Source organism: Rutidosis leptorrhynchoides, chromosome 5, assembly GCF_046630445.1.
Source record: "Rutidosis leptorrhynchoides isolate AG116_Rl617_1_P2 chromosome 5, CSIRO_AGI_Rlap_v1, whole genome shotgun sequence".
Lineage (NCBI taxonomy): Eukaryota > Viridiplantae > Streptophyta > Magnoliopsida > Asterales > Asteraceae > Rutidosis > Rutidosis leptorrhynchoides.
In genome coordinates, this window is record NC_092337.1 from 303,124,327 (window position 1) to 303,196,415 (window position 72,089).

The window sequence follows — 72,089 nt, forward strand, 5'->3', positions numbered from 1 at the left end:
AGAAGAGAGTTCCACAATCGCATCGATATTCACGCGTGCCACACGTTTTCGAGTGAGCTTTCCAATCGGATTGAACGGCATATTTCTTGGAGCACTTTTCGCACTTATATTTCTTTTCGCCATGTTTTCTTGAAAAGTGTTTCTTGATACCGGTTAGGTCTCCTAGTGCACGAGAAGGGTCATGGTGGACACACGAAGGCTCGGGACATAAATACACCTTTCGTTTAACTTCTTTGTTGCTTTTTTGCTTAAGTTTCCAAGGGAGATTGTGTCCTCTTCTATGGAGTTGCAAGTTTTGTTCTCTTTGAAACCCTTTGTTGCATACTTCGCATATGAATCGGTTTGTGGCCATTAAGGTCTTTGGTGACAACGCTATCACCTCCGCGTCTGGATCTGTTTAATTGTTTGTTTTCGATACGAACAAATTAATAAGGAGAAATACAAAAGAGAATTGAAGAACAAGTTATATAAAGCCAATATATATACAGAACAAATCAAGAGATTAACAAACATGCTAGTCGTCATACATGGACAAAAAAACCAAAATCATTTGTTTGCCTTCAAAAATTACACCTTATAGGGTTGGTTATCTTACTATATAAAGACTTGGTAAGATTGAATTTAAAAATAGAATGATTGAATTTAAAAATAGAATATTTTAAAAATTAGGGTTTTCCTTAGATTTTTTGTGAATGAAAAAACAATAAAAAAACAGTGAATTATTTTCTGTTTACAAATTCAATGCTTTCATAGATTCAAAGATAATTAGTCACTCTTAATACATCTCTTTAACTCCCAAAATAAAGTATATATATACTTAATTTCTTGCTGCAAGTTTAATGAGTTTAAATAACAAGTAACATATATAACAATATATTATATATAATAATCATATGGAAATTGTTAGGGTACTTGCTTGGAGTTCCTGGAAGGTTTCTCTTCTTCTTTTGTTGAGATGCTGCTGTTTGAATAGTTGAAGAAGAAGTAGGTATTGAAGAAACATTCTGTTCTTCTTCCGATCTTGCTACGAAAAACGTCGTTGATGAAGAAGCTGCGGCCATCTTTTAAACACACAAAAATTAACAAAACCACCTTTCTTCTTTCAAAATATCTTTAATCACAAACTTTCATCAATAGCTGAAAAAAGCCGAAAAAACAACATGAATAATATCCAAGGGAGCTAAATTCCAATAACGATTCAAGAAAAAAGAAAAAGGATTGAATAAATTCGAAGACTTTTATAATAAGACTATACCATTTTGGCTGCTTTTCATTTCATATACTAAAAAATTAACTTTGTTTGGAAGCCTTCTTGGTTGTTCTTGAATATATTTTGTTGCTATGTTTTATATACACATATACGAACATAACTATAGGAACATATAGTACTAAACCTATCTCTCTCTCTCTCTCTCTCTGAAAGGAATTCCTGTTTTTCCTCACTAATAATCAGAATAAAATAATATAATTATAATAATAGAAAAAGAATTGAAATTGTTATTTTAAGAGGTGGTGGGGGAGAGGGAGTTGCTGTCCATGCAGCTAGCTTACAGGCGGGGCTGAGAAGTGGGGTATAATCAAACATCCATCTTATTATCATTTTCATTTGCAAATTGCAATCAGTTTATATATCTTCTTTTTTTCCCTCAATAATTATATAAAATATACTAATAAATAATTTATCTGAAGAATTAAATAAATTAAAATAAATTAAATCGTATCTTTTCTACATTTCATCAAGACAACACACTCTTCCGTCATTCTGCTTTTCAATTCTCATCCCTACCTTTTACTTCATTCCTTCAAAATACTAAATGATGACATAAAAAAGCTTGATAATATTTTAGTTCTTTTATATCCGGTTAATGTATATTATACTCGTAAATTTAAGTATCCCAAGAACTCAGAGGTGTTTCTGTATCACGTGTTATAAAAATGTGTATGGCTGAGAATAAAATCACTAGATTTTTCCTTGAATCGTGTGAACACTCTTCTAATCAAGTATTTCGACCCAATTACTTAAGCGTTACATGAAATCTCGATTGGGATAAGACAATGAATGGTGTATCGTCTTGGCTAAAAATAATAAACCAACACTATTGTGGATTGTATAATCTGGATATTGAGAGAGAGTGTAAATAATTGTCGAAAGTGTCTAACCCATTTTCAGAAATTCAGTTTTCTATAATGGACGAAAAGGTGAAACCGAATAGTTGCAACATTTGAAAATGGTCATTTTGGAATGACACACCACATGGGAATCAACACCCTTGAGATAGTGTTAAAATACGCTAGAAAACATGTACAAACCGTGCTCAAACTTCCAAGAATAACCGTACAACCTTTGGTGAACCGATGCCACTTTTGGGTTAAAATTCGCACATGTTTCTGCAGATAGTACAACTATGCGGCGCCCCAACTTGTTGCGTGGCGTGCAACAGCATTGTTGCCTAATATTTCCTATACACGCTTTATGGCGCGACATGCTAGCATTTGGCGCGGCCCGCCATTGTGCTTCAAGTATTAGCAGTACGTTTAGAACACTTACATCATATTCCAAATTGAACAAGTTCCTTTCCAACTTTCACAATTTACCTAACTCTTTACGAACATGTACTTTACATTTCACCAAATTCGTTTTAGAGTATCAATGGATTGTTAACACTTTCTACGCTGTAAATCCAATTTCACTAAAAGATTCGTTGGATCACACTAAATCACCAACAAATCTCCCTCATTTTAGTGTAATTCATGATTTACTAAAATTTGAACAAACAGTCAAACCAATGCATAAATGGAAATATTTCAGAAAATAAATTTTCATCTTAGTATATTAAACATTTCAATAATTCAAAAATTAGGGTGCTGTAACGTTTGAACAATCCATATGAATACGAGAAGATAATATACACATCAGTTTCGTACAATCTACAATATAAACTTGATACTTTAACAAGCCATTTGTCCCAATCCATTCATAAACATATCGAAAACTAAGTCCCAAGCTTTCTTAAAGCGGCAAAACTTCATGTGCATATAGGTAGTTTTTTTCAATCTTGCTCCTACAATGCAATTTTTCAAGAAAACTATTAAAAAGCTATATTTCAACCTCACTTTATCTTGCAGATCCGAACACATACCTTGGGATCATGTAGTACTCGTGTTCCAATCTTAAAATTAGAGTTTTCACATTGAATTCAGCTCCCAGCGTTGTACTAGATAGAAATTGGGTATCTCACTTTGAATGATCTAGATGGACTTCAATTTTACACCAATAGCCGACTTGTGCACTAAGTCCATGGCTAGTCCTTTGGGTAAGTGATATACCAGATTTTGTTGTGACCTAACAAAATCAACAGAAATCACTACATTCGTATCAACATAACCATACTATTTCTAACACCTAAGTGTCTAGACTTTCCGTTATACATTTGACTATATGCTGACTATATGCTTTAGCCAAAGTAGAAGCACTATCACAATGAATAAATATTGGAGAGATATGTAATAACCCGACAAAATCGTCATTGACGGCATCGTTAACTTAGGTCCCGTTGCGTGGTCATAGTCCCTAAATGAGACGCGTTTGACCAAAATTATGTCGCATTCATTTGAAACGTGTAAGATTTACAAAGTTTAGTTTACCCAACGGTTCGACAACAAGTTTAAGTTTACAAAAGTTATAAAGTATAAATGAAATAACTTGCGACATAATTAGTTTAAAATCACGGTTGCTATAAATAGCGTAACTATGTATGCTTTAAGTTTGAATCCAAAGGTGCTATCACTAGCGTATGCATGTATGCTTGACCCCAAGCAAGTAATCAAAGTGTGCGGAAGCATGTATCAAGTAGCCAAGTATGAACCTGAGAAACATATAGAAAACTACCAACGAAAAACGTTGGTGAAATCATAGGTGTATTTGTAAACGTTGTTTTGAACCACAAGATTTAGTATTTCCATAAAGTTGATTATCCAAATCATTTACATTCCAAAAGTTGTTATTCGCGAGCACCTAATTATCAAGGCTTAACGTTTCTTTTACCCCATACACATAGTATTAGAACCTACACTGTTTCTCAAAAATATATTTCATCCGCATAACGGTAGCGAACCGTCCGAATGAGGGTTTGTCAAACCCGTATGGCCACACAACATAAGTTCTCGCTTACACCCGGCAAGTGTAACTAATGATAATCGAATTGAGGATTTCTGTTCTAACTCGCACGTGGAATGTTTGTTTTCGTACTTGTGTTCAAAGCATAGAAGTATGATAGTATATGTTTCTCATCCCATAGTTTAAAGAGTAAAAGTTGTTGAAAAGGTGGGACTATGATCTAACCTTGAGTGCACGAGTATAAAGGTACTTCACAAAGTAAACGTGTGCATGAAAGTTGTTTAGTCTTGACCTAAACAAATAAGTTGTATCAATTACCGGGTAAAACACAAGGTCGGTCGAAATGTGTTCGATTAGTCCTATGGCTCGTTACGACTCGATTAAATAGCATGTGAGTCACGTTGTCAAGTTTCATGCAAGAATCAAGTACAAAAGAATATTAGAATGATTGCATAAGTATTTGGTTAATTTGAATAAAAGTCAACTTTGGTCAAAGTCAACGAAAAAGTCAACGTGTTCGGGTCGGGTCTCGGACAATTTTTCTGAGCTAATTAATCATATATAAGCATGTTAGAACAAGTTACACGTTAATCGGAGTTGCGGTTAAACGGGAAAGAATTTGTGAAAACAAAACACGAGTATGTTTGGCCTGGGGAAATGCGCGTGCGCTCAGGACTGCGCTGCGCGCATTAAAGCGTGGAACCAGGTCAGGTATAGTCTCAGGAGTTATGTATTTGCACCTTCACAATTGCGCGGCGCGAGCAAGAATGCGTGGTTCGCATTACTACATAAAAGATGTTGTTTGCTGAATTTTTGTTAAGTCTCGAACCAAAAATCACCAACTCACAAATAACGAACCGCAAACACTCAAAACACGTATCTTATATCGTTGGAAAGGTAGTTTGACAAAGAATACAATTAAGAACATATCACCAACCAAAACTATCTGTAACAACCCAAACCAACCCGCGATTAAACCGTGTAAAATCACAAACAAAAAAAAAATAATTTTGCTGAACTGCCACCTGGCGCGGCGCGCCATATAGGCCGCGCGGCGCGCCAAACCTGACTGTCCGGAAAGTCTTTAAATGCGAAAATGTTTGACTAGTTCCCGACATATTTAGGCGTAACGCTTTTAACCCCATGTTCCATATATAAAAACTAGCACGTTCTATTAATAAAATTATGTTTACGAAGCGGGGCCCACATCGACCCAAATTACCCTTTAAGTATCAAAATACAATTTTCGACCATAAGACTTTTAATACAAAACAAAGCCGAGCATGGCGATTGGGGATACGCTACCCAATCCTAATAAATCCAAAGCAAGCCTTCTACGCAAACTATGCAAGTCCTCTAATCCTCGCGCTCACCCGAGCCACCATCCGCATGCAATCTATAAAAAGAGTCAACAACGAGAGGGTAAGCTAACGCTTAGTGAATGATAATATACTACATACATATATATGTATAAAATGGACACGCCACAAAATAACAAATACCGCATACCGAAGCATCCATATATAAGGCACTACACTAAGCATACCGTACGATCTCTAAGCAATGAGCTAAAGATACAACAACAATATAAGTTCACCAACGACGATGTGAACAACGCCAAATAGCTACACCCGGAGGGTTAGCTACAACACAACAATACATTAATATATAACAATATAAACGAACAAGGTTAACACCTTAACCCAATACCGAGAACCAAATACCACAATGAAGATTGGCCGAACTACACGAGCCTTAGTAATCCGAAACCACACGAGATTACTATCTTCACAACATCGAGGTTGGCCGAACTACACGAGCCTTAGTAATCCGAAACCACACGAGATTACTACCTCAATAAGATGACCGAACTACACGAGTCACCATGAATCCGAACTACACGAGATTCATTTCCACAATACAATAAGATGACCGAAACCACACGCGTCATCGTGAATCCGAATACACACGCGATTCACTTCTCAATATTATACCCTTCGCCATTGGGGTTATATCAACCACATCACAACCACGTGTGATAATGTACACGCGAACGCGTACTTCGCCAAAGATGGTCAACCAAAACGCACAACCGTGCCAATTGGACTCATACAAAAGTCCATCAAATCCATCTATATGTGAAGTGAGCTCTATAGCCGAGAATCACTTCACCCGACCCGCACCCATCCTACACATACATATGCACATAGGATATTATCACTCACCTTGAAGTCTTGAAGAAAGCTTCCAAGTAAACCGCAACTCGCCAATGGAAAATACCTAATCCATTATCACAATTACAACATTACACTTAGAGTGGATTCACAATTCAACCCAATTCAACCATTAGTGCAATTTCGACCCAAATGCACTTCCAAGCACAAACCGTGCCCAAACTAACCCATAATCACTGACACAAGTGAGAATGGTCCCAATATGTCAATTAAACTCGAACTCAAGTGTTAAACACGTGTCATACCCATTTTGACACTTAAACCCTAATTTTGACCCATAAAGGTCAAAATCTCATCCTTTACAAGTTTTGACACCTAAACACATTTAACTCGGTTCTATACTTCAACTTAATCCATTTTAAGTTTATAAACATCATTAAATCGCCAATTGGGTCATAATTACCACCGAACCCTAATTTGACCCAAAGTCACAATTAGTCAACCATAATACCCTAAATGGGTTCCAATACTTCAATAATCACTATACCTAGTGATTAAACTCCAAACCAAAGCCTAATCAAGGCCAAATCGTCATCCAACCCAAAACCCGCCAAGTGACAAGAATAACTAGTCACCATAAATCCATTTCATCACCTAAAAGGGTTACACAACAATTTAATTCAAAACCCTAACTTGAATATCAAATCAAATAAATGAAATTCGGAGTTTGAGCTTACCAATACCACCACAACGTAGCTAGGAACGAAAGGAACGACTTTAAAACCCGAGACTTTGAACGATTCGAGCTTCTTCTTCACCAAAACCTCAAATCTCTCTCTAGACCTCTCTCTCTCTCTCTAAGAATGGATGAAGATGATGAATGGATGTGAAATGATCCAAAGTTAGATCTAAACCAACTGATATGGCTCACAAATCCGGCCCCAAGTGAATTTACCAAATTACCCTTCATTTAAAATAATTAAAAACAAAGGATTCTGTCAGCGCGATTCGGCGCGGCGCGCACCAGACCCGCGCGGCGCGCTAGTAGTCAGTTTCAGGTTCTTTTGCTTTTTAACTAAATATAAATATTAAACGAAGCCCGTTCTCGTATGTCTTTTATAAACAAGTATACAAAATAAATATTCGGGTCTTACAACTCTCCCCCACTTAAACTCGATCACGTCCTCGTGATCCTCGTCACTTAACCAAACGGACCCCACTTACGGTCCTAGACATAAGTTCCAACCCGACTTTCCTAGGAAACTATTCTCATTGAAGCACCTTTAACACTAAAATCGTCATCCGCGATTTTCTCAATCCACAATCCGAGCACTAAAACCATGCTCCTTCCCTAACATCCGGAAAACTCAACCAATCTCGTACCGAGATATAAATCCCTTAGCGTACTATTACCGAGTACAACGCTAAAAGCACCCAAGTCCCAACCTAAGGTCAACAACCCGAACCGATGAAGACCGATCCAAATGAATCCTTACGGATAACACCACTCAATAGACATCCCTTGTAGTGCGCAATACGACCAATACGCAACTACCGTAACATCATAATCCAACGGTTAAAAACCGATAGCGCCCAAACGACTATGGAAACGCAAATCCCAAGGTGTACGAAATCAACCATCGTCACACCCGTAACAAACATGTGAGCGAAACACGGCTATCGCCTCACTAATCCCACAACATGGTCCTCACAACCCCACCATCGACGTATAAAATGACCGATAGTTCCCGCAACATGGTCCTTACGACCCTACCATTGGTGTATCAAACAACCAATAGATCACACGACACGAAGGCTGGCCGAAAACACACGCGCCCTAGTGAATCCGAACTACACGCGACTCACTACCTTCACCACAACAAAAATCGGGAATGGCCGAACTACACGCGCCATAGTGAATCCGAACTACACGAGAGTCACTATCCCGGAGGAATGACCGAACTACACGAGTCAATTGTGAATCCGAACTACACGAGACTCACTCCTCAATACAATGACCGAAACCACACGAGTCATTTGTGAATCCGAACTACACGAGATTCACTTCCACAACATCGAGGTTGGCCGAACTACATGAGCCTTAGTAATCCGAAACCACACGAGATTACTACCTCAATAAGATGACCGAACTACACGAGTCACCATGAATCCGAACTACACGAGATTCATTCCAATAAGATGACCGAACTACACGCGTCATCGTGAATCCGAAAACACACGCGATCCACAATCTCAACACAGGAATGGTACTCGCATTTCCCACCGGTACTCGCATTTCCCGATAGTGTTACACCATACCGACATAACACTACTCCCTTGATGAAGTCAGCGGACCCCGAAGGTCATGCTCCACCAATCACAACACCGGATGAAGTCAGCGGACCCGAAGATCATGCTTCACCGATATAACACCACGCTCATGATGAAGTCAGCGGACCCCGAAAGTCATGCTCCACCAATCACGTATTCCCACGATGAAGTCAGCGGACCCTAAAGATCATGCTTCATCAAACAACCATACCATAATCGAGCAAGAACCACCTATACCAAACATAGGTACCAAACAATAATTCTCCACAAGAGAACCCGACACACACCTCCCTTAACCGGAGGATTTCACCTTGCTCGCCAAACACGTCCATTATCCCTCAACGAGATTTACCACATTACCACCTTGGTGATAATTCAAATCCAAAATCATAAGTACAATTTATCCGAAATTGTACTCTACCACAAATCGACCCAACCAGGTCTCGACAACATTTTCCGGATCTACCAATAGCATCATCCGAAATCTCACACTAAAACTTCCTCGTGCGGGAGTGTAACTCCCCCACTTAGAACCACGTTCCATATCCACAACTCGTACAACCGCACAATGCTACCACAGGTATACTTTACCAACAATTGGGCTCACACGACCCATTACCACATCTTGCTCCAACCTTGAGCACACGAAGGATTTTAACCAACCCTTAAACACTTTGTACGAAAAGTGTACCGCAACACAATCGGAGTCGAACACCACGCTAGTAGGTATAAAAGAGGCACCTAATGTCGCGTCATAAAGACTCCATTACCAACACACATCGAGATTTAAAACACTTGATCTCAAGGGTTCCCACCAACCGACGAACCTCATGATTCGTCACTTCAACATAAAAGCGAACACGCGCTTAACAACCAAACACCAAAACCATTTTCGTGGCTTGGTAGAAACGTTTCCCAAATACTAAGGAATGCTTGGTTGCACCAAGTCTTACGCCCTTCGTCGGTCAATCAAACATCAACATAGGGTACTTCCATTAGGAACGTCACCCATAGCATAACATGCACAACAAAGGCACGCAACTCAAACTCAAACGGCATTTAATAAATAATCAAAAGACATATTTATCAAAATTAAACGTACCTTAACGTCTCCTGGCCGCACCCGTCCCCGCTAACTTGGGACATTCCGACTTACGATGTCCTTCTTTTTGGCAATTGAAGCACACCATACCATTACCCTTTGGTACCGAACATTCCCAAGACTTGTGACCCCTCACGCCACAATTGTAACATCTAGCCGCACTAGAATCCGATATACTCGTTCGCGTACCACCCGTGCTCACACTCGGACCCTTAGCCCTCTTACTCAGAGCACCATAAGAAACGAACCTTCGCTCACTTGAAGGTTCACCCTTTTTAGATCGTGAATACGACTCGAAACCTCTAGCCAAGTCGAATAATTCCGAAAACGATTTCGCTTGACCCCGGCTAATTTTACTTTTCAAGTCATCATTCAAGGTCCGATAGAAATCTCCCATCAACAAACGATCATTCCCCAAATACTCCGGACAAAAACGAGCCTTCGCCATAAAGGTCGTCTTGAGAGTACTCAAATCCATAGATCCTTGTCGCAAATTTCGCAACTCATTACGCAATTCCCACAAATCGGCCGAAGTCCGGAACTCCTCGAAGAATTCCTCCTTAAAGTCGTCCCACGATAAAGCCATAAACGTCTCGCCACCGACAAGATCAATCTTACCATCCAACCAATCCCTTGCCCTACCCCGCAACAAACTCGTAGCGAGTCTCGTCTTTCTCTCGGGAGGGTAATCAATAGTACGGAAACACCCTTCGACGTCCGAAATCCAAGTTGTGCTTACCAAAGGATCCGGCTTTCCGTCATACATCGGGGGTTTAGTCCTCATGAAGCTCTTAAGATAACGCTCCATTTCACCACTACTTTGAAGTTCGGAATACCTCCTTTCCATTCTTTCTTCTAACGCACCCATTTGCTCCGCAACGGCGGCCGCAACCCTAGTGTTAAACTCCGCGTCATTGGCCTCGGTCTCGTTTCGCGTCGTCATTCTAAAGAATGCAAAACGATTAGTCCACGAACGTGTAAAACCGTACGCACGACACAACCCCATCTTGCTAAACACTCATTGTACATCACTTGTTAGACACGATTTGCACCCGTAATAAGGTTTGCAAGTTCTTATTACGCACACATGCCGCATCGACTCGTTAGTACAACGACCGTCTCGCTCGATGATATACACAAACACAACCAAAATTCTACGCGGTACAAACACACGCGAGAATTATTATCACAACACAACAACATATTAATTATATCCGCATTACTAATATAAACGTTAGTCAACCTATAGCCAAGGCACTAACCAAACCCATTCCGACCCGTAATCCTACAAGTCCCGCAACAATTTAAGCACACACAAGTCTAAGTCTAGGCACCTATCTCAAGTCACCTAAATCCCTTAGACCATGCTCTGATACCACTTGTAACAACCCAAACCAACCCGCGATTAAACCGTGTAAAATCACAAACAAAAAAAAAAAAAAATTTGCTGAACTGCCACCTGGCGCGGCGCGCCATATAGGCCGCGCGGCGCGCCAAACCTGACTGTTCGGAAAGTCTTTAAATGCGAAAATGTTTGACTAGTTCCCGACATATTTAGGCGTAACGCTTTTAACCCCATGTTCCATATATAAAAACTAGCACGTTCTATTAATAAAATTATGTTTACGAAGCGGGGCCCACATCGACCCAAATTACCCTTTAAGTATCAAAATACAATTTTCGACCATAAGACTTTTAATACAAAACAAAGCCGAGCATGGCGATTGCGGATACGCTACCCAATCCTAATAAATCCAAAGCAAGCCTTCTACGCAAACTATGCAAGTCCTCTAATCCTCGCGCTCACCCGAGCCACCATCTTCATGCAATCTATAAAAAGAGTCAACAACAAGAGGGTAAGCTAATGCTTAGTGAATGATAATATACTACATACATATATATGTATAAAATGGACACGCCACAAAATAACAAATACCGCATACCGAGGCATCCATATATAAGGCACTACACTAAGCATACCGTACGATCTCTAAGCAATGAGCTAAAGATACAACAACAATATAAGTTCACCAACGACGATGTGAACAACGCCAAATAGCTACACCCGGAGGGTTAGCTACAACACAACAATACATTAATATATAACAATATAAACGAACAAGGTTAACACCTTAACCCAATACCGAGAACCAAATACCACAATGAAGATTGGCCTAACTACACGAGCCTTAGTAATCCGAAACCACACGAGATTACTATCTTCACAACATCGAGGTTGGCCGAACTACACGAGCCTTAGTAATCCGAAACCACACGAGATTACTACCTCAATAAGATGACCGAACTACACGAGTCACCATGAATCCGAACTACACGAGATTCATTTCCACAATACAATAAGATGACCGAAACCACACGCGTCATCGTGAATCCGAATACACACGCGATTCACTTCTCAATATTATACCCTTCGCCATTGGGGTTATATCAACCACATCACAACCACGTGTGATAATGTACACGCGAACGCGTACTTCGCCAAAGATGGTCAACCAAAACGCACAACCGTGCCAATTGGACTCATACAAAAGTCCATCAAATCCATCTATATGTGAAGTGAGCTCTATAGCCGAGAATCACTTCACCCGACCCGCACCTATCCTACACATACATATGCACATAGGATATTATCACTCACCTTGAAGTCTTGAAGAAAGCTTCCAAGTAAACCGCAACTCGCCAATGGAAAATACCTAATCCATTATCACAATTACAACATTACACTTAGAGTGGATTCACAATTCAACCCAATTCAACCATTAGTGCAATTTCGACCCAAATGCACTTCCAAGCACAAACCGTGCCCAAACTAACCCATAATCACTGACACAAGTGAGAATGGTCCCAATATGTCAATTAAACTCGAACTCAAGTGTTAAACACGTGTCATACCCATTTTGACACTTAAACCCTAATTTTGACCCATAAAGGTCAAAATCTCATCCTTTACAAGTTTTGACACCTAAACACATTTAACTCGGTTCTATACTTTAACTTAATCCATTTTAAGTTTATAAACATCATTAAATCGCCAATTGGGTCATAATTACCACCGAACCCTAATTTGACCCAAAGTCACAATTAGTCAACCATAATACCCTAAATGGGTTCCAATACTTCAATAATCACTATACCTAGTGATTAAACTGCAAACCAAAGCCTAATCAAGGCCAAATCGTCATCCAACCCAAAACCCGCCAAGTGACAAGAATAACTAGTCACCATAAATCCATTTCATCACCTAAAAGGGTTACACAACAATTTAACTCAAAACCCTAACTTGAATATCAAATCAAATAAATGAAATTCGGAGTTTGAGCTTACCAATACCACCACAACGTAGCTAGGAACGAAAGGAACAACTTTAAAACCCGAGACTTTGAACGATTCGAGCTTCTTCTTCACCAAAACCTCAAATCTCTCTCTAGACCTCTCTCTCTCTCTCTCTCTAAGAATGGATGAAGATGATGAATGGATGTGAAATGATCCAAAGTTAGATCTAAACCAACTGATATGGCTCACAAATCCGGCCCCAAGTGAATTTACCAAATTACCCTTCATTTAAAATAATTAAAAACAAAGGATTCTGTCAGCGCGATTCGGCGCGGCGCGCACCAGACCCGCGCGGCGCGCAAGTAGTCAGTTTCAGGTTCTTTTGCTTTTTAACTAAATATAAATATTAAACGAAGCCCGTTCTCGTATGTCTTTTATAAACAAGTATACAAAATAAATATTCGGGTCTTACACTATCATTTATAGCAATTAAATCCGCATCGAAAGGTCATTGAATGTTCATTATCAAAAGTTCAAAGTTCATAAACGCATACGATGATTCAGGAATCCAATTTAAACATACGATACGCCATTTCGAAGGTAATTAAACATACAATATAACTAAACACTTAACAATAACGTCTCATAGTATTCAAAGCATCAAAAGTTCATTTTAAAGTTCATCAAACCCTAACCAAGAATCGCGAATTCATCAATTGTGTTTATGAAGTTTTTCTAAATCAACCTACATACCAAAACGAAGCTATTGATGCTAGTAACACATTTAATACATGAACTTTAACATTTAATCAACATTTAATCAACCAAAATCAAGGATTAAACAAACTCATTTTCAAGTTCATGCTAGTTACTCAAAACATCAAGAACAAGCAAACAAATCACATATTCATGTTATAAACGAGCCATAGACACTAACTAACGCTATTTCAAGTCTATAAAACGAATTTGAGAAATCTAGAGTTTTTAGAAACTTTAACCCCAAGTAGTGATATTGGTACCAAAACGTAGAGGATGAAGAGAGGATTCCAAAAGTACGATTCATTTTGTTGTAAGCTTCCTTGAAATGATTTAGATGATGATTTAATGTTGAAGATGAAAAGGATGATAGTTTGAAAGTAAGAAAATGAGAGAAAATGGAAAAGAAAAAGAAATAAAATGAGTGGTGGGGAGGGAGGTGGTGACTAGTTCAACTAGTTGCCACTTTGGCCAAATGGCAAATTTAGTCCCTCGAGTTTAAAAGCGGGGCGCGTGAATTAACTGAACGAATTATTTTAAAAACGCAAATTAATGAGAGATGTTATAATCGAACAACGGAAATATTGAAAACGCTAATTAACAGATGATACAAATTTAGATAATGAAAGATATTATCTATAAAAAAAAGACGGCGTTAAAATGAATTAACGGAAAAATGCGGGATGTTACATCACCTACACCTTAAAAGAAATTTTGTCCCGAAATTTAGTTGGAAGTAGTAGTCGTTGTTTCTTCCTCGAGATCTTGCGTTGCCAAAACTATGAATGAGTGAAGGTACTTCTTTGAGCATTCCAATGAACTTTGACGGTCGGGATTTTACGTTGTTTTAAAGTTTGGTTTCACGATCCATAATTTCGACCGGTTTTCCTATGAAGTGGAGTTTGTTATCGATAGTAAGTTCATCAAAAGAAATAACAAGTTCTTGATCAGCAAGACGCGTCTTTAAGTTTGATACATGGAATGTAGGATGAACGGGATTTCGATTGAGTTGGGAGTTCAAAACGGTAAGCAACGGGTCCAATACGCTCCAAGATTTCAAAAGGATTAAAATATCGCGGATTTAGCATTCTATGTTTTCCGAAACGAACTACACCCTTCTAAGGTGCGACTTTTAACGTTACGCGGTTACCCACTTGGAATTCGAAAGGTTTTACGTCTAACATCGGCATAGCTATTTTGGCGACTACGGGTCATCTTGAGCCTTTCTTGGATTTGAACGATCTTAATGGTTATTTCGTGAATGAGTTCGGGTCCGGTGGTTTGCTTGTCACCTACTTCGGTCCAACGAATAGGAGAACGACATTGGCCATATAAAGTTTCGAAAGGTGTGGCATTAAGACTGGAATGATAGCTATCGTTGTAAGAGGAATCAATTTAAAGGCAAACATACAAGTTCGTGATATGTTTTTTCAAGGTTTGAATCGTACGTTTACTTGGTCCGTCGATTTGTGGATGATACGCGGTACTCATGTATAAACGTGTTCCCAAGGCTTCTTGTAAATCTAGAAGTGAAACGAGCAGCCCAATTCAAGATAATTGACGATGGCACACCGTTTGGAATAGAATTCCTTCAATGAATAGTTGTGCAAGTTTTTCCCATCTTGCCGATTTCTGAAAAAAGTTTGTTAGAGCAAGTTTCTTATCTGTTTTTGAAAACGTTCGTTAGGACTATTCACCCTCGTGGCTAATACTAGTATAACGTGAAGAGTCTCTCTCTCCATTGAGAATTTAGATAAAGGTTTTCCTTACACGGAAGTACGAGTGTAATGCGAGAGAAGTTTCCGCCTCGATGTGAGCATATCAAGTGTTTCGTAGTTCGTCGATAAAAGTGTGCGAAGACGAGGTAGTATACACGTGTAACATATGTTTTGAAGTTAAAAGAATTGGTCATTCATTCAAAAGCATAAATAGGATTTGGTAATATCAAGATGTGTCCCTGATATGGTTGTTATCAATATTCTCGAATTTTTCGGATGGCAACAAGGAAAAATAAAGTCATGTACATGGCACATGATGGTGATTAGGTTGATCGAGTCGAATCACCATCACGAGTCATTAGAACTTTGGTATGACTTACCATAATATAACTACGTTGATCGAGTGTCGTTATATTATGTTAACTCATACCTCCATTCCCACATCACTCCATAGAAACAAGTTCGTGTAATCGTGAAGATTTAAAATGAACAAAGTGTAACGGCATCTCTAACGTGACTCGTATTAAATCGAAAGAATTAGTGCAACTCTGAAGATGCGTTTCCCGAGGGAAGTGTATAACTGGTTGTTCATGTCAATGTGGTTCAAATTTAACAATAATGTCTTCGGGTACGACAAGAGTAACGAATTATGATAACGAGTAGTATGCAACCCTAGTGATAAGTAGTGACGACGATACTCACCTAGAGTAGTGGTGGTAGTAACAAAAAGTGGTAGATAGTGAAGAACACCGGTGTAACATCGGTAGTGGTTAGTGATTGCCATAGTGGTGGAAACTTTACAGCACTTGTGGATAGTAAGATGGGACGGTGGTGAATAACAAACTGGGAGACAGAGTTCCCGAACTAGTATAACTAATGAAGTCGTCATCATGTTTACGTGTATGAATCTTAAGTTTACGTGTGTTACCCTATAGTGGCAGAGTACGAGTTCATATGATGGAAATTTGGTACCACTAAGAAGTTCACCTAAGAAAGATTCTAGTATAATGCACAAGTAGTCAAGTAAGTGCTATCTATAGCAAATGCAAGATAGAATGCAATGGTTAACTACCCGGTTATAGTCTAGATTCACTAATGCGTCCTAACGACTCTGTCAGACACACTAATGCATATCCTAGTTCCCTACAACCAACACTCTGATACCATCTGTAACGACCCGACAAAATCATCATTGACGGCGTCGTTAACTTAGGTCCTGTTGCATGGTCATAGTCCCTAAATGAGACGCGTTTGACCAAAATTATGTCGCATTCATTTGAAACGTGCAAGACTTACAAAGTTTAGTTTACCCAACGGTTCGACAACAAGTTTAAGTTTACAAAAGTTATAAAGTATAAATGAAATAACTTACGACATAATTAGTTTAAAATCACGGTTGCTATAAATAGCGTAAGTATGTATGCTTTAAGTTTGAATCCAAAGGTGCTATCACTAGTGTATACAAGTATGCTTTAAGTCTCGAATCAAAAATCACCAACTCACAAATAACGAACCGCAAACACTTAAAACACGTATCTTATATTGTTGGAAATGTATTTTGACAAAGAATACAACTAAGAACATATCACCAACCAAAACTAGCATTTATAGCAATTAAATCCGCATTGAAAGGTCATTGAATGTTCATTATCAAAAGTTCTAAGTTCATAAACGCATAAGATGATTCAGGAATCCAATTTAAACATACGAAACTCCGTTTCGAAGGTAATTAAACATAAAATACAACTAAACACTTAATAATAATGTCTCATAGTATTCAAAGCATCAAAAGTTCATTTTAAAGTTCATCAAACCCTAACCAAGAATCGCGAATTCATCAATTATGTTTATGAAGTTTTTCTAAATCAACCTACATACCAAAACGAAGCTATTGATGCTAGTAACACATTTAATACATGAACTTTAACATTTAATCAACATTTAATCAACCAAAATCAAGGATTAAACAAACTCATTTTCAAGTTCATGCTAGTTACTCAAAACATCAAGAACAAGCAAACAAATCACATATTCATGTTATAAACGAGTCATAGACACTAACTAACACTATTTCAAGTGTATAAAACGAATTAGAGAAATCTAGAGTTTTTAGAAACTTTACCCCAAGTAGTGAAATTGGTACCAAAACGTAGAGTATGAAGAGAGGATTCCAAAAGTATGATTCGTTTTGTTGTAAGCTTCCTTGAAATGATTTAGATGATGATTTAATGTTGAAGATGAAAAGGATGATAGTTTGGAAGTAAGAAAATGAGAGAAAATGGAAAAGAAAAAGAAATAAAATGAGTGGTGGGGAGGGAGGTGGTGACTAGTTCAACTAGTTGCCATTTTGGCCAAATGGCGAATTTAGTCCCTCGAGTTTAAAAGCGGGTGCGTGAATTAACCGAACGAATTATTTTAAAAACGCAAATTAACGAGAGATGTTATAATCGAACAATGGAAATATTGAAAACGCTAATTAACGGATGATACGAATTTAGATAATGAAAGATATTATCTATAAAAAAAAGACGGCGTTAAAATGAATTAACGGAAAAATGCGGCATGTTACAAGATATGCTTCGGCCACAAAGGAATCTCATAGATCAAGTTCCTTAACCATTCATAATGATGCACATACATGCACATATCAATTGCACGAGGTTAGCACGTGATGATGACGACATCACTAACTTAAATAATGTGACCAGATTTCATATGCAAAAGAAGTCAACTAACCCTTGGGAGGCGTTATGGAAAAGTAGCAGGAAGAATGCATGAGCAAAGAAAGGGCTAGCTGGTCCATGTTCTAACTTATAAAATACACTACAACAGGTTGGCACGATTTTGACAATGTAAAATGACCAGATAGTGGTAGTAGGCCGGTTGGGAGACAACACTAAGATAATGGCAGTACCTTGTTGCAGCTTTATGGAATAAAAGGACAAGAATGATACCTCGTGACATCGACACCCCTTTTTGCCCCCTTACGTGGCACTAAAGTACAAAATCCTTCGCGTATATATAGGACATAAAACTAAAATCAATTTGGGGCATCAGAATCATCTTAAGAAAACCTCTCTCAAACACATAACCCGATATTCATCACGCTCGTTCCAGATTAATAGTTATAATTACATCTTATCAGTCATTTAGAGGTCTGTTAACACCACTCTCTCTTACCCGCACAACCGGTATACACATTGCACGTAATCCACGATTTCAGGTAATGTTCTTGGACCATAAACTCTAATGCTGTACCAGAGCCATCGATTCTGGATAACCCGAATGGTGGTGGGTCGACGTTTAACCATCCCTGTCGAGATCTGCATCTCGCAAGGGTTTATTCACGGTAGACCAGAGAGTTAAACTTGAAAGACCCTTAAATCCCCTTAAATTGTTGATCAAGTGTTGACCGAATCCAATGGACCATTTTATGCTTGATCAATTCAGCTTCATTACCATCTGCTGCCAAAGCTAGAAATTCAGATTCCATGCTCGAATTCATAATACATGTTTGCTTCTTCGATACCCATGAAATCGCCCCTCCTCCAAGAAGGAATATCCAACCCGACGTAGACGAATGATCTTCGACGTTATTAATTCATCTCGCATTTGAATATCCTTTAATAATAGAAAGAAACCGGTGTACGTGATACCATAGTCCATGGTTCGCATAAAAATAAATACTTTATTCACATCATACCAGTGGTGAGTACCAGAATTACTTGTAAATCTACTCAGTTTCCCCACAACATAAGCAATATCAGGTCTAGTACTAGTCATAGCATACATTAAACATCTTATTGCTTGAGAGTATTCGAGTTGGGACATGGCTATACCCATATTAGGTATAAGCTTCACATTTAGATCAATGGGAGTATTTACCAGGGAGTAGTTCTCATGTTTGAATTTCTTCAAGATTTCTCAATATAGTGAGATTGTGTGATCGTGATACATTTTTCATCACGTTTAATTCTTATTACACGGATTACATCAGCCACCCCCATGTCGTTCATTGAGAACTTTGATGAAAAAACTGTTTTGTTTTATCAACTTGATATTGATTAGTGCCAAAGATTAACATTTCGTCAACATAGTAGTAAATGATCATTCCTTTACCCTTGTGATCAAATTTACTATAGATACATTTGTGCGTTTGATTTAACATAAAGCCATGAGACAATATCACATCATCAAACTTTTGATGCCATTGTTTAAGTGCTTGTTTAAGTCCATATAATGACTTAATCAATTTACACATCTTAGTCTCTTGCATTGGAATTACAAAACCTTTCGATTGTTTCATATATACCATTTCCTCCAAATCACCATTAAGAAAGGCTGTTTTAACATCCATTAGGTAGATCACTTGATTATGAGTCGATGCAAGTGTAATCAATAAACTAATAGTGGTAATTCGAGCAACCGATGTGTAGGTATCAAAATAATCTATACATTCCTTTTGTCTAAAGTCATGGATGACCAATCTAGCTTTAAACTTATCAATCGTCCCATCAATATTCATCCTACGTTTATATATCCATTTATTGCCCAAAGATTTATACTTCAGTGGCATGTCAACTAAAACCTAAGTGTTGTTTTCCATAATAGAATCCATCTCGTGACGGACAACTTCTTTTCAAAATAGCAACATCACGAGATCTCATAACTTCATCATAGGTTCTATGATCTTTCTCTATATTATGACAATAAGAAAGATGAGATTGAACACAATCTCTAGATCCTTCAACTAGATATAGTTGAAAATCAGAACCATACTTAGGAGTTCTAGTTCTACTCCCTCTAAGAGGTTCGGGTATCTCACTAGGAATTTCTTCCAATTGAGCTTCTTTAGAGGATTCATTTGAAATAGGTACCACATTCTTTGGTCTATGTATTGATGTAAATCAGGATTCATTAAAAATAGCATCTCTAGACTCTATCACGGTGTTCACTAAAATCAAGTCATTAGGTTTAATAACATAGAACCTATAATTCTTGGAATGCTCGGAATATCCAATGACGATGCAATCAATACCTTTCTTACCTAATGTTTTCCTCTTGGGTTCCGAAAGTCTCATGACTGGCCGACATCCCCAAACACGCAAAGAATGCAAGTTGGGTCGTCCTTTATACAAAAGTTCATAAGGCGTGGTTTTCCCTTTCTTGTGGGAACTCAATTAAAAAGATAACAAGCCGATAACATGACTTCCCCCCCCTAAAACCCTTCACTCAAACCCGAATTGGACAACATGAAATTAACTATTTCTTTAAGAGACCTATACTTCTTTTCAGCTACACCATTTTGTTGTAGTTTATAAGGAGTCGTGGTTTGGTAAACTATACCTATTCATTGGAAATAAATCGGGTCATAGTATTCACTACCTCTATCGGTATGTAATGTCTTAATTGAACCATTATGTTGTATATCTACTTCCGTTTTATAGATCTTAAACTTGTCTAAGTCTTCATCTTTTGCATGCAAAAGATATACATAACAAAATCAAACGCATCATCTATAAATGATATCATATATTTCTTGCTACCAATAGAAGGAGTAGGATGGAAGTTACATAGATCATTATGAATCAATTCTAAAGGTAAAAACTTCCTATTTATCTCTTGAAATGTTGTCTAATAATTTTAGTCAACATACAAGTTTTGCATTTCTCCATATTTAAATCAAAACTAGGCATCAAATCTTCTTTGGACATTTCATAAAATCTTTTATAATGTACATTTCCTACACGTGCATGTCATAAACATGAAACTTTAGAACTAGAATTAATCATATAAGTAGAATTCATGGCAATTGGAACATTCTTGAAATTTAGCATAAACATGCCATTGTTGTAATAACCAAAGCCAATAAACACACCACCTTTTGACAAAATATACTTGTCAGATTCGAACTTTTTTATAACCACATTTATTTAATATGGGGTGAGAAATTAAATTCTTCAGTAAATCGGGTACAGATAATACATTATGTTGGTTGAATGTGGATTAATGCACTAAACGATAAACTTAAGTATGATTAACTAAAGTGTGATTAACCAAAGAATATGTTTTGATGATGACACATACATATGCGTAAGTGATGACTGACATCTTAACATAAAACACGCAAGGTCACTAATCCATACTTTATCTTGCAAACGACCAAGTCAAACATAGGTTAAAGAATGAAATTAAAACTTCAACTAAACACACGGTCGAGGTACGGTCGACCGCATAGTAAACCGTGAAAACCTAAACTGAATTGCAACGTAGTTTTGTAAAAACAAGTTGCATGGTCGCCACCACGGTCAACCGCAGTGCGACCGCAGTTTTCTCTGTTACCATTTTTGACCAAATAAAGTTTGCTAGTCCCCGACATCTATAATTCATGAAACCTTTCTCAAATGCTTAGAATAGATGCCTTCTTCATATTCAACCGAGGTTTAGTCATAAAAACACTAATTGTGTTTAATTGCGCCTAATGACATCTTAATGACAAATTAACCAAGATTAGGCATAACACATAAGTGTTAATCAGAAAACTTGTGATCTTAATTCATATCTAGATATCCTTAGTATGATCATCAAGTACCAACACACTTAAGCCAATGTCACTAGAACAATGATTGCTATTAGAAATGACTTAGTGATTAATTAAGGATAAATGAGGAACAATGCTCTCAAGATTAACTAGTAATGACTTGTAGTCCTAAAATACACTTAGATACATTTAAGATGGTCACCAAGTCCCAACTAGAGATTGCTCTTCCCTTGTGCATGTGTTGGACATTAATGTGTACTTACACATTAATCATGTAATGTGACATATTGCACATTAAACTTATTAAGTGCTTAAATTATAAGTTATGCAAGTATCTATATGATTGATCCTAGAATAACTATCTCTTGATATGTGAGTATTACTTGCTACTTGCCAATATGCTTAATACTCATAAACTTGTAAACTTGATTAATATGTTTGCTATGTGCTCATTAGTTACGATTCAAGTAACTAACCTACTCCATGTAAGACCCGAATATTCGTAGTGTACATATGTGTATATGAGTTACTCAAGTTTGGGGTTTTTGTTGCACATAATTAAAAAGACAAAAGATGCTGAACTGGGAGGTCGCGCGCCGCGCGGCTAGGTGGCGCGCCGCGCCATTTGTCTGCGACAGATTCCTTTCTTCTTTTTAAAATAGATATTTTGAGGGCAATTGTGTAATTTCACTTTGGGGCCGAATTTAATACCCTAGATCAGTTTTGGGGAGCTCATTTACTACTCCCACAACAACCTCATCTTCTCCAATTAAACTCTAGAGAGAGAGTGCAATCCTTGAGAGAGAGAAAGCTCCATTAAAGGGTGAAAGAGGTTGAATCGCGTCTCGGTGCAAGTTATAAAGTCGTTCATCTAGTCGATAGCTACGTGGTGATTGTGTTGGTAAGTTATAAAACCTAATTTCTTACTTTAATTGCTTTAAGGGTTAGGGTTTGGGCTAGTGATGAACCAAAGACCCATTTTGTTAGTATTTTGGGTGAATATGGGTTATGAAGGCTTATTGATGACTAACCTAGGGTTTGAATGTGTTAATTGGACTTTTGAGTCTTAAATTTAGTTAGTTAGTGCTAGAACACTTTAATAATATGTAAATGGGTGTTATTGGGTATGGATGACCCAAATGGGTGTGTTGACCTTGAAATGGGTCAAATGAGTCTTTAATGACCTAAGTGGCCTAGCAATTATGAAAACGAGTTAGCCTTGTGACCTAAATGTGTTTTAAACCCATCTTGACGAATGATTAGGGTTTTGGTGTGTGTTGACCCAATTTAGGGTTAAGGGTACAAATGGGTTGAAATTGCACCATTGGGTAAAAATGGCTTAGAATGGTGAAAGGATTTGGTAGACCGACTTGAGTTTGCGTTTGATGATGTGTATAATATGATAGGTACGTTACTCTGAGGTCTTGCAAGCTCGGGTATCTTTTTACAAGACTTTGAGGTGAGTGGAATAATTATATGCGTATGTATATAATGTATCTATTTGTTGTAGCGTGAAAGGTGTAGTGTCGAGGTGTTAAGACACCACGTTTCACGTGAAGAGTGTAGCATCGAGGTGTTAAGATGCCACTCGGGTGTAGCATCGAGGTGTTAAGATGCCACCTAGGAGTGTAGTGTCGAGGTGTTAAGACACCACTCCGTAAAATAATGAGTGATGCATCGAGGTGTTAAGATGCCACTCGGGGTGATGTGCCGAGGTGTTAAGGTGCCACCCTAGGGGTTAGTGGTGCGAGGTGTTAAGTGCCCTAACGGATGTTACGAACACCGATGGCGTTTTCGCAAGCGCCGTTCCCTTGTACTATTGGTTAACCATGGTTATTTGTGTTGTAAGCATATTATATTATTCGAGTTATATTCATATGCGGTTGTTATGCTAGCTTGTGGTATTGAAGATTTATAGCTTGCTATTGTGACGATAAGCTAAATGTGTATGCTAGCGTGTTTGCGGTTGGGTGTGTAAGTGTATGCAAGTAGGTATAATTATATATGTATTCGTATAATTATTGCATTCACTAAGCATTGCTTACCCTCTCGTTGTTTACCATTTTATAGGTTCGGTTTTGGACAAGGGTAAGGGCATCGTTTTGGACTAAAGATCCCGCTTGATGCTAGGGGACGCTTTTGGCTTTAGTAGCTCTTGGAGTTTGACCGATAGTTGGGTAGTTTAATCCCAAATGCCATGCTCATTGTGTAGTTTGGAACTTCAACTTTTTGGTGGTCGAAACTCGTAAATTGTATTAAACTCGTAAAACGGCCGATGTGGGCCCCGCTTGTAAAACATTGATTTTATATTTGAAACAGGTTAGTTTTACATATTTGGATGTATGGTAAAAAGCGTTTCTTCTAAAAGTGTCGGGAACTAGTCAATCTTTTTCGCATTTTGAGACTTTCCGGACAGACCCGAATGGCGCGCCGCGCCCCTACCTGGCGCGCCGCGCGAGTATGCTGCACAGGAATTTTTTTTTTATTATTTTGTATTTTCACGTGGTTTGTTCGTGGGTTGGTTTGGGTTGTTACAAGTGGTATCGGAGCATGGTCTAAGGGATTTAGGTGACTTGAGATAGGCGCCTAGACTTAGACTTTTTGTGTGTGCGCTATGCGGGACTTGTAGGACTTTGGGTCAGATCGGGATTGGTTTGTACATAGGTTTATGTAAACTAATCATGCGCTATTTGTTATGTATGTTTAGCGAGCATCGAGCGAGATGGACGTTGTACTAGCAAGTTAATGTGACGTGCTCGCGTAACAATGATTAGCTACCATTGTTACGGGCGCAAATCGTGTCGAACAAGCAATGTACGACGATTGTTGAGCAAGATGGGGTAGTGTGGTGTATATGTATATACATACGTGTTATGTCCTTTTGTTTCGCCACTTAACCTACTTCGTTTTATAGAATGAAGACGAGAAACGGACCCGATCATGATAACGGAAGTACAAGTGAGGACGTCGAGTTTTCGGCCAAGGTTGAGGCCGTCTTTAAAAAGTTAAAAGCGGATTTTCTTACGGACGTCCGAAAAGTCTTCAAAGATTCGGTCGATGGGCAAGTGACTGATTTGATAAATGAACGAATGAAGGCCACTATCGAAGAGGCCCTTGATGCTAGAAACATTTATCCTCGCGGTGAAGGTGGTGAGGGAAGGCGGGACTTCCATTATAAGAATTTCAAGGACACTCAACCCCCGATGTTTAATGGGGTGCGAGATCCTTTGAAGAGTACATGTTAGGTCTCCGATATCGAGGGAGCTTTCCGTACCGCGAAATGCCCTCCTGAGAAGAAAACAAGGTTTGGTTCAAGCATGTTGCGGGAGGAAGCTAAGTTGTGGTGGGACGATAAGATCAACTTATATGGCGAAGAACAATGTATGGGCTTGACTTGGGAAGAGTTCAAGAAAGAATTTTTCAAAGAATACCGAACTTCTTCCGACCTCGATAGAATCCGGGACGAGTTGCACCATTTGCAACAAGGTTCCATGGATTTGGTTACCCTCAAGTCCACATTCTTGGCAAAGACCCGTTTTTGCCCGGAATATGTTGGTGATGATCATAAGCTCATGAAGGATTTCTACCGTACTTTGAATGATGAGTACAAGGGGAAGATTAGTCGGGGTATGGCTAAGTCTTTTGATGAATTGTTCGAGTTGGCTCGGGGTTTTGAGTCGGAGGTTCCAAGAAAGAGTGATTTCATGTTTTCCAAAAGAAAGTTTGAAGGTTTTAGTTACTCTAACGCCTCAAGCAAGAAGAGCAAGAGCAAGAGGGGGGCCGAAAGTGTCAGTAGTGCAAAGAAGGGCACTACCGGTGGGTTTTCTTATACGTGCTACAATTGTGGGCAACCGGGTCATATGGCTCGTGAGTGTCCAAAACCATCTTCCGGAAACAAAGTCACTTGTTTTAATTGCGGCAAAGAAGGGCATAAGAAGCCAGAGTGTCCCGACTTGCGAAACGACAATGTGAAGCGTTTAGAGAGGGCGGCTGGTACGGCTAGGGGTCGCAACTATTTGATGACCAATGATGAAGCCAAACAATCGCACGAAGTTGTCTCAGGTACTTACATGGTTAATTCTAATCCGGCAAGGATTCTTTTCGATAGCGGTGCAAATTTGTCGTTTGTGTCTCCCAAATTTGTGCCTAAACTTAATAGACCGTTAGCTAAGTTAAGTCGTCCGATAGAAGTCGAAATAGCGGACGGCAAGACGGTGCTAGTGGTTGATGTGTGTGAAAATTGTGATGTTGTTTTTGGTGCCGAAACCTTTAAAATTGATCTTATTCCAATGACCTTGGGCGACTTTGATATTGTCATTGGTATGGATTGGCTCGATTGTTATAGAGCCGATATTGCATGCCATGATAAGTTTATTCGTGTGAAGACCCTAAGTGGGGGAGAGTTAATTATTCATGGTGATAAGCGAAGGAGACCGGTGCCGATATGCACTTTTGCACGGGCACGTCGTTTTGTTGTTAGTGGTGGCGTGGCTTTCCTTGCTCATGTTGTTGATACTCATAATGAGCCACCACCTATTCGTGAAATTCCAGTTGTTAGTGAATTCGAAGATGTTTTTCCGGACGAATTACCGGGTGTTCTGGCGGAAAGACAAGTTGAGTTTCGTATTGAGTTGGTTCCGGGAGCTACTCCCATTGCTAAGACTCCTTATCGTTTAGCACCAACGGAAATGCAAGAGTTATTAAATCAAACCCAAGAGTTGCTTGAGAAGGGTTTTATTCGACCGAGTGCTTCGCCATGGGGCGCTCCGGTATTATTTGTGAAAAAGAAAGATGGAAGTATGCGGATGTGCATCGATTATCGGGAGTTGAATAAAGTGACGATCAAGAATCGTTATCCATTGCCCCGGATTGACGATTTGTTTGACCAACTCCAAGGTGCGACGTATTTCTCAAAGATCGACCTACGGTCCGGCTATCACCAAATGCGGGTCCGTGAGGAAGACATCGAGAAAACGGCCTTTCGAACACGTTATGGGCATTTTGAATTCGTAGTTATGCCTTTTGGTCTTACGAATGCACCGACGGCATTCATGGATCTTATGAACCGGGTGTGCCAACCTATGTTGGACAAGTCGGTTATTGTGTTTATTGACGACATACTAGTCTACTCGAAAAGTATGAACGAACATGAACGTCATTTGCTTGAAGTATTGAAGACTTTACGAAAGGAGAAGTTGTATGCTAAGTTCTCCAAATGTGAATTTTGGCTAAGGGAAGTCCAATTCCTTGGTCATATTGTGAACAAAGACGGTATTCAAGTAGATCCGGGGAAGATAGAGACGGTGAAGAGTTGGGGACGACCGACTACGCCTACGGAAATCCGAAGTTTTCTCGGATTGGCCGGTTATTATCGTCGGTTTATCCAAGACTTTTCTAAGATTGCTTCTCCATTAACGAAGTTGACGAGGAGGAATGCTAAGTTTAATTGGGAGAACGAACAAGAAATTGCTTTTCAATTGTTAAAAGTGAAGTTGTGTCAAGCTCCGGTGTTAGTATTACCGAAAAGTGTGGAAGATATGACGGTTTATTGTGATGCTTCGCTAAATGGGCTCGGGTGTGTTCTAATGCAAAGAGGTAAAGTCATCGCTTATGCCTCTCGACAATTAAAGGAACACGAAACAAGATATCCGACTCATGATCTTGAGTTGGCGGCGGTAGTGCATGCGTTGAAAATTTGGCGCCATTACTTGTATGGTGTCAAGTGTACGATTTATTCGGATCATAAGAGTTTGAAACATCTCTTTAATCAACGAGATTTGAATTATCGCCAACGTAGGTGGATGGATGTGGTGAAAGACTACGATTGTGAAATACTTTATCATCCGGGTAAGGCGAATGTTGTCGCGGATGCGTTGAGTCGAAAGAGTCAACATCTGGCGATAAAAGTGGGGTCGTTACGTTTGATTATTTCCAACGATTTTCTTGAGAAGCTTGGCGAGATTCAAATAGAGGCTTACATTCACAATAAGCATGTGGAACGAATCGTGGGCCAATCGGAGTTCATTACTATGGACCCGCGTGGTTTGTTGTCCTTTCAAGGAAGGGTGTGGGTGCCTAAGATGGGTGATTACCGATGGGTGCTACTTGATGAAGCACATAAGTCAAAATATTCCATTCATCCGGGCGCGACAAAAATGTATCATGACTTGAAGAAAGATTATTGGTGGCCGGGCATGAAACGTGATGTTGTGAAGTATGTTGAGCAATGTGTCACGTGTTTACAAGTAAAATCCGAACAACAAAAGCCGTATGGTAAGTTGCAACCGTTAGAAATCCCGAAATGGAAATGGGAGCACATTACCATGGATTTCATTACAAAGTTACCTAAAATGGCGAGAACCCAATTCGATTCCATTTGGGTTATAGTTGACCGATTGACAAAAAGCGCTTTGTTTCTTCCCATTAAAGAAACGATATCGTCGGAGACCTTGGCTAAGTTGTTTATCAAGGAAGTGGTCTCATGACATGGGGTTCCTATATCTATTATTTCGGATCGAGATACCCGTTTTACATCTCGGTTTTGGGAAAAGTTTCATGAAGATATGGGTACGCAATTGAAGTTGAGCACGGCGTATCATCCTCAAACGGACGGTCAAACCGAACGTACGAATCAAACTTTGGAAGATATGCTACGAGCGTGCATCATTGACTTCGGTGGTAGTTGGGATGAGCATTTACCTTTGGTGGAATTCTTGTACAATAATAGTTATCATACTAGTATTGGGATGCCACCTTACAAAATGCTTTATGGGCGTAGGTGTCGAACTCCCGTTTGTTGGGGAGAAGTGGGTCAAAGAGAGATCGGGAGTACGGATTTGGTTTTAGAGACTAATAGCAAGATCGATTTGATTCGGGAACATTTGAAGAAGGCTCAAGATAGACAAAAGTCGTATGCCAATAGACGTAGGCGATTGATTGAGTTCCAAGAAGGCGATATGGTGATGCTTAAGGTTTCGCCATGGAAGGGTATTATTCGATTTCGAAAACGGGGAAAGTTAGCTCCTCGGTTTATTGGACCGTTCAAGGTTTTAGCTCGTGTTGGTGAAGTTGCATATCGATTAGAATTACCCGAAGAGCTTGCGGGGATCCATAATACATTTCATGTTTCCCACCTCCGTAAGTGTCTTGCGGATGATTCCTCATGGATGCCTTTAGACGAGATCGAGCTAAACAACAAGTTAGAATATGTCAAAGAACCGATTGCTATCCTTGACGAGAAGGTGAAAATGTTGAGGAATAAAGAGGTGAGGACCTTTAAGGTTCAATGGCGACGAAGTAAAGGTTCCGAGTTCACTTGGGAGCCCGAAGAGTTCGTGTTAGTTTATCTTCCCTCGTGTCATGCGGCTTGGATTGCGAGGACGCAATCCGAATAAGTGGGGAAGAGTTGTAAGACCCGAATATTCGTAGTGTACATATGTGTATATGAGTTACTCAAGTTTGGGGTTTTTGTTGCACATAATTAAAAAGATAAAAGATGCTGAACTGGGAGGTCGCGCGCCGCGCGACTAGGTGGCGCGCCGCGCCATCTGTCTGCGACAGATTCCTTTCTTCTTTTTAAAATAGATATTTTGAGGGCAATTGTGTAATTTCACTTTGGGGCCGAATTTAATACCCTAGATCAGTTTTGGGGAGCTCATTTACTACTCCCACAACAACCTCATCTTCTCCAATTAAACTCTAGAGAGAGAGTGCAATCCTTGAGAGAGAAAGCTCCATTAAAGGGTGAAAGAGGTTGAATCGGGTCTCGGTGCAAGTTATAAAGTCGTTCATCTAGTTTATAGCTACGTGGTGATTGTGTTGGTAAGTTATAAAACCTAATTTCTTACTTTAATTGCTTTAAGGGTTAGGGTTTGGGCTAGTGATGAAACAAAGACCCATTTTGTTAGTATTTTGGGGATTTTGGGTGAATATGGGTTATGAAGGCTCATTGATGAATAACCTAGGGTTTGAATGTGTTAATTGGACTTTTGAGTCTTAAATTTAGTTAGTTAGTGCTAGAACACTTTAATAATATGTAAATGGGTGTTATTGGGTATGGATGACCCAAATGGGTGTGTTGACCTTGAAATGGGTCAAATGAGTCTTTAATGACCTAAGTGGCCTATCAATTATGAAAACGAGTTAGCCTTGTGACCTAAATGTGTTTTAAACCCATCTTGACGAATGATTAGGGTTTTGGTGTGTGTTGACCGAATTTAGGGTTAAGGGTGCAAATGGGTTGAAATTGCACCATTGGGTCAAAATGGCTTAGAATGGTGAAAGGGTTTGGTAGACCGACTTGAGTTTGCGTTTGATGATGTGTATAATATGATAGGTACGTTACTTTGAGGTCATGCAAGCTCGGGTATCTTTTCACAAGACTTTGAGGTGAGTGGAATAATTATATGCGTATGTATATAATGTATCTATTTGTTGTAGCGTGAAAGGTGTAGTGTCGAGGTGTTAAGACACCACGTTTCACATGAAGAGTGTAGCATCGAGGTGTTAAGATGCCACTCGGGTGTAGCATCGAGGTGTTAAGATGCCACCTAGGAGTGTAGTGTCAAGGTGTTAAGACACCACTCCGTAAAATAATGAGTGATGCATCGAGGTGTTAAGATGCCACTCGGGGTGATGTGCCGAGGTGTTAAGGTGCCACCCTAGGGGTTAGTGGTGCGAGGTGTTAAGTGCCCTAACGGATGTTACGAACACCGATGGCGTTTTCGCGAGCGCCGTTCCCTTGTACTATTGGTTAACCATGGTTATTTATGTTGTAAGCATATTATATTATTCGAGTTATATTCATATGCGGTTGTTATGCTAGCTTGTGGTATTGGAGATTTATAGCTTGCTATTGTGACGATAAGCTAAATGTGTATGCTAGCGTGTTTGCGGTTGGGTGTGTAAGTGTATGCAAGTAGGTATAATTATATATGTATTCGTATAATTATTGCATTCACTAAGCTTTGCTTACCCTTTCGTTGTTTACCATTTTATAGGTTCGGTTTTGGACAAGGGTAAGGGCATCGTTTTGGACTAGAGTTCCCGCTTGATGCTAGGGGACGCTTTTGGCTTTAGTAGCTCTTGGAGTTTGACCGATAGTTGGGTAGTTTAATCCTAAACGCCATGCTCATTGTGTAGTTTGGAACTTAAACTTTTTGGTGGTCGAAACTCGTAAATTGTATTAAACTCGTAAAACGGCTGATGTGGGCCCCGCTTGTAAAACATTGATTTTATATTTGAAACAGGTTAGTTTTACATATTTGGATGTATGGTAAAAAGCGTTTTGTCTAAAAGTGTCGGGAACTAGTCAATCTTTTTCGCATTTTGAGACCTTCCGGACAAACCCGAATGGCGCGCCGCGCCCCTACCTGGCGCGCCGCGCGGGTATGCTGCACAGGAAATTTTGTTTTATTATTTTGTATTTTCACGTGGTTTGTTCGCGGGTTGGTTTGGGTTGTTACACTCCAATAGATTAAGTGTAAAATGGTTCACAATGAAAGTATAGTCAATTGTCTATTTGATCTAGTCTAAGTAACTAAGGGTGATTGCTTATGACTTAACTTTGATGTCTCTACATGCTTCATGATTATCTTATAGAGACATTGTTCAGTTAATCTCTAACTAAACTTAAAAAGAACATGACTTGTGATTAATTGAAACTAGGAAGTTAATGACATAGTGGCTAGTCTTTAGAATTGAACCAAAGACATTAATGTGACTAACTAAGTCTTGACCAAACTGAAATTTCCCTAAATATCAATCAAGAAACTTCTCCAAGAATGTTGGGTTTGCCACTTTTGGAATGATTAGTCACTTTCATGCATTAAGACCAAATCTCACACACTTAATGCATATAGTACTTGTATAGGATATTTGGTATCTTTTGCAGGTGCTAGAAGGAGTAAAGGTGCCAAAATATGGTGTTCAAATTTGAGTCAAATGGCTATACAACGGATACCTAATTTGGACTGGAGCACGCACGATCGCACCACGGTTGCACCACGGTCGACCGTGTAGGCAACCGTGTGTCAACGGCTATTTTTTGAATCTCACTATAAAAGGCAAACATTTATTAGCATTTGAAGTTGACCCTCTTGCATATTTCAAAGGCTTATCTCCAGTGATCACAAGTGCATCAATTACTACTTCAATGTGATCAAGCAACAGAAGATTCTATGATCTTATAGATATAGAATTGGGTTGTTGTAAACTTACTGATCAAAATCATTTATCTTGTGAGTTTACTTAATGTAATGTATGTCCTAGTATTGTGTTAGGATCATCATTGCAAAGTGTATAAGTCTTGTAACTTGAATTAGTAGAAGCATAGGATAGCTTAGTGATCCACTTCCTTAAAGGGACTTAGGAAGTTGATTAATCTTATTTGGAGATTAATACTTGTCCAAGGTGAAGACAAGTTGATCTAGGTTGGAGTTGATCTTTCAAAGGGATAGAAAGATTAGGTTTGTTGTCTACCAAAGAAGTTGAAGACTTGTAAATCGGATCTCCACCGGGTTTGGAGAAAAGTCTTAGTGAAGCAACAAATCCCGATTAGTGTAATCGGGGAGTGGATTAAGGTGGATTAGTTAACATCCACTCGAACCACTATAAATCCTTATGTCTATGTTCTTTATATTACTTCATTGATCATTTTGAACATATACACTACACACATCAAGTTTGAGTTGAGTTGGTTGATCAAACTTAAATCGAATTTGGTGATCAATCGAAAAAGTGTTAAAAACATATTAAGTAACTATTCACCCCCCCCCTCTAGTTACTTACAATTGGTATCAGAGCGGTTTCTCAAATCATTGAGCTATAAATGATCGCGAAAGCGTCAAAATTCGTTTTGTGCAAAAACTTGAGTCAACGATTCTCGGATCAACTCAAACTATGAGATACTTGGAAGAATTGGTGAAAGAAGCACCAATCTTTAATAAGATGAATATTGATGTGTGAAAATTAATTTTTGAGTCTTATCTCAAATCCAAGGATTACTACTTGTGGAGAATAATCAAAGTACGAGACTTTGTACCACAAGCTAGTTCAAGGCTAGTGAAGTCAACATTTCAAAAAAATGATGTTTTGAAACAATTTGATGTTATTTCACTACTTCATGGAATTCTTTCTAGTGAAGAAAGGTTAAAGATAATTTCATGTGAAAGCGCTAAAGAATGTTGGGATTCACTATGTTCTCAAGAAAATTTAAACTCTAGAAGTTTAAAGGGTAAAGGAATTGGGAAGGATTTGGAAAAGGTTCGTGATTCTCAAGCAAAAGGGTTGGATGGAAATGAAGACTTTTGCCTCATGAGTTCTTTGAATGATTTGGATCAAGATGGTCAAAGTGAAGAAGAGGTTGAATCTCCATTCGAAGAAGATGACGTCTCAAGCATGGATTGCAATGAGGTACATGTATTCTATCTTTCTAATTATGAAGAATTGTTAGATGATTACAAGACCATTAAATTTGTGTATGATAATAGTCGTGACAAAATAAAACTTTTGGAGAAAGAATTACACAAAGTTAGACAACTTAACAAAGTTTTAATTGATGAAAATAACACCTTGAAAAGAAAACTTGAAAGGATAACTATTTGTGATTCATCAAGAGATAAACATGAAATGAATATATGTCATGACACTAGCAAACACAAATCTTGTAATCAAAGTCCATTGTCCATTATTAGGAAAATTTAGAATATGGGAAAAATGGACCAAGCTAGCAATTCCATGGTAGGGATAAGTTAAGGATTGGGTAATCTTAAAATCAATCAAAATCAATGATCAAAATGCTAATGAGAATAACCTTCTCAAAAAGACTTTGTATTAATGAAACGTTTTCCTTACAAATGCAAAATTGTTTTTGAAAAATGATTTCAAAAGATTAGTGTAGGAAGCTTACTTGCCTTAGGATTGTGTGTTTATGTGAAAATATGTATTGCATGATAAATACTAGATTAATGCGTTTTGTGTATACTATATGAATGATTAAATATGAATATATATATATATATATATATATATATATATATATATATATATATATATATATATATATATACATATATATATATATACATATAGATATAGTATATTACGTGTCATTGATGATTAAACATCGGGAGGATGTAATCATTCAATGTTAGGAAAAGAAAACTTGTCCTCAAGTATTCTATAGAAACAAAGAATCGTCAAAACGCGTTCGAAGAAAGAAGAAGTGAAGAAACAAGTGATTAGAAGGATCCACGGCAGCACCACGGCTGACCGTATACACGACCTCAGACTCCTGTCCTGTACGTGTGAAAATATCTGCACAGCTAACACCACGGTCGACCGTGCTTCGACCGTGCGTGGTCTGATTCTGCTTTAAATTAAACTAAACCCTCACTTTTATTTCTTTTCAACCCACTTCAAAACACACACACACCTACACACGGCTGAGGAGATCGACCGCACGGAGAAGAACGCTCATTCCTTCAATTTCAATTCCTACTTTCGGTATGATTCATCCTTGCTTTCCTAACATTCAATTATGTTTGTATGATGAATTAGGGTTATGAAGAAACCCTAACTAGAATGAATCAAAACCTAAATTGATGCAAACAATTGAAATTGTTCTTGAAGAACAATTTAGAAATGATTGTGGTAATGATTATTGTATATCTATGCATTAATTTAACTTTGGATAATTCTAGGGTTCATTATACATCTAGGTTAGATTTCCATAGAAGCATTGTTCATATGATATGAATGACATTGTTGCAAATTGAGTGTAATAATGTTGAATGTCAAAACATGTGTTGATGATGATTTCAAAAGTCTAGAACATATATGAACTATGTGAAAATCTTAATCTAGTTGCAAACTCATTGACACTAATGAAGAGTGAAAATGTGAAGAATATTAACATCAAAACACCTAAGTATTGATGATAATTAAAGTTTGCAAAACTTGTTGCCTACAATTGAATTATACACCTTGAATTAATTTGGAGTATCATCATGTAGATAATGGCAAGAACAAGGGATGCTCAGTCAAGAGGCGGTGAGAAAAGGTATGATCCTCCAGCTGATGCAAAACAACGTACACTTTACAACAAGAAATGGCTCAAAACAAGAACAATAGCAGAAGAAAGAATCATAAGTCTTGAAGCATTCCCTGAAGTAATTGACAAGCTGTTTTAGAGGGATCTAGGTTCATTCGTTCTAAACAATGGACCTATATATCATGAGTTAATAAGAGAATCCTATGCCAACTATAGCTTCAACACAGAAACTAAGATGGTAAGATTTCATCTTAATAAAAAGTGGTGGGAATGTCCTCTCAGCACTTTTGGTGAAATTCTGGGTGTTCCTACTGAAGGAATGGAGTTCTACAGTAGACGACACAAACTAGAGCATCTTCCTGGGTTTATTCAAGTTACCGATGTATTAACCCTGCTTTGCAAATCTAACGCCAATCACTCAGAAATCCCATCCAAGGGACTAACCGGAAAGGATCTCCGATTAGATCTAGATATTCTGAACAAAATCATTTACCACAACATCTACTGTTGACTAGGAAACCACTCTCACATTCATGTCACCCAAATTTTTGTCATGTGGGCAATTGAATTAAATACGGGGATTAATGTGGCATTTTTGATGGCATCACGAATGAGCAATCTGATGACTGAATCAACTAGATCTCTTCCGTATGGAATACATCTAAATAGTCTATTCAGCTACCTCAAAGTAACACACGCTATTGTTCAACAACCTTCATTCGAGCCACTGGATAAGTCAACTATCATTCGAAGTGGTCATCGAGCAGAATCCTCTAGTGGAAGAAGATCAAATCTTCAAGAGGATCTCGATGAGATTGAGAACTATCAACCAGAGGAAGAATCGGATGAAGAGGAAATAGAAGATGAAGAAGCAAACTTACGGGAACACCAAGAATTTGTGAATTCGAATTTCGAAACCAAGATCGACAGGATTCTGAAGTGAGAGGAAGAGATTAGTGAAAATCACTCTAGGTTCAAGAAAGCGTTGAAAGGATTTGTCAAAACAATTTCTTGTAATAGGTCATAACTTATGTGTTTGGGATAATAATCTTTAGTTGTGTACTACGTGAAGTGCTTAAATGTTGGCACTAAAATAAGTATGTGTAAGATAACTAGTATTGTGATGTTTATTATGTGCTTAAGTTGGTTTTTCTTGCAAATATATAAATCCGTCATTGTACGGCTTCTCCCACGGTCGACCATGATTCAACTGCAGAACACCTGACAAAATTGATTTGACCTAACACCTTACACAAATTCAATGATCATTAGATTGCAAGAGGACAAATTGATATCTTTGTCAAAGTACTCTCAATCTAGCTACCTACCCCATTAAAGTTTACTAGACAACATTCATCATTTGTCTATTAAAGCAAATACATTCAACAAATTCACTTCAACTACTCCAAACATCTCTTTGCAAAGAAAAAGTTTTTTTTCACAATGAGATCTATTGTTGAAGGGAGAGAAGTTCTTACACATCATCTTACTACCTACTCTCTTGAAAGCTTCTCAAACATCAAGTGGGATGCCTTTCTTAATCTAAGAGGTTCACTCTATCTGCTTCACATCAATGAATTCTATGAGGATTTTCAATTCTCACAAAATAATGAGAAAATCTCATTTTCTCTTTATGGAAGAAGTTATTAATTAACGCTTAAAGAATTTGGAAATATTATGGATGTTTCGAATAAAGGTCGAACATTCTTTCTAGAACCAAATTCGTTCAAAGAATTTCCTGAATGGGTGAAGAAAGACAATGCACTAGATATTATGTGCAATGGAACTCTTAGACCCGAATTCATCAAAAATGATGGATTCCTTTGTCAACATCTTGCATCGACATATGATCTCTGGCAACAGATCATCACTGCAAATGTTTATGGAAAGGGGGAACTACTGGATCGACTAGATGCAAATGAATTCACCTTCATATGGTGTCTTCTGAACTCCATGAAAGTAAATGTTGCACACTTCATGGCATCAAGAATGCAACATGCAAGTCAACATTCCCACATGTCACTTCCGTATGGTCTCCATCTAAACAAGCTTTTCGCATATGTTGGAATGACATCTCCGTTTCATCATTCCATTCAAGTCTCTTCATATCCAATATGCAAAGCTTCAACCAAGCATATCCAAGAACCTCCTCTTGAAAATCCACCCAACTTTTGTTACCATTTTCGACCAAATAAAGTTTGACTAGTTCTCGACATCTTTAATTCATGAAACCTTTCTCAACATGCTTAGAATAGATACCTTCTTCATACTCAACCGAGGTTTGGTCATAAAAACACTAATTGTGATTAATTGAGCCTAATGACATCTTAATGACAAATTAACCAAGATTAGGCATAACACATAAGTGTTAATCAACAACTTGTGATCTTAATTCTTATCTAGATATCCTTAGTATGATCATCAAGTACCAACACACTTAAGCCAATGTCACTAGAACAATGATTACTATTAGAAATGACTTAGTGATTAATTAAGGCTAAATGAGAAACAATGCTTTCAAGATTAACTAGTAATGACTTGTAGTACTAAAACACACTTAGATACATTTAGGATGGTCACCAAGGCCCAACTAGAGATTGCTCTTCCCTTGTGCATGTTTTGGACATTAATGTGTACTTACACATTAATCATGTAATGTGTCATATTGCACATTAAACTTATTAAGTGCTTAAATTATAAGTTATACAAGTATCTATATGATTGATCCTAGAATAACTATCTCTTGCTATGTGAGTATTACTTGCTACTTGCCAATATGTTTAATACTCATAAACTTGTCAACTCGATTAATATGTTTGCTATGTACTCATTAGTTAGGATTCAAGTAACTAACCTACTCCAATAGATTAAGTGTAAAATGGTTCACAATGAAAGTATAGTCAATTATCTATTTGATCTAGTCTAAGTAACTAAGGGTGATTGCTTATGACTTAACTTTGATGTCTCTACATGCTTCATGATTATCTTATAGAGACATTGTTCAATTAATCTCTAACTAAACTTAAAAAGAACATGACTTGTGATTAATTGAAACTAGGAAGTTAATGACTAGTGACTAGTCTTTAGAATTGAACCAAAGACATTAATGTGACTAACTAAGTCTTGACCAATCTGAAATTTCCCTAAATATCAATCAAGACACTTCTCCAAGAATGTTGGGTTTGCCACTTTTGGAATGATTAGTCTCTTTCATGCATTAAGACCAAATCTCACACACTTAATGCATATAGTACTTGTATAGGATGTTTGGTTTCTTTTACAGGTGCTAGAAGGAGTAAAGGTGCCAAAATATGGTGTTCAAATTTGAGTCAAATGGCTATACAACGGATACCTAATTTGGACTGGAGCACGCTTGGTCGCACCACGGTCGACCGTGCAGGCAACCGTGTGTCAACGACTATTTTTTGAATCTCACTATAAAAGGCAAACATTTAAGAGCATTTGAAGTTGACCCTCTTGCATATTTCAAAGGCTTATCTCCAGTGATCACAAGTGCATCAATTACTACTCAAATGTGATCAAACAAGAGAAGATTATATGATCTTATAGATATAGAATTGGGTTGTTGTAAACTTACTAATCAAAATCATTTATCTTGTGAGTTTACTTAATGTAATGTGTGTCCTAGTATTGTGTTAGGATCATCGTTGCAAAGTGTATAAGTCTTGTAACTTCAATTAGTAGAAGCATAGGCTAGCTTAGTGATCCACTTTGATGTGGAGCGAGGTGTATATAAAATAGTTATTATTTTACTAGGAAAATACTATTAAATACGATACAATTTTACACAAGATATTTATTTATTTATAGAATGGATATACTTAAACCTTGCTACAACACTTATAGGCAGTGTACCTAATCGTACAGTAGTGTAGTTTTTAGTAAGTCCGGTTCGTTCCACAGGGAAATCTTTAAACAAAGCTCAACGCTATATTAGTTTACTTTTATAAAAATACAAATATATATATAAGTAATATTATTATTATAAAGGGGGTTTTTACCGTTTAATGACCGGTTTGTCGATTTTAAAACTTTAGTCGCAGTTAAAACCTAATGTAAAATATAAAATAAATACAAGACTTAAATTAAAGCGTAAAGTAAATAACGATAATGAAATTGCGAATAATAAAAGTACGATAAAATAAACTTACGATAATTAAAAAGTACGATAATTAAAAGTGCGATTAAATAACAATAAATAAAAATGCGATAATTAGAAGTGCAATTAAATATAAAATAAAGGAAATTAAATATGAAATAAAAGAATTATGCTTATTTAAACTTCCGTAATCATGATGTTTGACGTGTTGATTTTAGTTTTATGCCCATGGGTTAATTGTCCTTTGTCCTGGATTATTCAATATGTCCGTCTGGTTTTTGTCCATAACAGTCCATCAGTCATAAATATAAATTGCAAGTGTCCTTGTCAAATTATTATTATACCCGAAGATAAATATTCCAACTAATTGGGGATTCGAATTGTAACAAGGTTTTAATACTTTGTTTAATGAATACACCAGGTTATCGACTGCGTGTAAACCAAGGTTTTACTACTTTGTTAACAATTACACCAATTACCCTTGAATGTAATTTCACCCCTGTTTTAATTATTCTAGTGGCTATTAATCCATTCCCGTGTCCGGTTAAATGAACGATTATTCGTACATATAAATACCCCGCCCATCGTGTCCGATCGAGTGTATATGGTAATTTATAGGGACGCCCAATTGTAAATCTTTATATTAACATTAACAAACTTTCATTTAGTTAAACAAATATAAAGCCCATTAATAGCCCATAGTCTAGTTTCCACAAGTGTCGTTCTTTTGTCCAAACCCCAATTATGGTACAAAGCCCAATTACCCAATTTTAGTAATTAGCCCAACATCATGATTACTTCGTTTTAAATAAGCATAATAATAACTTAGCTACGAGACATTAATGTAAAAAGGTTGAACATAACTTACAATGATTAAAAATAGCGTAGCGTTACACGGACAGAATTTCGACTTACACCCTTACAACATTCGCTAACATACCCTTATTATTAGAATTATAATTAAAATTAAAATATAAATTATAAATATAAATATATTTACGTATGAAGAGGAAGAGAAAAAAGATGATTTAATTTGATCAGAATTCGGTTGGTTTTATAGCCAGACTTGATTTTTGGGGCTCCGCGACTCGCGGCAAAATGCCCTTAAAACTCCGCGAGTCGCGGAGAGGTATTTACAGCTCACACCCTTGGAGTTTCTTGCTGCCGACGGTTTTTATTATATATATATATAATATATATATAATTAATATAATTAATTATATATTATATTATATTTATATACATAGTTAACTTGTAATTTTTAGTCCGTTGCGTCGAGCGTTAAGAGTTGACTCTGGTCCCGGTTCCGGATTTTCGAACGTCCTTGCGTACAATTTTATATTTTGTACTTTGCGTTTTGAATCTTGTACTTCTGTAATTTCGAGACGTTTCTTATCAATAATTGGAACCTTTTTGATTGTCTTTTGTTCTTTTGAGCTTTTTGGTCGTTTGCGTCTTCAATTCGTCGAATCTGTCTTTTGTCTTCACCTTTTATTATTTAAACGAATATCACTTGTAAATAGAACAATTGCAACTAAAAGCTTGTCTTTCTTGAGGAATAATGCTATGAAATATATGTTCGTTTTTAGCATTATCAAATATTCCCACACTTGAGCGTTGCTTGTCCTCAAGCAATATTGTCTTGAAATACTAGAATCACTTCTTTATTCTTCACACTTTGTACATCAGTGATTTCTATACGGCGGTATAAACAATGGTAGTAACGATATGGTTTACAGTCCCACATGACTATAAAAATTTAGATCCATTAAGGAAATTGGATCTTTATGAAAACATTTGATCTTTTGAAAATTAAATCTAGTTTTTACCCTAGATAAGTTTTCCGGAATAACCCTTTACCGGTGTTTGCAAAATATTTGTGGGTTTGGTGGGTTTCAGATTTGAAAATTTTAGCTCAAAACTTGCGGTTTTGTGTCACCCACTTGCTAACCTTGTATTTGGAAAGCAACACGTCCAGTTTACTTGTTCCGTATATTACCTTTCGGTAAACTACCGTCCGGTTGTAAAGGAAAGCGTTGAACAAGCAACTGTTTAAGGCAATGTCCCGTGACATGCTTTTGATTATGGTCTATAACGTGTCGGACGCAATTACTATCCTTGGTAGGAGCAATAGTAAAGCTCACCCTTATAATTTGTCGGTCTGGCACAAGGTCCTGTCTTTGACCACTATGCAACCACCGTTCTTACGGTTGACACCCGATTTAGTTCAGGTGACCTAATGAATTTCAGGTGAATTCCTAGGATTTTACGTTCAATGGTAATGAACGCATTGAAAATAGGGTTTTCAGAAAACAAATCGGTTTGTAATTTTTGATCAAAGTATTTTCTCGTTTAAGCTCGAGTTTAGATATCATTGAATTCCATGAGTTTGAATTCTCAATCTTTAAGGTCAATCTCTAGGATTGAGTAATATCAGTCTTAAAAGCTGATTTTTAATCTTTAAGGAGATTATCCTTTCTGGGGATCTGATTCATTAGTCTTATCCAGCTAATTTGCATGGTGCCCCCCCCATTGTACGAGATAAATCCTTCTCATGGTTAGGATAAATCTGACCACTTGGCGACCCTGTTTGATGCTGAGGTCCGTGGATTTCCTGCTGATTTTAGTGATGACTTTTCTAGATTTTTCGTCAACCTACAGCTGGTCTGGACGACAACTTCATGACCTAAATCAAGAAGCGCGTGTCTTTTTCGGAAGACTTTACTTCCTTTTAATGATGGAATTGATTCATCGTGTAGATCCATCTCTTCTTTTCTTTCATTGGGTAAAACAGTTTAGTTTAGTCCAAAGCAAAAGTATTTTCAGTTATTTGTTACAGATATATGTGACATATGTTTAAAATAATTTGGTAAATTTTCCCACACTTGGCTTTTTATTTTTCTTTTTATCGTCCTCTATTCCATTTTAAATGAATTTTAACATTTTAATTTGTTTCTAAATTTATGTCCTTTCCGAGGTAACAATAATTTCGGTGTTAAAACCTAGTTTTATCGTTCATAAATATGTATAAACATGATTTTGAATTCATTTAATTGAAAATTTTGAAAATTTTTACTAGAATTGGGTAGTTAGTATATAAGACTAGGGCTGTTCTTTTTTATCAGAGAGCACTAGATTCTAATACAACTACTGCTTTACTAGTATTTTTAATGGTAACCAAGTGTTTAATATAAAAATTTTAAAATCCGAAAGAATTTAACCCCTTCCCACACTTAAGATCTTGCAATGCCCTCATTTGCAAGAAATCAGTAACAATTTAAATTATTGAGGGTGATTTGTGTGAAAATGATTAAATTTTTACCAAAGTTTCCAAATATATTGGCGTTTGTTTGCTGAATGATAAATGGTGCACATCATTTGTTCATTCCGTCTTGTTGTTATTTCACATATATTTTGCATCTTGTCGTCAAAATTAATTGCTTTTGCTGAACTTAATGCCAGTCTTTGAAAATGCGTTGTTTTACCCTGTTGTGTACATAAGATAAACTGCAAACATATATACATATTTTTTGAAGTTTGGTTTATTACCCCACATTCAAAAATTATTAAAATCTAAGAATAAAAGTTAGATAATTATAAAAATGATTACAATATTAACAAAAATATTAAATGCATCAATAATTACAATTTACAAAATAATAAAAAAAAATATAAAGTAAACTAAGGATGATATTGGTACCAATAGGGGTTCCACGCATAACCATAAGTGCTATAGAATGCTTCAGCAGGGTCATACGTAGGATATGGTGGCTGCATCTCTATCGACCAAGGAGGGAAGACGGGTTTCGGTGTAGGAATATAGTTTCTACCTATATGTTGGCAATGCGCTATGATCTGGTTCTGATGAACTTGCCAATCTTCAAATGCTCTCTGTCTAGCATTTTCGTATTCCTGAGAAGCTATAAACCTATGCATTTCTTGCATCTCATTCCCCCCTCCTACATTACCTTGCTCCTGGTTTCTCTCTACCTGTGGATGTCTACCATTGTATCGTACTGCGGCGTTATTTCGTCGCTTCAAAACTTTCGCACCATGGTATACATTTAAACCTATAGTGTCGCGGGGTTCCGGCTCTTCTACTAATAATCCCCCCCGACTTATATCCACACCGAGATATTCACCAATCAAAGTAATAAAAATACCACCTCCTATTATGCTATGTGGACGCATCCCCCAAACCATAGCTGATAAATAATAACCCACACAATATGGTAAACTTACAGCGCTGTGTGGGTCTCGAATACACATATGGTAAAACAAATCTTGTTCATTTACCTTTTCTTTGTTTTTACCCCTTTGTGTAATCGAATTAGCTAAAAACCTATGTATTACTCTTAATTCGGCTCTATCTATATCCAAATAAGAGTAGTTTCCCCCTTTGAAACGGTGATGGCTTGTCATTTGACTCCACACACCGTGTGTATCAAAATTCTCATCTATCTTTCTACCGTTTAGTATCAATCCTCTACAATCGGCAGACGCTAACTCCTCAGGCGTATATATACGTAAAGCCTGAGCCATGTCCAGTAAAGACATGTGGCGCATCGAACCGCCTAACAAAAATCTAATAAAAGAACGATCGGTTAAACTAGCTACCCGATCATTCAACTCTATACTACATAACAACTCTTCACACCATACTTTATATACAGGTCTGCGTATGGTGAATAAACATATCCAGTCATTAAAAGAAGAATTACCATACCTCTGTACCAGTAATTCCCTAATTGGCCCGGCCAATTCTACAGCTTCTAAGGGTCCCCATTCTATGACCCTCGGTACCTCAACAACCTTGGAATGAAGAGTATGCAAACCCCGTTGATATTTTGGATAATCTATCCAAAGTCTGTCAAATCGCAGGTTCGGGTGCAACTGTTCCAAGTGCATATCTGAAAAGGTCATGACTGGATGAGGTACATCCTGCTTGTAGTAGTTATCTACCTCCTGTTGTTCCAAGTTCTCAGCAGGAGCATGGCGGGCTTGGGATGAAGATTCACCCCTTTCATTCTGCAAAACACATCAAACACAAATTTTGTACATCCAAATATGCATTAGTGTCAGCAAAATCATCAATCAAAATAATTACAATGACATTATCAATTTATATCAAACTTAAGCTTATTTTCACATTTTTATCAAATCTACACTTTTTCAAATAAGCATATACGAAAATTTTCGCCAAGTTCATAAGCATTCAACTCAAATAACATGTCAAAATAATCATTACTAGCAAATAAACAAGTCTCAAATGGCATTATCTTTCAAAAATCAAGTTCATGAATTTTGGACTTGAAAAAGTCCACTTTAATTCTCAAAATCATGTTTAGGCTCAAAGTTTGGATCATTTAACTACCTAGACATGTTACACTACTCAATTTAGCAACAATTCATGATAAAAATCGGCCATAACCTGTTTATATCAAAAAGCCCCAAATTGCTCAAGAACACAAACCCTAGATTATTCAAAATTTGAAGTTTAAGGCTTCTAATCATGTTAAACAGCATCAATCTAGGTTATACAAGCATAATACATAAACAATTTAAGTCTAATTACACTAAAAAGCATCAAAATCAAATTGGGGAAAAATAGCTCAAGAACACTAAAATTCGAATTAAATGGTGTTTAGGTGTAGAAATTTACCGTTTTTCTTGAGTAGTTCTTAGATATCATCCTTCTCAACATGATTTTAGCAAAAAATTTGGTGATTAACGGTTAAAAATTGAGATTTTTGGGGGTGATTTTCGGTGGTTTTCGCAGCTATTTCGCTGTTATTTTGGGGTGTTTTTGTGTGGGTTGAGTGAACTGATTGTGCAGCTCTTTTATTTTTTTTTCTGTGTTTTGGTCCCTCCGCGAGTCGCGGAGGTTTTGCCTGCAAACTCCGCGAGTCGCGGAGTTTACCCTTTTTTTTTTTTTTTTATAATCTTTAACTTATAAAACAATTAAGAAATTAATTTTAAAATTTTGTTTCCCTTGTTATTTAGGACGAGGTCGTTTCGGATCGATGTCCTAGTCCGTCCCTCGACAAAATTTTAAAATTTGTCTTTTTGTAGCGATTGTTTTAAAAGCTAAGATTTTTGGGTTTTTTAATGTTTTTGGCATACTTTAAATCAATAAGATTAAAAATAATGATAATTAAAGTTCTCGTCCCTCCCTCGGGTAAAGCAATTTCGGTTCAAAGACCTAGTCTTCAACTTACGACGAATTTTAAAAATCATATTCTTAACTTAATGAGATAAAGTAAATTTTTGTTTTTAAATTCACACAACTTAAATATAAAATTCAAAATTAATAAAAAAAAAATAATCACACCAAACTTAAAATTTGAAATGCATAAAGTTAAAATTTCATATTTTAAAAATTAAAAATTCACACCAAACTTAATTTAAAAATTTATAAATTCATATCAAACTTAATTTTTTTTTAAAATTCATATTATAAATTCACACCAAACTTATATTAATTTTTTTTCTTCAAATATTTACAATTTTAAATATATTGTTTTTACAAAGTTTACAATATTAATTTAAGATTTAAATATTAATTTTAAAAATATGGTAAAAATAAAATTAAAAATCTTTTTGTCTTTTTATCCCACTTTAATCAATCAAATATTATCAAAAATATGCGCCCCTCTTTTCGGTAAAGTAATTTCGGTTCCAAGACCTAATTTAACTCATGACGAATTTTTGAAATATTTTGGGTTGATTGATTAAAGATATTTATACCTTAAGAATAAACGTTAAATTTCGCAGTGATGTAATAAATTTTTGAACGATATCAAAAATTTCGGTCGCCAAACCTAATTTTATTCAATACCAATTTAATACTTTTTAGCGAACAAATTAGCGTTTATTATCAAAAGGTTAAAAATAAAAATAAAAATAAAAACTGTACAGACATACCTGTGAAATAGATTTCTTAGTTATATGATCTATTATATTCATAAGATAGTCGGTTTAATTGATTTTCCATGGCTGCATAGGCGTAACCTCGAGCATTCATTGTCTTTTCTTCTAAACATATGAACGGTCCGTCTCTGCATAAAGTAACAAATTCGGTATTTGAATAGGTTTGATTATTTGAACATTTACCTCCATGTGACCATTTTCCGCATTTGTGACATCGTTCTAGGTGTCGTGCTCTTCTTTTCGCTGCGGATTTTGATTTTCCTTTACCAAATTGTAACTTATTATCTTCGCATCTGGATCCTTTTCTAACTCCGTCCATTCTTTCTCTGATTACTGATACTAATTCACTCGGTAGTATGTCATTATTTCTTTTAGTGATCAAAGCGTGTAGTATTAGACCATGGTTTAGTTCACAGGCAGTCTTCATTTCGTAAAAACCTAAAAAAATAAAAATTCAGAATGGGGGGAGAAGACTAGTTCTTTAGGGTCTGCTAGGGAAAGACCATACGTGTTCTATTTTCGAGAACTACACGAAAACAGACAATCTAACTCTAACAGAAATACATATTATCCTTTAAAGATTTGATTCTCCCCACACTTAGTTAGCTGTGGTGTCGAAATTGTGATTAACTTCGTTGTCGACTTCCATCGGACCATGTATGTAATGTTTAACTCTGTGACCATTAACTTTAAATTCAATCCCATTTGAATTTATCAATTCTATCGTTCCGTATGGGAAAACTCTTTTGACTATGAATGGTCCAGACCATCTTGATTTCAATTTTCCAGGAAATAGCTTGAATCGTGAATTGAAAAGAAGAACTCTGTCTCCTTCTTTGAATTCTTTTGAACTTCTGATTCTTTTATCATGCCATTTCTTCGTTCTTTCTTTATAGATTAACGAATTTTCGTATGCTTCATGTCTTAATTCTTCTAATTCATTTAGTTGACTTAATCGTAGACGTCCGGCTTCATGTAAATCAAGATTACATGTTTTCAAAGCCCAAAATGCTTTGTGTTCAATTTCTACTGGAAGATGACATGCTTTTCCATAAACAAGTCTAAAAGGTGTGGTTCCAATTGGAGTTTTGTAGGCTGTTCTAAAAGCCCAGAGTGCATCCTCCAATTTAATGGACCATTCCTTCGGATTTGATCCTACGGTTTTCTCTAGAATACGTTTTAAAGCTCGGTTTGTATTTTCAACTTGTCCACTTGTTTGTGGATGATATGCGGTGGAGATTTTATGAGTTACTCCATATCTTTTAAGAACTTTCTCAAGTTGATTATTACAGAAATGAGTACCCCGATCACTTATTAAAGCTTTCGGTGTTCTAAACCTTGCAAAAAGACGTTTTAAAAAGTTGACTACAACTCGTGCATCGTTAGTTGGGAGAGCTTGTGCTTCCGCCCATTTAGATACATAATCAATGGCTACGAGTATATATAGATTATTATGAGATTTTGGAAATGGACCCATAAAGTCAATACCCCAAATGTCAAATACTTCACATACTTGGATGACATTTTGTGGCATTTCATCACGTTGACTTATTTTTCCGGCCCTTTGACATGCATCACAGGATTTGCAAAGAAGGTGTGCGTCTTTGTAAATTGTAGGCCAATAGAATCCAGCTTCATAAACTTTTCTTGCTGTTAGTTGAGGCCCATAATGCCCTCCTGTTGGTCCTGTGTGACAATGGTTTAAAATTTTACTAGCTTCATCTCCAAATACACATCGGCGTATTATTCCATCGGGATAACTTTTAAACAGATGTGGATCTTCCCAGAAATAGTGTTTTATATCACTGAAGAATTTCTTTCGTCTTTGGTACGATAATCCTTTTTCAAGGAATCCACAAACTAAGTAGTTTGCATAGTCTGCAAACCATGGGATTTCTTTATAATCTATCTTCAATAGATATTCATCAGGAAAGTTGTCTTGTATGGCCGATTCATTCAGAACTTCTAATTCGGGATTTTCAAGACGAGAAAGATGATCAGCGGCGAGATTTTCTGCTCCTCTTTTATCTCGGATTTCAATATCAAACTCTTGTAAGAGTAAGATCCAACGGATTAATCTTGGTTTAGCATCTTGTTTTGAAAATAGGTATCTAAGAGCAGAATGGTCGGTATAGACCACCGTTTTTGCTAGAACGAGATATGATCGAAATTTGTCAAAAGCAAAGACAATAGCAAGGAGTTCTTTTTCAGTAGTTGTATAGTTCGTTTGTGCTCCTTGTAATGTCTTACTAGCATAATATATAGGTTGAAATTGTTTTTCAATCCTTTGTCCTAAAACGGCTCCCATTGCAAAATCACTTGCATCGCACATTAGTTCAAATGGTAGATTCCAATTTGGTGTTATCATGATTGGTGCATTAGTGAGTTTTTCTTTAAGAATATTAAAAGATTTGATACACTCATCTGAAAAGATGAATGGCGCATCCTTTTCTAGGAGTTTATTCATAGGAGTGGCAATTTTAGAAAAATCTTTTATGAAACGTCGGTAAAAACCGGCATGCCCTAGAAAACTCCTAATTCCTCTAACATTGGTGGGATGTGGAAGTTTAGCAATTACATCTACTTTAGCTCTATCCACTTCAATTCCTTCTTTTGAAATTTTATGTCCAAGAACGATGCCTTCTTTAACCATGAAATGGCATTTCTCCCAATTAAGTACTAGATTTGATTTTTCGCATCTAATTAGCATTCGTTCCAGATTAACTAGACATGATTTAAATGTATCACCGAAGACTGAAAAGTCATCCATGAATACTTCCATGCATTCTTCTATCATGTCGTGAAAAATCGCCATCATACACCTTTGAAAGGTTGCAGGGGCGTTACAAAGTCCAAATGGCATGCGTTTGTAAGCAAAAGTACCATAAGGGCACGTGAATGTGGTTTTCTCTTGATCTTCGGGTGCTATTGGAATTTGAAAATATCCGGAAAATCCATCTAGAAAACAATAGTAACTATTTCCGGCTAATCTTTCCAACATTTGATCTATAAAAGGTAAGGGAAAATGATCTTTTCTGGTGGCGTCATTTAATTTTCTATAATCAATACATACACGCCATCCTGTTACAGTCCTAGTAGGAATAAGCTCATTTTTCTCATTTGTGATGACAGTCATGCCACCCTTCTTAGGCACGCATTGAACTGGACTTACCCATGGACTATCAGAGATTGGATATATCAAACCTGCATCTAGCAGTTTAATAATCTCTTTCTTAACTACATCTTGCATATTAGGATTTAGTCTTCGTTGACGTTGCACATACGTTTTATGACCTTCTTCCATAAGGATTTTATGTGTGCAATACGAAGGACTTATTCCTTTAATATCATGAATCTTCCATGCAATGGCTGGTTTATGAGCTTTCAACACAGAAATGAGTTGTGATTTCTCATTTTCAGTAAGAGAAGACGATATTATTACAGGTAATTCAGATTCACCATGTAAATAAGCGTATTCCAAATGGTTTGGAAGTGGCTTTAACTCTAATTTCGGAGGTTCTTCTATCGATGATTTATATCGATATCTGTCTTCTTCTTTTAGCATTTGAATTTCTTCTGTTGTTGGTTCATATCCATTAGCTATAAGTGTAGTTAACATTTCAGCTTCATCAATTGGTTCATTACCTTCTCCTAAAGAACATTCTCCTGTTCCTTGTAATTCTGGAAATTCTTCTAATAATTCTGCATGTGCATCTATAGTTTGAATATAATAACATGTATCATCTGCAGATTGTGGTTGTTGCATTGCTCTATCAACTGAAAAGGTAACACTCTCATCCTCTATACTTAGGGTCAATTTCTTACCGAACACGTCTATCATTGCTTTAGCCGTGTTTAAGAATGGTCTTCCTAATATTAGAGGAACTTGAGAATCTTCTTCCATGTCCAAAACAACAAAATCTACTGGAAATACTAAAGTACCAACTTTAACTAGCATGTTCTCCATTATCCCTCTAGGATATTTTATTGATCGATCGGCTAGTTGTATGCTTATTCTGGTTGGTTTCAATTCTCCAAGGTCTAGTTTAGCGTATAGTGAATACGGCATTAGATTTATACTAGCACCTAAGTCTGCCAATGCTTCTATTGAACTAAGACTACCCAGAAAACATGGAATTGTGAAACTTCCTGGATCAGATAGTTTTTCTGGTATCTTATTCAACAGCACTGCTGAACAATTAGCATTCATAGTAACAGCCGAAAGTTCTTCCATTTTCTTTCTATTCGTGATTAGATCTTTCAAGAATTTAGCATATCTAGGCATTCCTAAAATTACATCAATGAAAGGAAGATTTACATTTATTTGTTTAAACATATCCAAGAATTTGGATTGCTCGGCTTCAAGTTTTTCTTTCTTCATTTTACTCGGATAAGGAAGTGGTGGTTGGTATGGTTTAACATAAGGTTTATCCTTAACTGTGTTATCTTCATTAACCTTTTCAACTACCGGTTCTTTTTCCTTATCTTGATCAGGTTGTGGTTCTTGTGGAGTAGGAATAGTTTCATCAGTAGTTACAGGTATTTCAGGTGGTTTAAGTGTTGTACCACTTCTTGTGGTAATAGCTTTAGCTGTTTCATTCCGGGGGTTAGCATTTGTATCGCTCGGTAGACTTCCCGGTTTTCTTTCACCTATTAACCTTGCTAGGTTACTTACTTCTTGTTCCAGATTTTGAATAGAAGCTTGTTGATTTCTAAATGCTTGAGCATTTTGTTCATTAGTTTGTTTTTGAGATGTGAAAAACTGCGTTTGAGTTTCAACTAGCTTCGTCATCATATCTTCTAAATTCGGCTTTTTATCATCGGTTTGTTGTGGTGGTTTGTTTTGAAAATTAGGTCTTTGCTGATTATAAGTATTATTGGATATTTGTTGATTGCTAGGACCTTGTTGGTTATTGTATGGAATATTTCGGTTATAATTCTGGTTTTGATTGTAAATCGGTCTTGGCGGTTGATAATTATTCTGATAATTATTTCCAGGCCTTTGGTTTATGTATGAAATATTCTCTCTTTGTTCCATTGTTAATTCAATACTGAGACAATCTTTTGTCAAATGTGGTCCTCCACACTGCTCACAACTAATTCGTATAGCATGAATATCTTTAGTCATCTTTTCCATTCGTCTCTCGAAAGCATCTATCTTTGCGGAAATGGAATCTAAGTCATGGTTAGAATCGGCTCTAGCTGCTTTAGATGATCTAATGATATCTTTTTCTTGGTGCCACTCATGTGAGTGAGAAGCAGTATTATCAATAATTTTGTAAGCATCAGTTTCGGTTTTCTTCATAATAGAACCACCAGCTGCTATATCTATATCTTTCCTTGTAGTGATGTCGCATCCTTGGTAGAATATTTGTACTATTTGACAGGTGTCTAAACCATGTTGCGGACATCCTCTTAACAACTTTCCATATCTTGTCCACGCCTCATATAGAGTTTCATTTGGCTTCTGTGTGAACGTAACAATTTCTGCTTGAAGTCTTACGGCTTTAGATGCAGGAAAGAATTGTTTAAGAAATTTATCAATTAAAACGTCCCATGTATCGATCGCCCCTTCAGGTAACGATTCCAACCAATCTTTGGCTTCTCCCTTTAAAGTCCAGGGAAATAACATGAGATATATCTGTTCATCCTCCACTTCTCGTATTTTAAATAGTGTGCAGATCCTATTAAAGGTACGTAGATGTTCATTTGGATCTTCCTTCGGCGCACCACTAAATTGGCATTGATTAGTCACCATGTGTAAAATTTGTCCTTTGATTTCATAATCTGGCGCATTAATGTCTGGATGAGTAATTGCGTGACCTTGGCCAGTGCGTTTAGCTCTCATTCGGTCTTCCATACTTAAAGGTTCCAGATTCTCCATAATTGAATTTGTTGAATCGGTATCAATAGATGATTCTGATTTAATAGTTCGTTCCTCAACAATCTCTGTTTGAATGATTGTTGGTTCCGGAGGAAAGTTTAATGGTTCAGGATCTATGAACCGTTCCTGAATATTCTCTGGATTCTCAATTGTGAGGTTGGGTTCAAAAAATGGATTATCGGAAATTTTAACTGAAGTACTTGGTCGACTGGATGACGATTCTAAAGAAAAATCAACGGCGGTTATATTTGTTAAACGATGTCTTGATCTAGTTACAGGTGGTGAACGTACAAAAGGTGATGAACGTCTTGCTCGGTGCATTCACAGAATATCCTATTAGTTTTTAAAAGGAAAGAAAAATTATAATAAGTTATCCAATCAATAGACTTTTCTGATTTTGCCCACGTTTCGAATAGCCAAAAGATGCAGCAGAGGGGCAGGATTCGTTTGGTCTCAATATAATTGAGGACTGTTTGGCTCCAATAACCCGGTCCACGTACAAATCCAACTATTACTACGAACCAGAAAATTTTGATGTCTATTAATTTAACCACTCAAAATAAATTTTCGTAATTTTAAGAAATTTAGATAAGAAGTAGAAAAAATTCTAAGTCCTAAAAACTAGAATGGCGAGAAATAAGAAAGACAAAGAGTTCGTCGCAAAAGGTCGAAAAAGAAAAATGGTTGAAAAATAAAAGGTGACGGAAAAATAAAAGAAACTTATAAAAACTTAAAAATACTTAACTAATTTAACCTTATTACTACAACTAACTTAAAATTATAATCGCAAATTGAAATTACTAATTGGAATGATAATTGGTACATAGTAAAAGGTGTCTAAAAATATTAAAGCTTACAGGAAAAACTAAATCCCAAATGGAAATAACTTAAAAAGAAACTAAAACTTAAAAAGGCGTCGCAAAATTTTAAAGCACCTAAATCTTAGTCTAAAGAAAAAGCACTTAAGGAATTCTACGGCAAAGCCTAAAAATCTAGGAGTAAAAATAACTATAGCTAAAACTAAGTTTAAAATTAAATATGAGCTAAAAATACAAATATTACGCTACAACGATTAAAAAGGTACAAAATATAAAAATATACAAAAAGTTGTAAAAAGTACAATTTTTATAAAAATATTATTTTTATATTATTTATTTAATAAAACTATTAATTTTATAATTTTATAAAAACTTAATTAATACTAAATACATAAATAAATAAAAAGTAAAAATAAAACTAAAACTAAAAATAATAATAATAATAATTATAATTAGGTTTAATAATTAATAATAATTTAAAATAACCCGTAATCAATGCTTGATTAGGGTTTTGTCCGTGTGTCAGAAGGTCTCCGCGAGTTGCGGTGATTAATGAGGAAAACCCCGCGAGTCGCGGGGTTCTGTAATTCAGTTGACAGGTAGTAATTTTTTTTACGCGTTTTTCTTTTTTTTTTTTTTTTTATGTTTTCTGTTTTTTTATATAAATAAAAGATTTTAAAATAAACTTATATTTTTATAAACTAAAATAGAAATAAAGAAACTTATAAAACTTAAATATTTAACAAAATCTTAAAAATACTAATATTTTTGTTTTTTCTTTTTATATTTTCGAATATTTAAAACGTATTTTTACAAAAACGACTTTTAATAAAAGTAACTAAAAATCTTTTTTTTTTTATATTAGCGTTGCGCTTCCGGCTTTTAAGATAGTTCCCCGGCAGCGGCGCCAAAAATATACTTGATGTGGAGCGAGGTGTATATAAAATAGTTATTATTTTACTAGGAAAATACTATTAAATACGATACAATTTTACACAAGATATTTATTTATTTATAGAATGGATATACTTAAACCTTGCTACAACACTTATAGGCAGTGTACCTAATCGTACAGTAGTGTAGTTTTTAGTAAGTCCGGTTCGTTCCACAGGGAAATCTTTAAACAAAGCTCAACGCTATATTAGTTTACTTTTATAAAAATACAAATATATATATAAGTAATATTATTATTATAAAGGGGGTTTTTACCGTTTAATGACCGGTTTGTCGATTTTAAAACTTTAGTCGCAGTTAAAACCTAATGTAAAATATAAAATAAATACAAGACTTAAATTAAAGCGTAAAGTAAATAACGATAATGAAATTGCGAATAATAAAAGTACGATAAAATAAACTTGCGATAATTAAAAAGTACGATAATTAAAAGTGCGATTAAATAACAATAAATAAAAATGCGATAATTAGAAGTGCAATTAAATATAAAATAAAGGAAATTAAATATGAAATAAAAGAATTATGCTTATTTAAACTTCCGTAATCATGATGTTTGACGTGTTGATTTTAGTTTTATGCCCATGGGTTAATTGTCCTTTGTCCTGGATTATTCAATATGTCCGTCTGGTTTTTGTCCATAACAGTCCATCAGTCATAAATATAAATTGCAAGTGTCCTTGTCAAATTATTATTATACCCGAAGATAAATATTCCAACTAATTGGGGATTCGAATTGTAACAAGGTTTTAATACTTTGTTTAATGAATACACCAGGTTATCGACTGCGTGTAAACCAAGGTTTTACTACTTTGTTAACAATTACACCAATTACCCTTGAATGTAATTTCACCCCTGTTTTAATTATTCTAGTGGCTATTAATCCATTCCCGTGTCCGGTTAAATGAACGATTATTCGTACATATAAATACCCCGCCCATCGTGTCCGATCGAGTGTATATGGTAATTTATAGGGACGCCCAATTGTAAATCTTTATATTAACATTAACAAACTTTCATTTAGTTAAACAAATATAAAGCCCATTAATAGCCCATAGTCTAGTTTCCACAAGTGTCGTTCTTTTGTCCAAACCCCAATTATGGTACAAAGCCCAATTACCCAATTTTAGTAATTAGCCCAACATCATGATTACTTCGTTTTAAATAAGCATAATAATAACTTAGCTACGAGACATTAATGTAAAAAGGTTGAACATAACTTACAATGATTAAAAATAGCGTAGCGTTACACGGACAGAATTTCGACTTACACCCTTACAACATTCGCTAACATACCCTTATTATTAGAATTATAATTAAAATTAAAATATAAATTATAAATATAAATATATTTACGTATGAAGAGGAAGAGAAAAAAGATGATTTAATTTGATCAGAATTCGGTTGGTTTTATAGCCAGACTTGATTTTTGGGGCTCCGCGACTCGCGGCAAAATGCCCTTAAAACTCCGCGAGTCGCGGAGAGGTATTTACAGCTCACACCCTTGGAGTTTCTTGCTGCCGACGGTTTTTATTATATATATATAATATATATATAATTAATATAATTAATTATATATTATATTATATTTATATACATAGTTAACTTGTAATTTTTAGTCCGTTGCGTCGAGCGTTAAGAGTTGACTCTGGTCCCGGTTTCGGATTTTCGAACGTCCTTGCGTACAATTTTATATTTTGTACTTTGCGTTTTGAATCTTGTACTTCTGTAATTTCGAGACGTTTCTTATCAATAATTGGAACCTTTTTGATTGTCTTTTGTTCTTTTGAGCTTTTTGGTCGTTTGCGTCTTCAATTCGTCGAATCTGTCTTTTGTCTTCACCTTTTATTATTTAAACGAATATCACTTGTAAATAGAACAATTGCAACTAAAAGCTTGTCTTTCTTGAGGAATAATGCTATGAAATATATGTTCGTTTTTAGCATTATCACACTTCCTTAAAGGGACTTAGGAAGTTGATTAATCTTATTTGGAGATTAATACTTGTCCAAGGTGAAGACAAGTTGATCTAGGTTAGAGTTGATCTTTCAAAGGGATAGAAAGATTAGGTTTGTTGTCTACCAAAGATGTTGAAGACTTGTAAATCGGATCTCCGCCGGGTTTGGAGAAAAGTGCTTAGTGAAGCAACAAATCCCGATTAGTGTAATCGGGGAGTGGATTAAGGTGGATTAGTTAACATTCACCCGAACCGCTATAAATCCTTGTGTCTATGTTCTTTACATTACTTCATTGATCATATTGAACATATACACTACACACATCAAGTTTGAGTTGCGTTGGTTGATCAAAGTTAAATCGAATTTGGTGATCAATCGAAAAAGTGTTAAAAATGTATTAAGTAACTATTCAACCCCCCCCCCTCTAGTTACTTACATATTACATAAAGTAACTATTTTTACGGAACTAAATTTCAATACAATATTCCGATGTCCTAAAACATTAGCTATAGATTCGTTGCCTGTGTGAAGCACATCATTGTCCGGTACAAAAGTCTTGAACCAACACCGATCCTTGCTAGCATGACAGGTGGCACCTGAATTAATCCACCAATCATCCTGTGCATAAAATGTCTAAACAATATGTGATACATAATTCTTAACAGGATTTTACAAGTCAAGATTTTGACCTTGGTTAGGAGCCAGATCCGTAGACCCTTATCCCGCACCTGAAGTGCTTGCTCCATCAATGTTGTTACATCCGTGTTACATCCGTCCCACATCGGTTGGAGAGGGGAACGAAGCATGCCTTATAAGGGTGTTGAAATGTCCCGTTCATATTGATTATAAACGTTCCATATTAATTGATTTCGTTGCGAGGTTTTGACCTCTATATGAGACGTTTTTCAAAGACTGCATTCATTTTTAAAACAACCATAACCTTTATTTTATCAATACAGGTTTTAAAAAAATTACGTAGATTATCAAATAATGATAATCTAAAATATACTGTTTACACACGACAATTACATAATGGTTTACAATAGAAATATATTACATCGACATATGTTTCTTGAATGCAGTTTTTACACAATATCATACAAACATGGACTCCAAATCTTGTCCTTAGTTTAGTATGCTACAGCGGAAGCTCTTAGTATTCACCTGAGAAATAACATGCTTTAAACGTCAACAAAAATGTTGGTGAGTTATAGGTTTAACCTATATATATCAAATCGTAACAATAGACCACAAGATTTCATATTTCAATACACATCCCACATATAGAGATAAAAATCATTCATATGGTGAACACCTGGTAACCGACATTAACAAGATGCATATATAAGAATATCCCCATCATTCCGGGACACCCTTCGGATATGATATAAATTTTGAAGTACTAAAGCATCCGGTACTTTGGATGGGGTTTGTTAGGCCCAATAGATCTATCTTTAGGATTCACGTCAATTAGGGTGTTTGTTTCCTAATTCTTAGATTACAAGACTTAATAAAAAGGGGCATATTCGATTTCGATAATTCAACCATAGAATGTAGTTTCACGTACTTGTGTTTATTTTGTAAATCATTTATAAAACCTATATGTATTCTCATCCCAAAAATATTAGATTTTAAAAGTGGGACTATAACTCACTTTCACAGATATTTCCTTCCTCGAAAATAAGACTTGGCCACGGATCGATTCACGAACCTATACAAATATGTACATGATGATGTAACGTGAGGGTACGAAATAGTATTATTTTTAATACAAAATACTACAAAATATGACACAAGTTTTATTAATTTACGGATGGGATATACCTAAACCTTGCTACAACACTATAGGCAGTGTACCTAATCGTAGAGTAGTGTAGTTTTTAGTAAGTCCGGTTCGTTCCACAGGGAGCTGGTGAAGTTAACGCTATATTATTAAGTTTATTTGTAAAAATATATATATAAATAAGTAGTAGTATTATTATAAAATGGGGGTTTTACCGTTTAATGACCGGTTTGTCGATTCTATATTTTAAGCGTAAAGATAAATGACGATAATTAAAGTGCGTAAAATAATGACAATAAATAAAATGACAGTAAATAAAATTGCGAGTAATAAAATGACAGTAAATAAAGATACGATGAGAAATATAATAAAAGAATTATGCTTATTTAAACTTCCGTAATCATGATGTTTGACGTGTTGATTTTAATTTATTACCATGGGTTAATTGTCCTTTGTCCTGGTTTATTTGATACATCTATCTGGTTTTTGTCCATAATAGTCCATCGGTCATAAATATAAAGTGCGAGTATCCTCGTCAAATTACCCTTATACCCGAAGTCAAATATTCCAACTGATTAAGGATTTAAACTGTGACGCAGTTATCACTTCTGTCAACAATTACACCAGTTATCACTGTATGTAATCCACCCCTGTTTTAATTAGTTTATGAATATTAATTCATCCACTTGATCAGAATGAATAATCAATTACCCAACCCAATTGATTAATTAAATGATTATAACAGATTCCATATGAACGTCACTAAATAGGACAACCATAATCATTATTAATTATTAGGTTAATTAATTTGAAGATAGGTTCGACAGACTCCAATGAGTTGTCACTCAATTAGACAATACCCCCCATCTATTAATAGTCAATAGTCCAATTTCCACAAGTGTCGGTCTTTTGCCCAAACCTTAATTATGGTACAAAGTTCAATAACCCCGTCTTAATATTTTAGCCCAACATCACGATTACTTCGGCTCAAATAAGCATAATAATAACTTAGCTACGAGACATTAATGTAAAAAGGTTGAACATAACTTACAATGATTAAAAATAGCGTAGCGTTACACGGACAGAATTTCGACTTACACACTCAAATGATCTCTATCATAAATCTTATTATTATCATAATTTAAACTTAAAATTAAGATTATTGTTATATCTTATTACATTAACATTATGATAGAGATATAGAATATAGATATTGATAATTGATATTGATAATTGATCGAAGAAAAAAAAAGATCGAACAAAAAATTCTTCCTCTTTTCATCGTTACATAGATCGCTTTTATAGGCAAATTAGAAATTGAATTTTCATTTACGACCCCTGAACTATGCTCAATTAACAACTTTTTATTATTTAATATTATTCTTATTATGAATTATTTAAATATTATATTTTATTCTTGTGCATAGTTGACTCGTAATTTTTACACCGTTGCGTCGAGCGCTGAAAGTTGGTTCATGCCTCAGTTCCGGATTTTCGAACGTCCTTGCGTACTATTTTATATAGTGTACTTTGCGTTTTGTAACTTGTACTCTTGTCATTTTTAGACGTTCTTCATCAATAATTTGAACCTTTTTAATTGTATCTTGTACATTTGAGCTTTTTGGACGTTTTGGTCTTTCAAATCTTTGTTTTTGTCTTTAAATCTTCATTTTCGAGCGATTTGCGTCTTTCGTCTTCGCACTTATTTATTTAACTATTACAACTAAAAATAAGGAAATTACATTTAAAAACTTTACATATTGGAACGATATTGCTACTAAATATATGTTCATTTGGAGCACTATCAGTACATATATATAAAAGTATGATCAAAATATAATTACAACCATTTTTATTATTTTTTAAAGATTTGAGTGTATTAAGTCAGCTGTCCTCGTTAGTAACCTACAACTAGTTGTCCACAGTAAGATGTACAGAAATAAATCGATATATATTATCTTGAATCAATCCACGACCCAGTGTATACATGTCTCAGGCTAGATCACAACTCAAAGTATATATATTTTTCGAATCAACCTCAACCCTGTATAGCTAACTCCAACATTACTGCATATAGAGTGTCTATGGTTGTTCCAAATAATATATATATACATGGGTCGATATGATATGTCAAAACATTTGAATACGTGTCTATGGTATCCCAAGATTACATAATATATTAGAATACATGTATAATACAATATAAGTTAGCTACGATATGATTTGTATAGATTTGTTAAACATTTCCCGTAGCTAAAAAGATCAAAAATATCCATTCTTGTTTTACCCATAACTTCTTCATTTTAAATCCGTTTTGAGTGAATAAAATTGATATGGTTTCATATTGAACTCTAATTTAAGAATCCAAACAGAAAAAGTATAGGTTTATAGTCAGAAATTTAAGTTACATGTCAATTACTAAAGAGGTAATCATTTCCGTCGAAAGAACGACATCTTGATGACCATTTTGAAAAACATACTTTCACTTTGAGTTTAACCAAGATTTTTGGATATAGTTTCATGTTCATATGAAAAATAATTTTCCCAGAAGAACAACTTTTAAATCAAAGTTTATCATAATTTTTAATTATCCAAACCAAAACAGCCCCCGGTTTCACTACGACGGCGTATATCCGATTTTATGGTGTTCATCGTGTTTCCAGGTTTTAAATCATTAAGTTAGCATATCATATAGATATATAACATGTGTTTAGTTGATTTTAAAATTCAAGTTAGAAGGATTAACTTTTGTTTGCGAACAAGTTTAGAATTAACTAAACTATGTTCTAGTGATTACAAGTTTAAACCTTCGAATAAGATAGCTTTATATGTATGAATCGAATGATGTTATGAACATCATTACTACCTCAAGTTTTCTGGATAAAACTACTGGAAATGATAACAATGGATCTAGCTTCAAAGGATCCTTGGATGGCTTGAAAGTTCTTGAAGCAGGATCATGACACGAAAACAGTTCAAGTAAGATTTTCACTCGAAATAAGATTGTTATAGTTGTAGAAATTGAATCAAAGTTTGAATATGAATATTACCTTGAATTAGAAAGATAACCTACTGTAAATAACAAAGGTTCCTTGATCTTAGATGATTACTTGAAATGGATTAGAAAGCTTGGAAGTAGACTTGCAAACTTGGAAGTATTCTTGATTTTTATGAAACTATACTTATGGAATTTATGAAGAACACTTAGAACTTGAAGATGGAACTTGAGAGAGATCAATTATATGAAGAAAATTGAAGAATGAAAGTGTTTGTAGGTGTTTTTGGTCGTTGGTATATGGATTAGATATAAAGGATATGTAATTTTGTTTTCATGTAAATAAGTCATGAATGATTACTAATATTTTTGTAATTTTATGAGATATTTCATGCTAGTTGCCAAATGATGGTTCCCACATGTGTTACGTGGCTCACATGGTCTGCTAAGAGCTGATCATTGGAGTGTATATACCAATAGTACATACATCTAAAAGCTGTGTATTGTACGAGTACGAATACGGGTGCATACGAGTAGAATTGTTGATGAAACTGAACGAGGATGTAATTGTAAGCATTTTTGTTAAGTAGAAGTACTTTGATATGTATCTTGATGTCTTTCAAAAGTTTAAGAATACATATCAAAACACAACATGTATATACATTCTAATGGAGTCATTAAGTCTTCGTTAGTCGTTACATGTAAGTGTTGTTTTGAAACCTTTAAGTTAACGATCTCAATTAATGTTGTTAACCCAATGTTTATTATATCAAATGAGATGTTAAATTATTATATTATCATGATATTATGATGTATGAATATCTCTTAATATGATATATACATTAAAATATCGTTACATAGATAATCGTTACATATAAGTCTCGTTTCGTAATTCTTGAGTTAGTAGTCTTGTTTTTACATATGTAGTTCATTGTTAACACACTTAATGATATATTTAAATATCATTTTATCATGTTAAATATAGTGTATCAATATCTTAATATGATACATATGTATTTAGTAGACGTTATCATAACGATAATCGTTATATATATCATTTCGAGTTTCTTAACTTAGTAATCTCATTTCTTATGTATATCACACATTGTTAATATACTTAGTGAGATACTTACTCATCATAATCTCATGTCAACCATATATATATGTCTATATATACCACAACATGTAGTTTTTACAAATTTGTAACGTTCGTGAATCGCCGGTCAACTTGGATGATCAATTGTCTATATGAAACTTATTTCATTTAATCAAGTCTTAACAAGTTTGATTGCTTAACACGTTGGAAACATTTAGTCATGTAAATATCAATCTCAATTAATATATATAAACATGGAAAAGTTCGGGTCACTACAGTACCTACCCGTTAAATAAATTTCGTCCCGAAATTTTAAGCTATTGAAGGTGTTGACGAATCTTCTGGAAATAGATGCGGGTATTTCTTCTTCATTTGATCTTCACGCTCCCAGGTGAACTCTGGTCCTCTACGAGCATTCCATCGAACCTTAGCAATCGGTATCTTGTTTTGCTTAAGTCTTTTAACCTTACGATCCATTATTTCGACGGGTTCTTCAATGAATTGAAGTTTTTCATTGATTTGGATTTCGTCCAACGGAATAGTGAGATCTTCTTTAGCAAAACATTTCTTCAAATTCGAGACGTGGAAAGTGTTATGTACAGCCGCGAGTTATTGAGGTAGCTCTAGTTGGTAAGCTACTGGTCCGACACGATCTATAATCTTGAATGGTCCAATGTACCTTGGATTTAGTTTCCCCCGTTTACCAAATCGAACAACGCCTTTCTAAGGTGAAACCTTAAGCATGATCATTTCTCCAATTTCAAACTCTATATCTTTTCTTTTACTGTCCACGTAGCTCTTTTGTCGACTCTGGGCGGTTTTCAATCGTTGTTGAATTTGGATGATTTTCTCGGTAGTTTCTTGTATTATCTCCGAACCCGTAATCTGTCTATCCCCCACTTCATTCTAACAAATCGGAGATCAACACTTTTTACCATAAAGTGCCTCAAACGGCGTCATCTCAATACTAGAATGATAACTGTTGTTGTAGTAAAATTCTGCTAACGGTAGGTGTCGATCCCAACTGTTTTCGAAATCAATAACACATGCTCGTAGCATGTCTTCAAGTGTTTGTATCGTCCTTTCGCTCTGCCCATCAGTTTGTGGATGATAGGCAGTACTCATGTCTAGAAGAGTCCCTAATGCTTGTTGCAACGTCTGCCAGAACCTTGAAACAAATCTACCATCCATATCAGAGATAATAGAGATGGGTATTCCATGTCTGGAGACAACCTCCTTCAAATACAATCGCGCAAACTTCTCCATTTTGTCATCTTCTCTCATTGGCAGGAAGTGTGCTGACTTGGTGAGACGATCAACTATTACCCAAATAGTATCATAATCACTTGCAGTTCTTGGAAATTTAGTAATGAAATCCATGGTAATGTTTTCCCATTTTCATTCCGGGATTTCAGGTTGTTGTAGTAGACCTGATGGTTTCTGATGTTCAGCTTTGACCTTAGAACACGTCAAACATTCTCTTACATATTTAGCAATATCGGCTTTCATACCCGACCACCAAAAGTGTTTCTTGAGATCTTTATACATCTTTCCCGCTCCGGGATGTATTGAATATCTGGTTTTATGTGCTTCTTTAAGTACCATTTCTCTCATATCTCCAAATCTTGGTACCCAAATTCTATCAGCACTATATCGGGTTCCGTCTTCCCGAATATTAAGATGTTTCTCTGATCCTTTGGGTATCTCATTCTTCAACTTTCCTTCTTTTACAACCCCCTGTTGTGCCTCCTTTATTTGAGTAGTAAGGTTGGTACGAATAATTATATTCATAGCTTTTACCCGTATAGGTTCTCTGTCCTTTCTACTCAAAGCATCGGCTACCACATTCGCCTTCCCCGGGTGGTATCGAATCTCAAAATCATAATCATTCAACAGTTCAATCCACCTGCGTTGTCTCATATTCAGTTGCTTCTGATTAAATATATGTTGGAGACTTTTGTGGTCAGTATATATAATACTTTTGACCCCATATAAATAATGCCTACAAGTCTTTAATGCAAAAACAACAGCACCCAATTCCAAATCGTGAGTTGTATAATTTTGCTCGTGAATCTTCAATTGTCTAGACGCATAAACAATCACCTTCATTTGTTGCATTAATACACAACCGAGACCTTGCTTTTATGCATCACAATAAATCACAAAATCATCATTCCCTTCAGGCAATGACAATATAGGTGCCGTAGTTAGATTTTTCTTCAATAACTGAAACGCCTTCTTTTGTTCATCCTTCCATTCAAATTTCTTCCCTTTATACGTTAATGCAGTTAAGGGTTTTGCTATTTTAGAGAAATCTTGGATGAATCTTCTGTAGTAACCAGCCAATCCTAAAAATTGACGTATATGCTTCGGAGTTTTTGGGGTTTCCCACTTTTCAACGGTTTTGATCTTTGCCGGGTTCACCTGGATACCTTCTTTGTTCACTATGTGATCGAGGAATTGAACTTCTTCCAACCAAAATGCACATTTTGAAAACTTAGCGTACAGTTTTTCTTTCCTCAATACTTCTAGCACTTTTCTCAAATGATCTTCGTGCTCTTGATCATTCTTTGAGTAAATAAGTATGTCATCGATGAAAACAATGACAAACTTGTCAAGATATGGCCCACACACTCGGTTCATAAGGTCCATGAACACAGCTGGTGCGTTAGTCAATCCAAACGGCATAACCATAAACTCGTAATGACCATAACGCATCCTAAAAGCAGTTTTTGGAATATCATCCTCCTTTACTCGCATTTGATGATATCTAGAACGTAAATCGATTTTTGAATAAACCGACGAGCCTTTTAGTTGATCAAATAAGTCGTCAATTCTCGGCAGTGGATAACGGTTTTTGATGGTAAGTTTATTCAACTCTCTGTAGTCAATACACAACCTAAATGTACCATCCTTCTTCTTGACAAACAAAACAGGAGCTCCCCATGGTGATATGCTTGGTCGAATGAAACCACGTTCTAATAGTTCTTGCAGTTGGCTTTGCAGTTCTTTCATCTTTATGGGTGCGAGTCTGTAAGGAGCACGAGCTATTGGTGCAGCTCCTGGTACAAGATCTATTTGAAATTCAACAGATCGATGTGGAGGTAGTCCCGGTAATTCTTTCGAAAATACATCGGGAAATTCTTTTGCGACGGTAACATCATTGATGCTCTTTTCTTCAGTTTGTACTTTCTCGACGTGTGCTAGAACAGTATAGCAACCTTTTCTTATTAGTTTTTGTGCCTTCAAATTCCTAATAAGATGTAGCTTCGTGTTGCCCTTTTCTCAGTACACCATTAAGGGTTCTCCTTCTTCTCATACAATGCGAATTGCATTTTTGTAATATACGATCTCTGCTTTCATCTCCTTCAGCCAGTCCATGCCAACTATTACATCAAAACTCCCTAACTCTACTGGTATCAAATCAATCTTAAATATTTCGCTACCCAGTTTAATTTCTCGATTCCAGCATATATAATCTGCTGAAATTAATTTACCGTTTTCTAATTCGAGTAAAAATTTACTATCCAACGGCGTCAATGGACAACTTAATTTAGCACAAAAATCTCTACTCATATAGCTTCTATCCGCACCCGAATCAAATAAAACGTAAACAGATTTATTGTCAATAAGAAACGTACCCGTAACAAGCTCCGGGTCTTCCTGTGCCTCTGCCGCATTAATATTGAAAACTCTTCCGCGGCCTTGTCCATTCGTGTTCTCCTGGTTCGGGCAATTTCAAATAATGTGGCCCGGTTTTCCACATTTATAACAAACTACATTGGCATAACTTGCTCTGACACTACTTGCTCCGCCATTACTCATTCCGACACCATTTGTTCCTTTCGTTCTGTTAACCCCTGGTCCGTAGACCTCACACTTCACCGCGCTATGACCATTTCTTTTACACTTGTTGCAAAATTTGGTGCAGAACCCCGAGTGATACTTTTCACACCTTTGGCATAGCTGCTTCTGATTGTTGTTGTTGTTGCGGTTGTTATTGTTGTTATTGTTATTGTTGTGCCGTTTGTTGTAGTTGCGATTGATGTTGCGATTGTTGGGATAGTTGTTGTTGTTTTGGTGACTCTTATCACCGTTTTCCTCCCACTTTCTTTTGACTAGCTTCATGTTGGCCTCTTCGGCCACCTGTTCTTTAATTCTTCCCTCAATCTAGTTCACTAGTTTGTGAGCCATTCTACATGCCTTTTGTATGGAGGCAGGCTCGTGTGAACTTATATCTTCTTGGATTCTCTCTGGTAACCCTTTCACAAACGCGTCGATCTTCTCTTCCTTGTCTATGAACGCTCTCGGACACAATAGGCACAATTCTGTGAATCGTCTTTCGTACGAAGTAATATCGAATCCCTGTGTTCGTAACCCTCTAAGTTCTAACTTGAGCTTATTGACCTCGGTTCTGGGACGGTACTTCTCGTTCATCAAGTGCTTGAATGCTGACCACGGTAACGCGTAAGAAGCATCTTGTCCCACTTGCTCTAGATAGGTATTCCCCATGTTAACGCAATACCTGTGAAGGTATGCGTAGCATACTTCACTTTCTCTCCTTCAGCACACTTACTTATGACAAACACCGATTCAACTTTCTCGGTCCACCGTTTCAATCCGATTGTTCCTTCGGTCCCATCAAATTCTGAAGGTTTGCAAGCAGTGAATTCCTTGTAGGAGCATCCTACACGATTTCTTGCGCCGTTAGCTGTATTGCTAGATTCAGAGTTATTGTTGGTATGTAGCGCGGCCTGTACTGCGGCTATGTTTGAAGCAAGAAAGGCACGAAATTCCTCTTCGCTCATATTCAAGGTGTGTCGAGTAGTCGGTGCCATTTCCTTCAAAATAGTCAAATGAAACAATTTAATCATACAGAATATTAAGAGTAGTCAATAGTATCTCATAGCATAATATGAACTCATTTATAAAAGCTTTTTCTTCATATTAGCGTTTTATAAGTTTAAATTCGGGTACTACCCACCCGTTAAGTTCATACTTAGTAGCTAATATACAATTCAACTACTACAATTCCATATGAAAAACTGATTATAATAATATATCACATACAAATATTCTTCAAACTTACAACTTCGCTATATTACATATAACATGAAATATAGTACACTATGATACAGGACAGTTTTGAAGATAAATCTAGTTAATACGCAAGTTGTTCAGCAAAGGAAATAAAGACACGTAATTCATAAGTCCAAAAACAAGTCATGCATTCTGGTTTTACTAAGACGACTTCCCATCCTTGGTCTTGTGGAAAATAACCGTTATGACCATTTGTGATGCCCCGTACAAAACCATCGTGTACGAATCATCAACAACAGGATCATTACAAGGTTAAGTACTATATGCTGTAATTAAAGAAGTTGCATTCACGATAAAAAGGTGATGCCATAACCGACATCAAATGTTTTACATTTCAAAAGCATGCTTCACTAAGTAGAAGCAAATAATAAGTGTATGTAACCACAATGGTCGTTACAAGTCATAGTTCAAAAGTATGAATGTTTAAATGCAAAGTAAAGTAGTTCATGCGTGGACAACTCTAAGCAGCGGGTGTCTACAGCACAACAAGTAAGACAGCGGAAGCAACCTCAAGCACCTGAGAAATACATGCTTAAAAACGTCAACACAAAGGTTGGTGAGCTATAGTTTAAGTATAACAGTATGTAAGGTAGGCCACGAGATTTCAGTGCTACAAAGAGCGTTTCAAAACAGTATGATAAAGTATATGTTAACCGTGGGCACTTGGTAACTAACTTAACGTTTATACCCCCTGAAAGTACACTTGACAAGTGCGTATGTCTACGAAGTATTAAACACTTGTTAAATGCTAGCGCGACTAGCCCGAGTGGGGATGTCAAACCCTATGGATCCATATCTAAGATTCGCGTTCACGGTTCAAAAACCAATGATTAAACGTTACCGAGCTAAAGGGAATGTTTATGCCGTTGTATAACCCACACATATATAAGTTTAAGTACTCGTGCCTAGTATGTAAAACATAAAATCCGCATGTATTCTCAGTTCCCAAAATAAGTTAAAGTAAAAAGGGAATGCTATAACTCACAATGATATGTAGCGGTAAAGTAGTAGTCCGGAAAGGTGTGCAAGTAAATGGTCTGAAGTCCTCAACCTAAGTCAAATAGTACTAAGTCAGTAAATCGTCTTAATAGGTTTAAAAGTATGTATTTAAGGTCTTAAGGGTCATCATCATTCATCATTAAACAAAAGGCGTAAAGTAAGTTTCGTTTATGAAAGTAGTTTTCAAAAAAGTCTGACTTCAGTCAGTCACCACGGCCTCTACCCTTACTGAATTAAGGTGAGACTAGTGGCCATGGCTCCGTCTATGAGTCCCTTAAGTGTGGTAAAATTTACAGAAGCAAACTCGTCTTGGTTTGACCGTGGCGATGGTCTAAGTGCGAGTAGGTCAGAAATTTCTGCACAACGTTAAAGGAAATAGTAACGATCGGAGGGCCATAAATCCTAAACCGTAACTCGGATTAAGACGAGTCCTATATGAAAAGTTATCTACTCGAAAAGATCTATCTAAAAATCAAGGTTAGAACAGCCCAGGTCTACTGGTATGTTCCAGAAGCATCAGGTCAGAAAGTTTTGGACAGAAACAGTAAGTTTAAAAGGGTTCTGGTGGTCTTGGTGCTTGATGTTCATCATGGCTCTCATCCTTGATGCATATAGCTTCAAGTGTACAACTCATTGATGTATCTACATCATCTTAACCAAGTCTTGACCATCATAACCCAAGTGCAAGTCTAAGACATGAAGCACAACTCACTTAAGAGTTGTATGAAGTTTGATGAACCAAAGTTACATCAAAGTCTTAGATCTAACACATACATGGACTTTAAAGCTAATAACAAGTTACAAACTTGAAAGTAAACTAACTAATCAATATCATAAGTAGTAGAACATAGTTCTTAGTTTGATCTTGAAGATCCAAGACTCAAAATTCTAGATCCAAAGTTATATTTAAAGAAAACTTATTTGTGTGTTCTTGAACTTTCAAGGTTAACTTAATTTGTTCAAGAGATATGAGATCAAGACTAACTTGTAGTACTTGACCATATAAATTAACTACATGAAATTAAAGTGCATAAAATGAAGAAGTAACCTTAAATAAACAAGAAAAGATTCATGGTTGTTCATACTTTAAAGATTCAAACCAAGGTTTGATCTTTAGAAAGTAAACTTTAAAGTTTACTTCATGAACTTCAAGTATGTCTTTAATCAATACAAGAACTTTATAATCTTTGAAACATTATATGTAGAACCTAAACTAGAGAGTTTAGTTCTTGATTGTTCTTGTTAAAACAAGATAAAAGATGAATCAAACTAGAAAGTTAGATTCTTGAAACATGTAAGTAAATAACAACAATTAACAAGACAAGTAACATTAACAACAAAGAACAACAAATGATGATGATGATTTGCATGTATGTATACAGTTTTAGGGAGAAAAGAAGAAGAGAAAATGTCTTCAAGTTTACTTACAAAGAGCAAAGAAACCTTGAGAGAAAAAGAGAGAAAGATAATTGCAAGTAGAAGTGTGTTTGAGAAATGAGAGAAATGAATGAGAAGTAAGTAGAAGTAATAAAAAAAAATGAAATAAAACTCCCTCTACAAGGGGTGGCCAACGGTTTGGGGCCTTCAATGGGGGAAGAGGAGTGTTTGTTGGTTAATAGCAAGTAAAGCCTTACAAAAGGTGGTTAAAAGATGTAGTTTCATGGGGATTAAGGCATAACTAGATTCCTTAGGTAAATGACTAACTAGTTACACTTTGAAACTAATACTTACATGTAGTATGGGCTAACTAAGTCCACTAGTAGTGTAGGGTGGGCTTATAAGCCCAAGTTCAAGAGTCCATTAGCTTTAAACAAGCCCAAGTCCAATAATTCACAAGTTAATCCAATTAAAGCCCAAGTAACTAACTAATAGTCTTAGTTAATTAAAATGATTAATAAATTTAATCATGAATGTAAATAATATCTAAAAATATTATTCGTGAAAGTTCCGGGTGTCACAAAGACGTTTCGGGCACTTAAAAGTCAAGTTCGGGCAATCATGGCAACATGTAAATGTAATAACGTACATTCGTTTAAACACGCGTATTAATAATAATAATTATTAATAAAATAACGTTGGTAATTCCAGGGTCTTTACATTACCCACCTGTTAAAGAAAATTTCGTCCCGAAATTTAAGCTGAGGTAGATGGAGGAGTCGGGAAAAGGTGAGGATACTTCCGCATCATTTGATCCTCTCGCTCCCAAGTAAACTCAGGTCCTCGTTTGGCATTCCATTGTACTCGGACGATCGGAATCTTGTTGCGTTTCAAAGTTTTGATCTCACGATCCATAATTTCAACAGGTTCCTCCACAAAGTGGAGTTTGTCATCAATCGTAAGTTCCTCAAGTGGTATGATAAGTTCCGGTGCAGCAAGACACCTCTTCAAGTTCGACACGTGGAAGGTAGGATGAACTGAGCTCAATTGTGCTGGTAGATCCAAACGGTATGCAACGGGTCCAACACGTTCCAAGATTTCGAAAGGACCAATGTATCGTGGGTTTAACTTTCCACGTTTTCCAAAACGGATCACACCTTTCCAAGGTGCAACCTTCAACATTACATGATCACCAACGTTGAATTCAAAGTCTTTACGTTTAAGATCAGCATAACTCTTTTGGCGGTCACGGGCAGTCTTAAGTCTATCTTGAATCTGAGCAATCTTCTCCGTGGTTTCGTGGACTACCTCGGGTCCGGTGATTTGCTTTTCGCCTACTTCGGCCCAACAAATAGGAGATCGGCACCTACGGCCATACAATGCTTCAAAAGGTGCAGCATTAATGCTAGAGTGATAACTGTTGTTGTACGAGAATTCGGCGAGTGGTAAATGCCTTTCCCAGGCCTTTCCAAAATCAATAACACATGCACGCAACATGTCCTCCAAGGTCTGAATCGTTCGTTCACTTTGCCCGTCAGTCTGAGGATGATACGCAGTAGTCATGTCGAGACGAGTTCCCATGGCTTCTTGCAAAGAACGCCAAAATCTAGAAGCAAAACGGGGATCGTGATCGGAGATGATCGATAAAGGTACACCATGACGAGATACAACCTCTTTGATGTACAGCTGAGCAAGTCTTTCCATTGTATCAGTTTCCTTCATCGCTAGGAAGTGTGCAGATTTGGTAAGGCGGTCAACAATAACCCAAATAGTATCGTATCCGCCCACCGTCTTCGGCAGCTTAGTAATGAAGTCCATTGTTATTCTTTCCCACTTCCATTGTGGGATTTCCGGTTGTTGAAGTAAACCAGAAGGTCTCTGATGCTCGGCTTTAACCTTCAAGTAAGTCAAACACTTACCAACATAAGTCGCAACGTCCTTCTTAAGATTCGGCCACCAATACTGTTCTTTAAGGTCGTGGTACATTTTTCCCACTCCAGGATGAATCGAATATCTCAACTTGTGTGCTTCATCAAGTATCAGGTTCCGTAGATCTCCATAAAGAGGTACCCAAATTCTTCCGGCATAACATCGGAGTCCAGACTCCCTAACCTCGAATCGAGAGACAAGTATGTTCAAATGTTCGTGAGATATATTCTCCTCCTTGAGAGCCTCATCTTGGGCTACTCTGATCTGGCTGTTGAGGTTCGAATGGATGGTGTTGTTCAGAGCCCTAACACGAAGAGGTGACGTCCTCTCCTTTCGACTTAAAGCGTTAGCTACAACATTGGCCTTGCCAGGGTGATAACGGAGTTCACAATCGTAGTCGTTGAGCATCTCAATCCATCGACGCTGTCTCATATTCAGTTGCTTCTGATCGAAGATGTGTTGAAGACTCTTGTGATCGGTGAAAATAGTGCTCTTAGTTCCATACAAATAATGTCTCCACAATTTGAGCGCAAAGACAACGGCTCCAAGTTTAAGATCATGCATAGTGTAGTTCCGCTCGTGAATCTTCAATTGGCGGGAGGCATAGGCAATAACCTTTGATCGTTGCATCAGTACACAACCAAAACCACTCTTCGATGCATCACAATAAACAACGAAATCGTCACTGCCTTCAGGAAGTGATAGGATAGGTGCGGTGGTTAACTTCTTCTTCAAAGTTTGAAATGCTAATTCGTGTGCGGGTTCCCAAATGAACTTCTTGCCCTTGTGAGTCAGTGCGGTCAAAGGACGCGCAATCAGAGAAAATCCTTCGATGAATCTTCGATAATAACCGGCGAGACCTAGGAATTGGCGAATATGCGTCGGAGTAGTGGGGGTCTCCCACTTGCTGATGGCTTCAATCTTGGCGGGGTCAACTTTGATACCCTGGTCGCTTACAACATGACCCAAAAACTGGACTTCCTTCAACCAAAATTAACACTTGGAGAATTTGGCGTAAAGTTGCTCTTGTCTTAAGAGTTCAAGCACTAATCGGAGGTGTTGCTC

General features: G+C 36.4%; 1 protein-coding gene across 1 annotated transcript in view; it reads right to left on the minus strand.

The window, feature by feature from the left end:
* LOC139847411 (protein indeterminate-domain 4, chloroplastic-like) overlaps window positions 1-1,462 on the minus strand; it is a 3,486-nt gene extending 2,024 nt beyond the window's left edge. Inside the window, exons 1-3 of the mRNA XM_071837082.1 lie at window positions 1,256-1,462; window positions 917-1,137; window positions 1-393 (exon numbers count right to left, since the gene is read on the minus strand). The exon at window positions 1-393 is cut by the window's left edge and continues 4 nt beyond it. Of these exons, the coding sequence (XP_071693183.1) occupies window positions 1-393; window positions 917-1,061 (538 nt within the window). The 5' untranslated portion in view covers window positions 1,062-1,137; window positions 1,256-1,462. The remainder of the gene's footprint in view (window positions 394-916; window positions 1,138-1,255) is intronic.
* Window positions 1,463-72,089: the final 70,627 nt, after the last annotated feature.